The sequence below is a fragment of the Phalacrocorax carbo genome, chromosome 2 (genome assembly GCF_963921805.1).
Source record: "Phalacrocorax carbo chromosome 2, bPhaCar2.1, whole genome shotgun sequence".
In the NCBI taxonomy this organism is placed as follows: domain Eukaryota; kingdom Metazoa; phylum Chordata; class Aves; order Suliformes; family Phalacrocoracidae; genus Phalacrocorax; species Phalacrocorax carbo.
The window spans coordinates 167,809,122-167,875,884 of record NC_087514.1 but is presented as its reverse complement, the minus strand read 5'-3'; the positions used below and the strand labels follow the sequence as shown (position 1 = coordinate 167,875,884).

The window sequence follows — 66,763 nt, the reverse complement described above, 5'->3', positions numbered from 1 at the left end:
GTGGCCTGCAGAGCGCAGCAGGTTGGAGGGAACATGTGTGGGACAAAGATTGACCCACAGATCAGCCATGCTGCACAAGCGGCCTTGCATAGCTGGCGCTGCCCTCCACCAGCAGAAACTCTGCAATAATCACAGAAATGGGCAAAGTGCATAAAAATAGCAGCTCCTCGCTAGGGAATGCATTTTAGCCGGGTTTTCTCCCCCCCAGTGCCCTGCACCCACGACCAACACCTCAGCTCTGCCCTCCACCTCCATGCTTTAACGCAGTCTCTCAATCGGTAATGCTTCCATTACCTGTGGGATCCCCAGGTTGAAACCCTGGTACTGGAAAACCCCAACAAGGACACATACCCCATACAAAGGTTCGGAGTTCTGGGACATACCGTGTTCCTATGGGGTCCCACATTAACAATTTACAACTAATTATCCATAAACAACTCATTATCCTCACAGGGTAGGAGGTTTTTTTGTGTGTCAATTGTACTATCTGGATTGGACAAAAAATGCTTAAAGGATCAAGCACATTCATAAGGAGGCAGGTCACAGCGAGCACAGCCACCCCACTTGTCAGGAGCCTGAATACACCAACCTGGGGATAAGGGAATGTTATACCTGTGGTGTGGGGGTTCACCGTGGGGTGGGGGTCCCCCCAACCTACAAGATTCCCAGGGATTTCCACCTTCCAGGGACATCATGTCCAATTCAGTGTAAGGTTACAGGGGATCTTCACCTCCCGGGGATGCCACGTCCGATTCTTTTGGGTGGCGTTTGTAGCTCCCTCGCCGAGCTGTTGCTCCCAGCAGGCACCATTCCGCACACCTCTCCCGGTTGCGTTCACCGGCAATCGGCAGATCGCCGGAGAGGGCACGTTCAGGCTGCCCCGCCGTGCTCCGGGGGCGGGGACGGGGCCGCTCCCGCTCCCTGCGGGTATTTTCCGTTCTCAAGTGTATTTCGGACACACCTTCGGTTTAACACCTCCATCTTCGAATTTAACATTCACGAGGGATTTAACGAAACGGCAGCGGGTTTCAGACCCGCCGCCGCAGGGAGGTCCGCGCAGAGGCCTCGGGCTGCCCAATTCCAGGCTTGGATAAAGCACCTTCAGGCCCGGTTTAGGGCACGACGAGCCGCCCTTGGCACCGGCCGCTCATTACGGCCACGATCGCCGCGTAATTAACGAGGATGAAACTCGAGGGGGGGGGGGAACCAGGCCGGGGGAGGCTGCGCCGTAACTCACCCCGACGGGCCAATGGCGGCGCCGCGGCCCGTCACGTGGTGGGGGAGGGGGCGGGCCGGTGCGCAAAATGGCGGCGCCGAGGGCCCCGCGCTGGTCACGTGCAGCGCGGCCACGCCCCTCGGAGTGCCATGGCAGCGGGTCACGTGCACGCTGGCCACACTTCCGGTCGGCCATGGCGGCTTACGGAAGGGCTGGGACTCCGGCCGGAAGCTTGTGGGCGGTGGCAGCGGAAGGAGGTGCCCGCGCAGCCGGTGTAAGGGGGGGGGGGCGGGGGGGGGGCGCCGCGTCACGCGGCCTATTTCCGGTGCGGAGCCTGTGGCCGGCAGGCGCACCGGAAGCGACGCTGTGAGGCCTCACGTGTCGGCCCGGCAGGGAGTGGGACCCCCGGGAGCAGAGCAGGGACAGGGACCCCCAGGAGAGGAGCGGGACGTCGGCAGGGCCCCCTCGGCGCCATGGCAGGGCAGATGCAGGTAGGAGCTAGGCCCGGCCCTGCAGTGCCCCCCCGTGACATCAACCCCCCAACCCCCTGCACTCCCTCAACCCCCGTGACATCACCACCCCCCCATGACATCACCCCACCGTGACATCACCCCGCAACGGTTTTGGCCTGGGGGTGGGAATGGCACCTGGAACACAAACCCGTCACAAAGCCCCCTTCCCCACCTGGAGGGCGGGGGGTGACGGGGCTGCGGCCCATGTCGGGCAGGGAGCTGTGACCTTCGAGGATGTCGCCGTGTACCTGAGCCGCGCCGAGTGGGACACCCTGGCGGAGCAGCAGCAGGAGCTCTACCACCGCGTCATGCTGGACAACTACGAGCTCCTGACGTCCCTGGGTAACCCTGCGGTTTTCACTCCGGTGGGGCCGCAGCAGGGGTGGGGGATCCTTGGGTCTGTCACATCCACGCTGCTTCTGGCGCTATAGGTGTGTTTTGAGCTACAGTGACATGTCTGGGGTAACTGCCCTGAGCACCAGTGGTCCTGGGGGAGTTTGGTGCTGGAAAAACACCAGTGGCTCTGTCCCCTCCCCTGGGCGCTCAGCGGGGCAGGATTAGCACGTACCAGGCAAGGCGCAGGGGAGCGGACCGCAGCAGCGTTCCCTGAACCGGCATGGTCCCTTCAGAGGACTCATCCTACTGCCACCAGGACGGGAGATCTCCAGTTACCGGCATAAAGGGTCTGAGCCGGGCACCTGGGAGGATGCCCCATGCCCCACAGCCACTCCTACAGTGAGCAGCAGAAAATCCCTAGCCAGGAAAGCCTCTCAGCGGAGTTGGGAGCCGGTTCCCCTTCTCCCATCATGGCTCTGCCCTTGTCCATGTGAATAAATTGATCTCTGGGAGCAGCTCCAACATTTCGCTTGCTTTTTTCCATGTTTCAGTGTTGTTTCTGCTTGGGTTCTTCCGGTCATGGGGAAGCGCAGTGTGGGCTGTTGCAGAGAAGACCGTTATTTCCTCGTGTTAACAATTCATTCCTAACGTTTTGCATTCGAACACGCTCTGCTCCACCCCCAGGTTACCCTGGCCCCAAACCTGACATCGTGTACCGGATGGAGCGCGGGGAAGCGCCATGGGTCTGCATGCCGCAGAGCCCAGCGAGGCAGGACAGACCCGGCAGCCCCTCTCCAGGTGAGCAGGAATGATCCAACCCCTGCAGGACCTCAACGGGGAGTGGGGGCACATCACAAAGGCCGCCCCAAGCTCCTCTTCTCCCTAGCTGTGACCTGTCTCTGGGCTCCCCACTTGCCCTCCTGTCCAAATCCCTCCTCGCTGCCTCTTCTGAGGCATCGCCCCCCTTTCCCTCCAGCCTCTAAAGCTGTGGCTCCGCAGAGACGTTGCAGATCTGCTCTCATCCCACGGAGAGTCGTCCCTGCTTTTGGCCACCCGTGAGCAGGGTTGTCATGTCTTGGCTGCTGGCGGCAGAGGGGGCTTCCTCTGTCCCCCATGGCTGTGGAGCCAAAGGGCTTCCCCGGCCAGGGAGGTGACGTCCGCCTGGTTTCCCTGCAGGATGCAACGGGGACAGGAGCTGGCTGGAGGAGCCTCCCTCACTCTGGTGGCCCAGTGCTGGCAGGTGTTGTGTGCCGGAGGAGGGGATGCAGAGACCGTGCCCAGGTGAGTTCTGGTCGTGTCCCCTCCCTTCCTCACCACCAGATCCTGGAGCAAAGAGCCCAAGGTGGGCTCCAGCCACCTCTGCCGCAGTCAGGCACCGCTGCCAGGGCTTCTCCCACCCCTGCACAGGCAGCCCCTGTAGGCAGGGCACGATTCTCCCACCTGCCCAGGCGGAGGTTGGGGATGCCGGGTGGCCCCTGAACCAGGGAGAGCAGCTCCTTCTCACTGGAGAGTGGGCAGGCTGTCAGCATCCACCCCGTGCCTTCAGCACATCTCCCCCTCTCCCTGTCCCATCACGATGCCCCAGCCGGGATGTAGGTAAGCTCTTCCCAACACTCTCCTAGCAGGAGGACGGTACAGGCAGTGGCGTCTCTACTCTAGAAGACTGCTGAACAAGCTCACATCCGTCACAGGTAGGAGCGAGTTGCTGGTGGCAGCAGCCGCTGGAGGAGTGCAGCCGGCAGAAAGCCGAGAGCAGGCACGGGTGGACTTTGGGCCTGGGAAGGAGGGAGCAGAGGGGGATAATCAAGGAGTCATGGAAAATGTAACCCAAAGCAGAGGATTCTCACCTCATCCAGCGCTGGAAGAGCAGAACAAAAACGCAGATCCTCAGGAGCATCTGTATGGGGAGGGGTTTCAAAGGAGCGGCCAAAACGGTCAATGCACCTTGGTAGAAGCAACATTCCTCCCAGAAAATAGGGTTGTGGATCTGAAGGAGACTATTTTGAAAGACCACTGTTACTCCACAATGAGCATGACACAGCTCTTGCCTTGTGCCCCACAACCGTGTCCTCTGAGAGAACACGACTACTGCAGAAACAGCGAGGTTTCTGACTCAGTGTTTCAGGACCACGAATACTGCCACGTGCAAATGATTCCTTACCAGGAGAGAGTTAATAAAGTTACTCGTCTTTGTAAGCCTCGGGCCATGCTTCACAGGCTGGAGAAGCGAGGACCCCAGGTAGGGCGAATCGTCAGGAAATCCAAGCAAACCATGTGGTTTTGCAAGCCTTGCGCCAAAAAGCAGTTGGCGTGTCTCCGACATTCCTCCGACGCGTGCTGTCTTTCCAAACCTGCCATTTCAGCAACTGTTCCTCCTGCTAAGGCAGAAGACAACCCCGCAAAGGGAACGTCTAGGGCATTTTGTCCTGCAAAGCAGGAGGCTGCACGCTGCCGGCCATGGCGTCGGGGCAGGTCCCAAGGGAAGATGTCAGAAGCGCCTCGTAGAGTGGTGGCTGCACCCCCACCCTCCAGTGCGGCTGTGGAGATGAGGAAGGAAGTGACATGCACCAAGGTGTCCATTCGCCGCAAGCCACAGAGGGCACAGCCCATCCAGACCCCTGATGTTAAGCGAAATCTCGAAGGACAACAACTTGTTAATTCGAATTATGAATCGCTGCGTGATGCCTATAAAGTGGTGATACGGACCGTCGACCACATGTTGGACTCCATATGCCAGAACTTGGAGCTCAACAGCTTCTCTCAGCGTGGGGGATTCTGGCCCACCATCGTTCAGATAGACAGCTGACCGGCCGCGGCGGGTCGGCGGCGACTGTCCCGTCTCTGGAGGCGAACAGTTGGGACCTTCTTCCCCACGGCAAAACAGAACTGAGGCAGTGTGAGGGAAGAAACACCGTGAAAGACGTAGAGAGGTGGATTAGTGGGTGTAAAACCCAGTACACAGTGCCTGCGGAGGAAACGGATTGTCTGGGAGGTGGAAAAGGCCAAGGGAAAGGGAAGGATCAGCGCAGATAAAGGAGGAAGGACAGGAAAACGGAGCGAAGGGGGAAGAACGGGCAGCTGGTCGGTACATTTTCTGGCCAGGCAGGGCCCGGTCACTGCGATGCATCCTGTCATCTTATTAAAATGATTTTAAATTACCATCCTTGTTGTCACACCCTCCAGTCTGTCTGTCAGCGTCCGGGTTGTGCTCGCAAAGGAGCAGCCGCTCGCCAGGCCCAGGCGGGGAGGAATCCCTGGCGTCTTTGGGGCAGCCTGGCTGCCGTTGGTGCTTCACTCTGCCTGGCGCAGGCAGTGTGCCTGGCTTTCTGGGGTTTCCCACTATGAAGTTAAGCCGAGTGAATGGAGAGAAGTTTTTAGGGTATGATATTAAAGGGAGATGCTCTTTTTTGATGAGACTTTGCGGCTATCACTTACAAAAGCGGGCAGGGTCATACTGTGCAGAGCCCTGCAGCATTCTCTTTCTAAAACTACCGAAGGAAGGCACTGTTCAGCAGATCCCTGTAGTGGGGACACTGTCACGGCTGCCCACAGGAGGTCCGTCCTGGACCAGGAGGCAAAGGTCTCGGAATTCAACTGTGGCAGCTGCCAGGAAGAATGGCTGGATGTGTGGGACACCGGCGAGGGAAGCAGCAGTGGCTGCAGGCAGCTCCGTAGGGACAGCTGGGCTTGGCCGATGGTCATGAGGCAGCGGAACCCGCCCTGGGTGAGGAAAAGGAGACTGGGACCATCTGGAGAGGAGAGTCCTGCAGGGCCAACAGTGGCCAGGGAGCCACAATGCTCATTCCAGGCAAGGCTGTGATTAATCTGGTCATAGCAGAAAAGCTAAATTTGGGTCTAAGCATAGCAAAACTGGGATGAATTTGTAATATTTTGTATCAGAAATAGTGTGGTCTGCAGGAGGAGGAAAAGGATGGACCCCCTATACCAGCCTCATCCCCTCCCAGGTGAGGTGCTGCCCTTCATTACTTCTTTGCATTCACAGAATCATAGAATTGTTTAGGTTAGAAAAGAGCTCTAAGATCATTGAGTCCAACCGTTAACTCAGCCCTGCCAGGCCCAGCACTAAACCATGTCACAAAGCGCCATGTCTAAATGTCTCCTCCAGGCTAAACACCCCCAGCTCCCTCAGCCACTCCTTGTGGCATCAGGAAGCTCTTGGGAGGCTGTCAGAAGCCATGCAGCCCTGCCCGTGGATGTAAATGCCATCACCAGTTCTGCCTGTCGCAGGACTGGGCAGACAACATGGAGCAAGAGCCAGGAAAGCCAGCTGGCTGTCCCCAGCTGGGGAGTCACGGCACAGCGTTAAGGAATCCAGCAGGAGCCGGGCAGGGATGGGGCCCCGTGCTCGGCCCTGGGGAGGCCCCACCTCGAATGGTGGGCTCAGGTTTGGGCCCCTCGGGACAAGAAGGGCCTGGAGGGGCTGGAGCGTGTCCAGAGAAGGGCAGCGGGGCTGGGGCAGGGTCTGGAGCACAAGTGTGCTGGGGGGCGGCTGAGGGGGCTGGGGGGGTTTAGCCTGGAGAAGAGGGGGCTGAGGGGAGCCCTTCTCGCTCTCTGCAGCTGCCTGAGAGGGGCTGGAGTGAGGGGGGGGCTGGTCTCTGCTCCCAAGTCACCAGTGACGGGACGAGAGGGAACGGCCTCAGGCTGCGCCAGGGGAGGTTTAGGTTGGGTGTGAGGGAAATGCCTTCCCTGCCAGAGGGGTCAGGGGTTGGCACAGGCTGCCCAGAGAGGTGGGGGAGTCACCGTCCCTGGAGGGGTTCAAACACCGTGCTGACCTGGCACCTGGGGACATGGTTTAGGAGGCCGGGGGGTGTTGGGTTGGGGGTTGGACCTGATAATCTTAGAGATCCTCTGTATCATAAACGATTCTGTGACTCAGTCACTGGGAAGAGGTAAGGAACGGGAGCGCGGCGCCGCACCTGGGAGGGGATGAGGCTGGTAAAGGGGCAGAGCCCACAGGGGGAAAGGAGATGGCAAAGCTGGGGTGAGGTAACGCGTCCCGGGCACCACTCAGCATCGCCCGGGGGCGGCCGGGCGGGGGGCGCAGGGCCACCCCCGGCCGGGCCATCCCGGGCCGCCATCGCAGCTCCTCCGCTGCCGGCCCGGCCCGGAAGCGGCCGGCTCACCACCCAATGGCGGAGCGCTCCTGAGGTCACGTGAGGCTCTTCCACCAATAGCGGCAGGAACGTGGCGTACAGCCACCAAAAATGGCGCCGCCGTTGCGCTCGGCCAGTCAGCGGGGCCGGCGGGCATCGTGCGGGGGAGACCGCGCTGTCGCAATGAGTTCTGGGACAGAGGCGGACTTCCGCGTCAGGCGAGCAAGAGGTGCTTGAGGCGGCGAGGAAGGCGGGGCTTCCACCGGATGTTTACAAGGGGCGGTCACCCCCCCTTCCACCGCGGTTGCCGTGGTAACGCGGGACGCAGCCTAGTCCAAGACTGGTGCCTCCGCCTAAATAAGGCTTAAGCCAGAGAGGGGGTGTTAGTGATGGATGAGGTTCAGCAAGGCCAAGGGCAAGGTCCTGCCCCTGGGTCGGGGCAGCCCCCGGTACCAACACAGGCTGGGGGATGGGGGGATGGGGAGCAGCCCTGCGGAGAAGGACTTGGGGGTGCTGGGGGGTGAAAAGCTGGACACGAGCCGGCCATGTGCGCTCACAGCCCAGAGAGCCAGCCGTGCCCTGGGCTGCATCCCCAGCAGCGCGGGCAGCAGGGCGAGGGAGGGGGTCCTGCCCCCCTGCCCCGCTCTGTGAGACCCCCCCGCAGCGCCGCCTCCAGCTTGGGGCTCCTCAGCACGGGACAGACACGGGGCTGTTGGAGCGGGGCCAGAGGGGGCACAGAAATGCTCCGGGGGCTGGAGCCCCTCTGCTGCGAGGCCGGGCTGGGAGAGCTGGGGTTGTTCAGCCTGGGGAGAGAAGCTGCGGGGAGACCTTATTGCGGCCTCCCAGTGCTTAAAGGGGGGCTGTAGGAAGGGTGGGGGCGACCTCTTTAGCAAGGCCTGTTGTGACAGGCCAAGGGGTGATGGTGATATCCTTAAGAAAATTGAATTTTTGGAACTGTTCACTGAAGTCATAACAATGAACTATGCGAGTCTGGCAAAACAGAAGTCAAAGGCCAGAGAAGGAAACTGAGAGATAGAGAAGCACTTGTTTTACGACTCTGTCCTTGAGGAGAGCTGAGAGACTGATCAAAGCAAACACCCTGTCTCAGAAGCCGCTGAGAACAGGGTGATAACATGTGTAGTCAAGAAAAACAGCTAATTGGGATGTAGATAAGAATTAAAACAAAGTGCCCGGTGCGGGGAACTATCCTCGTTATGATACCAGAAATCAGGCCATAGGCCAGGAACTGCCCCCCCCAGTAAGTCCCTTAATCTATGAGCATGGGGGTTAAGTGAGCTGTACTGTTACATCCAAGTCAGATAGAAATGAACCGATTATTAGCTGAGGTATGTGGATATTAGCTGTGCTTGAGATATTTAACTGTATAAATGCCTTGTAGTTTCTCAGTGTGGGGTGCAGCTTTGTGGGTTACCACCCAGCACCCATCTTTGCACAAAAATGTCTTAAATAAAATACCTTTGCTCTGTGTGTAGTTTGGCGTTTTGCACACCGGGCGAATGAACCTGCTTTTTGGGATAACAGTGGTTTTAAACTAAAGGAGGGTAGATTTAGGCTGGATATAAGGAAAATAAATTCACAGTGAGGGTGGTGAGGCGCTGGCCCAGGTTGCCCAGAGAGGTGGTCGATGCCCCATCCCTGGAAACACCCAAGGCCAGGCTGGCCGGGGCTCTGAGCACCTGATCTAGTGGGAGATGTCCCTGCTCATGGCAGGGGGTTGGACTGGATGGCCTTGGAAGGTCCCTTCCAACATAAACCATCCTGTGATTTTATGATAATGCCTCATTAACAAGGGCCTCCTCAAAGAACACAAGTCAGCAGAACTCCAAGGACTGACAGTGGAAACAATCTGCTGCAAAGAATGTTTTGGAGATCAGGGAAGGCCACAAATCCATCAGCAGTGAGAAAAGGGAACTTCTGGCCCCAGAAGGCACTGAAGAACCACACAACTGCCAAAGCCCAATAACTGGGGGGGAAGGTAATTCTGGCAGGGGGAGATCGCGACCCCCGACCGAACTAAGGGATGAGAGGACTGACACCCCACCCCACCCCCCCCCGAGGTTGTGCAGTGAATGAAAATCACACCGTGGCTTTAAATTTAAGCGGAGAAAATACAGGCAGGTGGAAGACGAGGATGTTCAGCTGTCACCGAAAACCGGGAGTATTAAAGAGCAGGCATGACTTTATTCGGCGCTGGGTGCAAGGGGGAATATTCCCACTAACGGAGCGCCGGAGCGCGTTTTGTCATTTCTACGTGACAGTGCACACACCAGGCCTGTCTAACACGTTATCACTGACCTGACTGAGCATCCCCTTCTTCCATTGGTCTACATCTGTGACTCTCGCTGGTTTCATTGTTTCACGGTTGTGGCATCCCTTGATCTTCCCTGTGTGAGAACTTTTCTTTCTGTTATCAGCCCTTGAAGTGTCTCAGCTCGTGAACCTGGAATGCCTTTCACAAGTTGGCTCATGGAGTCGTTTGCATTCCTCAGGATGGGGGTTCAGGTTGATGATGGCTCAAGCTGCAGGATTAACCCTCCAGTTACTTGCAACACGGTCAGGTGAATGGTTAGGTCTTAGACAGGCGTGGTGTGTTCACCGTCATGTGTAAACATCAAAATGAGCTCCGGTACGTGTGTGGGATTTGTGGAAATATTCTGCTTTGCACTGGTGCTGAGTTAAGTCGCGCCTGCTCTTTAATACGCCCGGTGTAAGGAGTTTTGTTCCTGTTTTTTGGCAGGGGGCAACGACAAGCTCTGGACACCCCCGGGGACCAGGAGGTTGAGCTGCCATTCCTTCCTCTGTGCTCAAATCCATCGGGAATGCGCCACCCCCAGCCCAGAAGGGAACATCCCATGGCTGTGGGGTCAGGATAGCCACCCCCAGCATCCCAAGGGAGTTTTTTTGCTGGGAAAATATGAGGTTTGGGTCTCCCTGAGCCGGTGGATGCCACTGAAAACCTTGGCAGTGATGGCACTCACGGCTTGGGGTTTGGTGTTTTATTTTCCTCCGCCTTAATCAGAAAGGGAAGAAGTAACGGTGGAACGGGTCAGGGCGTGACCGGGCAGGTGCAGGGAAGGCGTGTAACGCCGAAACGGGGGAAAAAAAGCCAAAGCACTGGTGTCAATCCCGCTGCGGCGCGTGCAGGGACAGACAGACAGTGCAGGCGTGAACAACCGCGCGGACAGGAGGGCGCAAAGGCGTCAACCCGACCTCTTTATGCTTCACCGACCCCTTCCGTCACCCTCATTCCCTCGCCCGTCTCTTCCCATCCTTCCTCCCCTCGGTCTGTCGGTCGGGACCCCTCCCCGCTGCCGGGCCTTCCTCGACAAGCTGCACGCCACCCCCGTGGCCGGTCACCCCCCAGGTCCCCTCCCAGCAGGGTCCCCCCTTTGGTGTCCCCCTTCGGGGAGCTGGGGTGCTCCCTTCGCACTGATGGGGGTTCCTCTTTGTTCCCCCACCCACCCTTAATCATGCAGACGAACGGTTAGCATTTCTGGAAATGAGGAAATTTGGGTGATGAGGAGTACGGGGCCAGGAAAGCCGGGGGGGTGAGCACCCAGCTGCAGCCACAAACAGCTGCATGACCCAAAACCCAAAGAAATAAACTCGAATGAGGGCAGGAGAGATGTGTCCGGGGGCCGCGTCGTGCGGACGACGTATCCGGCGGGTCGGAGAAGGGCTGGCTCCATCGGTGGGCACCGGTGACGTGGGACCAGGCGCCTGCGGATCGGGAGATGCTCTCCGAGAGGTTGGGAGGCACCTCTTGAAGCCCCCCCCGGCTTCGGGCCGGGGACCTGCCGTTAGCCGGGCGCCGGCCGTTACGCTGGCATCTCCCGCGCGGGGTGAAACACGTGGGCTGATGTCAGGCTAGAAGTCGGATTCAACGGATCGACTAATTGTTCTGGCGTTAACCTGCAAACCCGAGCACGAGACCTCGGCCACAGAGAACCAAGAATAATCCTGGAAGTAACATCCTTTGCTTGAGTGTCTAAATGCTCTCGCAGCTCTGAGCTTTGGATTAAAGTGGCGGGGGAGCAATAAAATCTCCCTTTCTGAGGCAGCCCAACACGCTGCAGCCTCCTTTTTACCAGAGAGGTTGACGATTCTTCTCATAATCACAAAATCTATGGTTTCTCGCTACAAACAGCCTCTGACCTGATGCAAAGAGACCTCGGGGCTCAGGGATTTTTCTCTTATTTCCCCAGTTCTGCAGTGTTGTGCACCGAGGCCGGTGCTCGCGGGTTCCAGCTGGTGTCTTGGCAGCGCCCTTTATGCAGGCTTCTCTGTGACCAATTCTCTGGATTTCTTTGTTTTCTTTGATTTATTTGTTTTTGTTTTGTAAAGACAAACCCCCCAAAGACCCCAAGTCTCCCACATGTGGTTCCTCCTTAACTGAATTCCCTTTTCCCCCAGTGCTGTGCAAGTAGTTATCTGAATTTATTCCTTTAATCCCCCCTCGCTGATACTCCTCTTTATCCCCCCCGTGGCGTTCACATCCCGGCACTGGCAAGCACAGAGGCGTTTTTTGGGGCTCCCCTGGCACCGGGAGCTGCTCCCCGCAGCCGGGCGCCGCGGCGCAGCCTCCGCCACTGACATCAGGGGCCAAGGTCCAGCCGGGGAGCGCACGGCGGCACCGGGAGAGCCTGAGCCGGGCAGCCGTGCCCCCGCGCAAGGCCATGAGGCTGTGGCTGCTCTGCGGCTTCGCCGCCGCCGTGGCCCTCGTGGCCGTGGCCGGAGCCGACCACGGCGACTCGAAGAAGGGCGCGCGGGGGAGAGAGGTTGGTGGTGGTGGTGGGAGGTAAAGGAGGGGAGTAACGGGGCTGGGAGCGGGGGAGAGAGCACCGCGGGGAGGGGGAGCCTCCCCTGGCATGGCACGGCATGGCTCCGGCACCGCGGGGGGCAAACCTTGTCCCCACGGGACACCGGCTGCTCCGTCAGCGGCACCCTGCGCCGAGCCCACCCCGTAGGCGGCCAGGCCAAATCCCGGGAGAGGGGCTTTTCCACCCTCCCTGTTCCCTGTGCGCCGGTGGGGGGGCTGCGGGCGGGCTCGGGGCACCGAGGTCCAGCCGAGCCCGTCACCCCCGAGGGCCGACGGTGGGGTTTGCAGCCTGCGGGCGTCCCGGGGGCCGCGTGCTCTGCCAGGGCCCCTCTTGCAGCCCCAGCGCTTGCACAACCGGCAAACATTTCATCGGGGGGGTGGCGAGGGGCTGAGCAGGGGAGGAGGGAGGTGGCAGCGGCCATGGGGGGACGGGGGCCACGGCTTCACTGTGCCGATGGGGAGGGAGGGAGGGTGGGAGCGGGTCGTTACCAACGTGCAGCCCAAAACACGGCCAGGGAGCCGGTGCCGGAGCGGGGATGGCGGCCCCGGGGGAAGCTGGGGAGGGCCTTGGCACCACTGGGCACGGCAGCAATCCTGTCCCTGTCCCGGGGCGGCTGCAGAGGGGGCAAACCGGCCGCTTCCCCCTCGGTTCCTGCTCCCCGAGGCGCTCCCTGCTGCGCTCCAACCACCCAGCCCAGGCTTGGGGTGCTTACACAGGCGCCAAAGGGACCCCGGGGGGCAGCGGGCTCCGGCACAGCCAGTAACGACCCTTCCCTCCGCAGGGGCCAAGCGTCGGGGGCCGGCGGCGGCCCCACAGACCCTGCTCGGGGTGCTTCTCCGTCCTGAGCGAGGTGAGCCGGCAGCGTCGGGCCGCGGCCACGCCGCAGCGCCGAGGCGGCTGCCGCAGGGGCCGGGGGGATGCCGTGTGCGGGGAGAGGTGGAAACGTGGTGCCGCCGGCTCCTCGGCGTCACCCCGACGGTGTCCGACGGCGCCGGCCACTCCTGCACCCACGTCTCTCCCCACAGGAGTCACGGTCGATGTCCCGGCGCGACGGCGAGGACGATGAGGTTCAGCCGGGCAGGCGGGTGCGTACGGAGCAGTGGCGGGGGGTGAAAGGTCCGGAGGTGCTGCATCGTGCCAGGCGGTGCCGGCCTCGGCCCCGGAGCTGCCGACGGGGACGCCCAAGGCAGCCCCCGCCCGCGTGTGTCCCCCGGGACAGGGTGTCCCCAGGCCTCCCCATCGCCCGGGGCTTGCTGTGACGCTGTGCTCGCTCCCGCAGGAGAGAGCCAGGAGGGAGGACGAGGAACCGGCGCGGCCCGTGAGGCGCCCCGGCAGCGTCCTGCTGCCGCGACAGGTAATGGCGGAGCCCCGGCAGGATCCCCGGTCCTGTCTGCCAGCCGCAGCGAGGCGCGGGGACGGGGACCCCACCCATCGCGGGGGACCCCCCCAACAGACCCCGCTCTGTCTTGCAGGAGGTGCTGAGCGCCCGGACGGTGCGGCGAGGAGCGGTGCCGGCAGCCGAGCGCAGCCCGATGCCAGGAGAGAGCTGGGGGCCCGGCCACCCCAGGCCATGCCGTGGGGCCCCCCTGGTGCCCCCCAGCCCTGAGGCAGATGGGGATGCCCAACCCCCCCGCCCAGGGCACAAGTGAGCCTATGCCCATGCCAGCACATCCCCGCTGCCCCCCCGTCGTGCACCCCAAAGTGCTTCTCAGGGCAGCCCCCCCTGCGTTGCCAAGCCACCAAATAAAGCCAAAGAGCTGGAGCGAGTGGGGTGCATCTGGGGTGGGGGGACATGGTGGGGGACCCTCCAAGTAGGGTTGGGGAGCAGCAGCCCCAACCCCTCCCAAAACCAGCGGCGAGGGCTGGGTGGGGGTAGGACGGGCAGCACCCGGCCGGCGGGCGGGCAAGGACAGGGAGTCCCACACCCTGCCTAACTAGTGTTAACAGAGACAAGAACCAGAGGCAACCGGGCCCAGCAGCACCGGTCGATGGGCAACGGTGGCAACAGGGACGTCGCAGCCGAAGTGTCCTGTCCGTGTGTCCTGGCTGTGTGTCTCTGGGACATGAGCTCAGCTTCGCTGCTGGTTGAACCCACAGCGGGGAAGGTGGCAGCTGCGTCCCCAGGCTGGGGCAGAGACTGGGGGCTACTGGTCTGTACTGGGCTCCAGTGGCTGGGATGGAGGGTGCTGTGGGGGGGTGGCTGGAGGTGGCGGCTCCTGACATCCCTTAGGAGCGGCCGTGGGGCTGCAAGGTGCCGTGCCGTGCCGCGTGGTGCCATGCCATGCCATACCACGCTGTGCCGTGCCGTGCTCGCGACGCCGTGCTGCATGGGACGATGCCGTGACATGCCGTGACCCGCCTCTGGGCGAGCGTGTCCTGGGCAGAGAATGGTGGCTGCCCCGCTCTCCCTGCTGCCTCTTGCCGGGGGGCCGGGGGGGGAGCAGACCTGCTCCCCGCCAGCTCCTCCAGGCACACCTCCAGGCTGCGGAGCAGGCAGCAATCCTGCGGGGCCTCCGGTATAATGGCAAAAGCAATTCTGGTCCCTGTCCCCCCCAGCAGCCGGGCATCCCCGGATGCAGCCGGGAGCAGGGAGATGCCTGGATCCCCGGTACCAGACACCTGCACCCCCTCGCCCCGTGCCAGGGTCCCCACCCCGTGGCTCACCCACTGCACGCACCGTCCCTGGCTCCACCGCGAGGCTCCGCCAGCCCCGGGGGTCTCAGCGCTTGGCTCCCCGGCACCCCGCGCACCGCCGGGACGCCCCAGGTCCCCGCCGGCGCTGCCCGGGCACGGGGACCCCGCGTGCCATCCCCCCGCTGGCTGGGACAAGCACCGTGGCGGGGCCCGACCGAGGGAGGCCGGCAGCCGGGACCTCCCCTCCGTCACCTCCCCAGCAGCTCCCTCTCTTCCGCCGAGAACCGACCACCACACCCTCGAAGGCCACTGGGGCCAGTCGGGACACGAGTGGGGGTCCCTGCCCAGCCCCTGCCGGGACAGCAGAGCTGGGAATACACCACTGGTGTCTGTGGGGAACAGGGGTGTGCTCGCTAGTGGTGTGGGGGTGCGCCGTGGGGCTGGGGGGCAGAGCCGGCCTGGCAGGGGACCTGCCGTGGGGACAAGCCAGGCTTTGCCGCCGGCCGCCCTGGCTGCTCGCCCCTCCAGCATGGCAAAGCCAGGCTCAGCACGTGAATGGACCAGTTGTGTGGGGGTGCTTCAACCCCTCCGGCCGCGGCAGGGACCCCTTGGGGGGGTCGGGGCTCCCCTGGAGCTGCAGGGATCCGTGGGGGGGCAGCCCTGATGCCGAACAGATCACAGCGGCCCCCCCAGGTGTGGGGCTGCGCCCCGCTGTGCTCGCCGGGGGGTGCGGGAGGCCCGGCAGCGCCCGGTGTCCGGCGGGAGCGTCTGGTCCTGCTCCAGGGCAGCCCCGAACCCGCCAGGCCCAGGGACCCCCGCTGGGACAGGGACCCCGCGGGGACCCGCACCCACGGGCAGCGCCCGGCCCCCGACCTGCCACACCCTCGCACAACAGGGTGCCGGGGGTGCTCCCATCCCAGTGCTCCCCCCATCCCAGTGCTCCCATCCCAGTGCTCCCCCATCCCAGTGCTCCCCCATCCCAGTGCTCCCATCCCAGTGCTCCCCCCATCCCAGTGCTCCCATCCCAATGCTCCCCCATCCCAGTGCCCCCATCCCAGTGCTGCCCCATCCCAGTGCTCCCCCAATCCCAGTGCTCCCCCCATCCCAGTGCTCCCATCCCAATGCTCCCCCATCCCAGTGCCCCCATCCCAGTGCTCCCCCATCCCAGTGCTCCCATCCCAGTGCTCCCCCCATCCCAGTGCTCCCATCCCAGTGCTCCCCCATCCCAGTGCTCCCCCCATCCCAGTGCTCCCATCCCAATGCTCCCCCATCCCAGTGCTCCCATCCCAGTGCTCCCCCATCCCAGTGCTCCCCCCATCCCAGTGCTCCCATCCCAGTGCTCCCCCATCCCAGTGCTCGCCCCATCCCAGTGCTCCCATCCCAATACTCCCCCATCCCAGTGCTCCCATCCCAGTGCTCCCCCCATCCCAGTGCTCCCATCCCAGTGCTCCCCCATCCCAGTGCTCCCATCCCAATGCTCCCCCATCCCAGTGCTCCCCCCATCCCAGTGCTCCCATCCCAGTGCTCCCATCCCAGTGCTCCCATCCCAGTGCTCCCCCATTCCAGTGCTCCCCCATCCCAATGCTCCCCCATCCCAGTGTTCCCCCATCCCAGTGCTCCCATTCCCAGTGCTCCCATCCCAGTGCTCCCCCATCCCAGTGCTCCCATCCCAGTGCTCCCCCCATCCCAGTGCTCCCATCCCAGTGCTCCCATCCCAGTGCTCCCATCCCAGTGCTCCCATCCCAATGCTCCCCCATCCCAGTGCTCCACCGTCCCAGTGCTCCCATTCCCAGTGCTCCCCCATCCCAGTGGTCCCCCATCCCAGTGCTCCCATCCCAGTGCTCCCCCATCCCAGTGCTTCCATCCCAGTGCTCCCCCATCCTAGTGCTCCCATTCCAGTGCTCCCCCATCCCAGTGCTCCCCCATCCCAGTGCTCCCCCATCCCAGTGCTCCCATTACCAGTGCTCCCCCATCCTACTGCTCCCCTATCCCAGTGATCCCCCATCCCAGTGCTCCCATCCCAGTGCTCCCCCATCCCAGTGCTCCCATTCCCAGTGCTCCCCCATCCCAGTGCTCCCATCCCAGTGCTCCCCCATCCCAGTGCTCCCATTCCCAGAGTTCCCAGTGCTACCAATCCCACTGCTCCCATCCCAGTGCTCCCATCCCAGTGTTCCCCCATCCCAGTGCTTCCATCCCAGTGCTCCCATCCCAGTGCTCCCCCATCCCAGTGCTCCCATTCCCAGTGCTCCCCCATCCCAGTGCTCCCATCCCAGTGCTCCCCCATCCCAGTGCTCCCATTCCCAGAGTTCCCAGTGCTCCCCTATCCCAGTGCTCCCATCCCAGTGCTCCCATCCCAGTGTTCCCCCATCCCAGTGCTTCCATCCCAGTGCTCCCCCATCCCAGTGCTCCCATCCCAGTGCTCCCCCATCCTACTGCTCCCCTATCCCAGTGCTCCCCCATCCCAGTGCTCCCATCCCAGTGCTCCCCCATCCCAGTGCTCCCATTCCCAGTGCTCCCCCATCCCAGTGCTCCCATCCCAGTGCTCCCCCATCCCAGTGCTCCCATTCCCAGAGTTCCCAGTGCTACCAATCCCACTGCTCCCATCCCAGTGCTCCCATCCCAGTGCTCCCCCATTCCAGTGCTCCCCCATCCCAATGCTCCCCCATCCCAGTGCTCCACCATCCCAGTGCTCCCATTCTGAGTGCTCCCATCCCAGTGCTCCCCCAACCCAGTGCTCCCATCCCAGTGCTCCCCCCATCCCAGTGCTCCCCCCCCAGTGCTCCCATCCCAGTGCTCCCATCCCAGTACTCCCATCCCAATGCTCCCCCATCCCAGTGCTCCCCCATCCCAGTGCTCCCATTCCCAGTGCTCCCCCATCCCAGTGCTCCCATTCCCAGTGCTCCCATCCCAGTGCTCCCCCATCCCAGTGCTTCCATCCCAGTGCTCCCCCATCTCAGTGCTCCCATCCCAGTGCTCCCCCATTCCAGTGCTGCCCCCATCCCAGTGCTCCCCCATCCCAGTTCTCCCATTCCCAGAGTTCCCAGTGCTCCCAATCCCACTGCTCCCATCCCAGTGCTCCCATTCCCAGTGCCCCCATCCCAGTGCTCCCATTCCCAATGCTCCCATTCCCAGTGCTACCCAATCACAGTGCTCCCATTCCCAGTGCTCCCATCCCAGTGCTCCCCCATCCCAGTGCTCCCATTCCCAGTGCTCCCCCATTCCAGTGCTCCCATCCCAGTGCTCCCCCCATCCCAGTGCTGCCCCCATCCCAGTGCTCCCATCCCAGTGCTCCCTCATCCCAGTGCTCCCCCCATCCCAGTGTTCCCCCCATCCCAGTGCTCCCATCCCAGTGCTCCCCCATCCCAGTGCTCCCCCATCCCAGTCCTCCCCGATCCCAATGCTCCCCCATTCCAGTGCTCCCCCAATCCCAGTAATCCCATTCCCAATGCTCCAATTCCCAGTGCTCCCCCATCCCAGTGCTCCCATCCCAATGCTCCCCCATCCCAGTGCTCCCCCATCCCAGTGCTCCCATCCCAGTGCTCCCATCCCAGTGCTCCCCCATCCCAGTGCTCCCATCTCAGTGCTCCCATTCCAGTGCTCCCATCCCAGTGCTTCCATCCCAGTGCTCCCATCCCAGTACTCCCCCATTTCAGTGCTCCCCCATCCCAGTGCTCCCCCATCCCAGTGCTCCCATTCCCAGTGCTCCCATCACAGTGCTCCCCCATCCCAGTGCTTCCCCAATCCCAGTGCTCCCCCATCCCAGTGCTCCCCCATCCCAGTGCTCCCATTCCCAATCCTCCCATCCCAATGCTCCCATCCCAGTGCTCCCATCCCAGTGCTCCCCCATTCCAGTGCTCCCCTAATCCCTGTGCTCCCATTCCCAGTGCTCCCATCCCAGTGCTCCCTAATCCCAGTGCTCCCCCAATCCCAGTGCTCCCCCATCCCAGTCATCCCATTCCAGTGCTCCCCCATTCCCAGTGCTCCCATCCCAGTGCTCCCCCATTCCCAGTGCTCCCATTCCCAGTGCTCCCATTCCCTGTGCTCCCATCGCAGTGCTCCCATCGCAGTGCTCCCCCATCCCAGTGCTCCCCCATCCCAGTAATCCCCCATTCCCAGTGCTCCCCCATCCCAGCGCTCCCATCCCAGTGGTCCCTTCATCCCAGTGCTCCCCTCCCAATGCCCCCATCCCAGTGCTCCCCCATCCCAGTGCTCCCCCAATCCCAGTGCTCCCATCCCAGTGCTCCCCCATCCCAGTGCTCCCCCATCCCAGTGCTCCCATCCCAGTGCTCCCATCCCAGTGCTCCCATTCCCAGTGCTCCCCCATCCTAGTGCTCCCCTATCCCAGTGCTCCCATCCCAGTGCTCCCCCATCCCACTGCTCCCATCCCAGTGCTCCCATCCCAGTGCTCCCAATCACAGTGCTCCCATTCCCAGTGCTCCCATCCCAGTGCTCCCATCCCAGTGCTCCCCCATCCCAGTGCTCCCCCATCCCAGTGCTCCCCCATCCCAGTCCTCCCCGATCCCAATGCTCCCCCATTCCAGTGCTCCCCCAATCCCAGCAATCCCATTCCCAGTGCTCCCATTCCCAGTGCTCCCCCATCCCAGTGCTCCCCCATCCCAGTGGTCCCTCATCCCAGTGCTCCCCCCATCCCAGTGCTCCCCCATTCCCAGTGCTCCCCCATCCCAGTGCTCCCCATTCCCAGTGCTCTCCCATCCCAGTGCTCCCCCATCCCAGTGTTCCCCCATCCCAGTGCTCCCTTCATCCCAGTGCTCCCATCGCAGTGCTCCCTCAATCCCATTGCTCCCATTCCCAGTGCTCCCATTCCAGTGCTCCCCCATCCCAGTGCTCCCATCCCAGTGCTACCCCAATCCCAGTGCTCCCATCCCAGTGCTCCCTTCATCCCAGTGCTCCCATCTCAGTGCTCCCCCCATCCCAGTGCTCCCATCCCAGTGCTCCCCCATCCCAGTGCTCCCTTCATCCCAGTGCACCCCCATCCCAGTGCTCCCATCCCAGTGCTCCCATCCCAGTGCTCCCATCCCAGTGCTCCCCCATCCCAGTGCTCCCCTCCCAATGCTCCCATCCCAGTGCTCCCCCATCCCAGTGCTCCCCCATCCCAGTGCTCCCCCATCCCAGTGCTCCCATTCCCAGTGCCCCCATCCCAGTGCTCCCATCCCAGTGCTCCCATTCCCAGTGCTCCCCCATCCCAGTGCTCCCCCATCCCAGTGCTCCCATCCCAGTGCTCCCATCCCAGTGCTCCCCCATCCCAGTGCTCCCATTCCCAGTGCTCCCCCATTCCAGTGCTCCCCCATCCCAGTGCTCCCATCCCAGTGCTCCCCCCATTCCCAGTGCTGCCCCCATCCCAGTGCTCCCATCCCAGTGCTCCCTCATCCCAGTGCTCCCCCCATCCCAGTGCTCCCCCAATCCCAGTGCTCCCATCCCAGTGCTCCCCCATCCCAGTGCTCCCCCATCCCAGTGCTCCCATCCCAGTGCTCCCCCATCCCAGTGCTCCCCCATCCCAGTCCTCCCCGATCCCAATGCTCCCCCATTCCAGTGCTCCCCCAATCCCAGTAATCCCATTCCCAATGCTCCCCCATCCCAGTGCTCCCATCTCAGTGCTCCCATTCCAGTGCTCCATCCCAGTGCTTCCATCCCAGTACTCCCCCATTTCAGTGCCCCCATCCCAGTGCTCCCATCCCAGTGCTCCCCCATCCCAGTGCTCCCCCATCCCAGTGCTCCCCCATCCCAGTGCTCCCTCATCCTAGTCCTCCCTTTATCCCAGTGCTCTCCCAGTCCCAGTGCTCCCCCATCCGACTGCTCCCCCATCCCAGTGCTCCCATCCCAGTGCTCCCCCATCCGACTGCTCCCCCATCCCAGTGCTCCCATCCCAGTGCTCCCCCATCCGACTGCTCCCTCATCCCAGTGCGCCCCCATCCCAGTCCTCCCCCATCCCAGTCCTCCCCCATTCCAGTGCTCCCCCAATCCCAGTGCTCCCATTCCCAGTGCTCCCATCCCAGTGCTCCCCCCATCCCAGTGCTCCCATCCCAGTGCTCCCCCAATCCCAGTCCTCCCCCATCCCAGTCCTCCCCCATTCCAGTGCTCCCCCAATCCCAGTGCTCCCATTCCCATTGCTCCCATCCCAGTGCTCCCCCCATCCCAGTGCTCCCATCCCAGTGCTCCCCCATCCTAGTGCTCCCCCATCCCAGTGCTCCCCCATCCCAGTGCTCTCCCATCCCAGTGCTGCCCCATCTCACTGCTCCCCCCATCCCAGTGCTCCCCCATCCCAGTGCTCCCATTCCCAATCCTCCCATCCCAGTGCTCCCATCCCAGTGCTCCCCCATTCCAGTGCTCCCCTAATCCCAGTGCTCCCATTCCCAGTGCTCCCATCCCAGTGCTTCCTCATCCCAGTGCTCCCCCAATCCCAGTGCTCCCCCATCCCAGTCATCCCATTCCCAGTCCTCCCTTCATCCCAGTGCTCCCCCAATCCCAGTGCTCCCCCATCCCAGTGCTCCCCCATTCCAGTGCTCCCCCATACCCAGTGCTCCCATCCCAGTGCTCCCCCATCCCAGTGCTCCCATTCCCAGTGCTCCCATTCCCTGTGCTCCCAGTGCAGTGCTCCCATCGCAGTGCTCCCCCATCCCAGTGCTCCCCCATCCCAGTGCTCCCCTCCCAATGCTCCCATCCCAGTGCTCCCATCCCAGTGCTCCCCCATCCCAGTGCTCCCCCCATCCCAGTGCTCCCCCATCCCAGTGCTCCCATCCCAGTGCTCCCCCATCCCAGTGCTCCCCCAATCCCAGTGCTCCCCCATCCCAGTGCTCCCCCATCCCAGTGCTCCCCCAATCCCAGTCATCCCATCCCAGTGCTCCCATTCCCAGTGCTACCCGATCTCAGTGCTCCCCCCATCCCAGTGCTCCCCCATCCCAGTGCCCCCATCCCAGTGCCCCCCATCCCAGTGCTCCCCCAATCCCAGTGCTCCCCCATCCCAGTGCTCCCCCAATCCCAGTCATCCCATCCCAGTGCTCCCATCCCAGTGCTCCCCCATCCCAGTGCTCCCCCATCCCAGTGCTCCCCCAATCCCAGTCATCCCATCCCAGTGCTCCCATTCCCAGTGCTACCCCATCTCAGTGCTCCCCCCATCCCAGTGCTCCCCCATCCCAGTGCCCCCATCCCAATGCTCCCATCCCAGTGCTCCCATCCCAGTGCTCCCCCATCCCAGTGCTCCCCCCATCCCAGTGCGCCCCCATCCCAGTGCTCCCATCCCAGTGCTCCCCCATCCCAGTGCTCCCCCATCCCAGTGCCCCCATCCCAGTGCTCCCCCATCCCAGTGCTCCCCCAATCCCAGTGCTCCCCCATCCCAGTGCTCCCCCAATCCCAGTGCTCCCCCATCCCAGTGCTCCCCCATCCCAGTGCTCCCCCATCCCAGTGCTCCCATTCCCAGTGCCCCCTTCATCCCAGTGCTCCCATCCCAGTGCTCCCCCATCCCAGTGCTCCCCATTCCCAGTGCTCCCATCGCAGTTCTCCCATCGCAGTGCTCCCCCATCCCAGTGCTCCCCCATCCCAGTAATCCCCCATTCCCAGTGCTCCCCCATCCCAGTGCTCCCCCATCCCAGTGCTCCCCATTCCCAGCGCTCCCATCCCAGTGGTCCCTTCATCCCAGTGCTCCCCCATCCCAGTGCTCCCCTCCCAATGCTCCCATCCCAGTGCTCCCATCCCAGTGCTCCCCCATCCCAGTGCTCCCCCCATCCCAGTGCTCCCCCATCCCAGTGCCCCCATCCCAGTGCTCCCCCAATCCCAGTGCTCCCCCATCCCAGTGCTCCCCCAATCCCAGTCATCCCATCCCAGTGCTCCCATCCCAGTGCTACCCCATCCCAGCGCTCCCCCCATCCCAGTGCTCCCATCCCAGTGCTCCCCCATCCCAGTGCTCCCATTCCAGTGCTCCCATCCCAGTGCTCCCCCATCCCAGTGCCCCTATCCCAGTGCTCCCATCCCAGTGCTTCCATCCCAGTGCTCCCATTCCCAATGCTCCCATCCCAGTGCTCCCCAATCACAGTGCTCCCATTCCCAGTGCTCCCATCCCAGTGCTCTCCCCATCCCAGTGCTCCCATCCCAGTGCTCCCCCATCCCAGTGCTCCCCCATCCCAGTCCTCCCCGATCCCAATTCTCCCCCATTCCAGTGCTCCCCAATCCCAGTAATCCCATTCCCAGTGCTCCCATTCCCAGTGCTCCCCCCATCCCAGTGCTCCCCCATTCCCAGTGCTCCCATCCCAGTGCTCCCCATTCCCAGTGCTCTCCCATCCCAGTGCTTCCCCATCCCAGTGCTGCCATCCCAGTGCTCCCCCATCCCAGTGCTCCCCCATCCCAGTGCTCCCCCATCCCAGTGCTGCCATCCCAGTGCTCCCCCATCCCAGTGCTCTCCCATCCCAGTGCTCCCATCCCAGGTCTCCCATCTCAGTGCTCCCATCCCAGTGCTTCCATCCCAGTGCTCCCATCCCAGTACTCCCCCATCCCAGTGCTCCCTTCATCCCAGTGCTCCCATCCCAGTGTTCCCCCATCCCAGTGCTCCCTTCATCCCAGTGCTCCCATCCCAGTGCTCCCCATTCCCAGCGCTCCCATCCCAGTGGTCCCTTCATCCCAGTGCTCCCCCATCCCAGTCCTCCCCGATCCCAATGCTCCCCCATTCCAGTGCTCCCCCAATCCCAGTAATCCCATTCCAGTGCTCCCATTCCCAGTGCTCCCCCATCCCAGTGCTCCCATCCCAGTGCTCCCTCATCCCAGTGCTCCCCCCATCCCAGTGCTCCCCCCATCCCAGTGCTCCCCCATTCCCAGTGCTCCCATCCCAGTGCTCCCCATTCCCAGTGCTCTCCCATCCCAGTGCTCCCCCATCCCAGTGTGCCCCCATCCCAGTGCTCCCCCATCCCAGTGCTCCCATTCCCAGTGCCCCCATCCCAGTGCTCCCATCCCAGTGCTCCCATTCCCAGTGCTCCCCCATCCCAGTGCTCCCCCATCCCAGTGCTCCCATCCCAGTGCTGCCCCCATCCCAGTGCTCCCATCCCAGTGCTCCCCCATCCCAGTGCTCCCCCCATCCCAGTGCTCCCCCATCCCAGTGCCCCCATCCCAGTGCTCCCCCATCCCAGTGCTCCCCCAATCCCAGTGCTCCCCCATCCCAGTGCTCCCCCAATCCCAGTCATCCCATCCCAGTGCTCCCATCCCAGTGCTACCCCATCCCAGCGCTCCCCCCATCCCAGTGCTCCCATCCCAGTGCTCCCCCATCCCAGTGCTCCCATTCCAGTGCTCCCATCCCAGTGCTCCCCCATCCCAGTGCTCCCCCATCCCAGTGCCCCTATCCCAGTGCTCCCATCCCAGTGCTTCCATCCCAGTGTTCCCATTCCCAATGCTCCCATCCCATTGCTCCCCAATCACAGTGCTCCCATTCCCAGTGCTCCCATCCCAGTGCTCCCCCCATCCCAGTGCTCCCATCCCAGTGCTCCCCCATCCCAGTGCTCCCCCATCACAGTCCTCCCCGATCCCAATGCTCCCCCATTCCAGTGCTCCCCCAATCCCAGTAATCCCATTCCCAGTGCTCCCCCATCCCAGTGGTCCCATCCCAGTGCTCCCCCATCCCAGTGCTACCCCCATCCCAGTGCTCCCCCCATCCCAGTGCTCCCCCATTCCCAGTGCTCCCATCCCAGTGCTCCCCATTCCCAGTGCTCTCCCATCCCAGTGCTCCCCCATCCCAGTGCTCCCATTCCAGTGCTCCCATCCCAGTGCTCCCCCATCCCAGTGCTCCCCCATCCCAGTGCCCCTATCCCAGTGCTCCCATCCCAGTGCTTCCATCCCAGTGTTCCCATTCCCAATGCTCCCATCCCAGTGCTCCCCAATCACAGTGCTCCCCAATCACAGTGCTCCCATCCCAGTGCTCCCATCCCAGTGCTCCCCCATCCCAGTGCTCCCTTCATCCCAGTGCTCCCATTCCAGTGCTCCCCCATCCCAGTGCTCCCCCATACCAGTGCTCCCATCCCAGTGCTCCCCCATCCCAGTGCTACCCCAATCCCAGTGCTCCCATTCCAGTGCTCCCATCCCAGTGCTCCCATCCCAGTGCTCCCCCATTCCAGTGCTCCCATCCCAGTGCTCCCCCATCCCAGTGCTCCCATTCCAGTGCTCCCATCCCAGTGCTCCCATCCCAGTGCTCCCATCCCAGTGCTCCCCCATCCCAGTGCTCCCATTCCAGTGCTCCCCCATCCCAGTGCTCCCATTCCAGTGCTCCCATCCCAGTGCTACCCCAATCCCAGTGCTCCCATCCCAGTGCTCCCCCAGTCCCAGTGCTCCCATCCCAGTGCTCCCCCCATCCCAGTGCTCCCCCATCCCAGTGCTCCCATCCCAGTGCTCCCCCCATCCCAGTGCTCCCCCATCCCAGTGCTCCCATCCCAGTGCTCCCCCCATCCCAGTGCTCCCCCATCCCAGTGCTCCCATCCCAGTGCTCCACCATCCCAGTGCACCCCCATCCCAGTGCTCCCATCCCAGTGCTACCCCAATCCCAGTGCTCCCATCCCAGTGCTCCCATCCCAGTGCTCCCATTCCAGTGCTACCCCAATCCCAGTGCTCCCATCCCAGGTCTCCCATCCCAGTGCTACCCCAATCCCAGTGCTCCCCCATCCCAGTGCTCCCATCCCAGTGCTCCCATCCCAGTGCTCCCCACTCCCAGTGCTCCCATCCCAGTGCTCCCATCCCAGTGCTCCCCCATCCCAGTGCTACCCCAATCCCAGTGCTCCCCCCATCCCAGTGCTCCCTATTCCCAGTGCTCCCCCCATCCCAGTGCTCCCATCCCAGTGCTCCCATCCCAGTGCTCCCATCCCAGTGCTCCAGCACCGGGGGCACCGCGGGGTCCGTGGGTCGGTGGCGCGGGGGGGTCCGCGCGTGGGTGTCCCCGGCCCCGCCCCTCCTCGCCCGGCTCCTCCCGCCCGCCAGGGGGCGCCCGCGCGGCCAGGCCCCGCCCCCGCCCCCGCCCCCGCGGGCTCGGCTCCCGGCGGGCAGCGCGCGGCGCTGCGCGGGGCGCGCGGGGCCGGTGGCGGCCGCCATGTCCCGCCGGGTCCCGGCTCAGGTGGGCGCCGCGCCGCGCCGGGCCGCGCCTCTCCCCGCCCCTCCCCGCCCGGAGCCCCCACGGCCCGGGCAGCCGCGGACGGGGCCGCCGGCGGGGACGGGCCCGGGGCATTGCGGGGGTCCCCCCCGGGGGTGCCGGTTCGCCGGGACGGGGTCTCCCCCTGGGGGCCCGGGGCGGGTGGGGCTGGGGACCCCCTCTGGGGTGCCGGTCCCAGGGGATTGCCCCCTCCCCCTCCTCTGGGTGCCGGTTCAGGGGGATAGGGGGGTCCCCCTGGGGTGCCAGTCCTGGGGGAGGTGAGGCTGGGGACGCCCGAAGGCTGCTGGGCCCGGGGGATTGGGGGGGTTCCCCCCTATGGTGCCGGTTCAGGGGGAGGTGGGGCTGGGGACCCCCAATGGGTGCCTGTTCAAGAGGATTGAGGTCCCCCCAGGGTGCACGTCCCAGGGCATTGCGGCAGGGTCCCCACTTGGTTGCCTGTTCAGGGGCACGGGGGTTCCCCTGGGGTGCCAGTCCCGGGGGAAGTGGGGCTGGGGACCCCCCCCCCCCCAAAACACTGCCAGTCCCAGGGGGTTGGGGGGGGAGGAGGTCTCCCAGGGGATGGAGGTGGCGGGGTGGGGTCAGCCAGTGGCTGATGGTTCCCCCAGGGGATGTGGGGTCTGGGGGGGGTCCCACAAATGGCCAGACCCCCCCTACTGCCCTTCACCCCCCATCCCCCCAGGGCACCCCCCGGCGCAGGGCAGCGCAGGCCATGGGGCCGCGGGCCGCGGCAGGGCAGGTGAAGGCCCAGCAGCTGCAGGAGCTGTGGAGCCGGACGGAGAGGGCCGAGCGGCGGCTGCTGGCCTGCGAGAACCTGGTCGGGGAGCTGGGCAGCAACCTGGCCGCGCTGGGCAGCCTCCTCCAGGAGAACGGGCACCTCCGGCAGCGCCTGGACAACGTGGAGAACCTCCTGAAGAACAGGAACTTCTGGATCCTGCGGCTGCCCCCCGACTCCCGAGGCGAGGTTCCCAAGGTAACGGCATCCACCCTGGCCCTTGGAAGTACCAGTGCCACCAGCGCGGCTGCGGCGGGGGTTTAGGAGCTGCCAGAGCGATTTTAGCTCTGGGGGCTTGGGGAGTTGGAGCGCCTGCGAGCCCTGGACTTGCCGCTGACAAGCCCTGATCTGGCAGGGGCGTTTTGCTCTCTGCCTGCCCTGAGCTCCGGTGAAAAGCCAAGCGCTCGCTCCCGTGTGCGTGGTTTCCCGTTCTCCGACCACGTCACGCTTGTGATTCCAGGTACCGGTGACATTCGATGACATTTCGGTGTACTTCAATGAGCAGGAATGGGAGAGGCTGGACCGCTGGCAGAAGGACCTGTACAGGGCTGTGATGAGGGGAAACTACGAGACGCTGATCTCCCTGGGTAAGGCACAGCGTTTGCACCTCCGGGCGAGCCTCACCGGCGGGTAGGCTGGAGCGTGTCCCGCCGCAGCCCGACCGACGGGCCGGACACCTGCAGCTAGCAGAACCGCTCCTGGGCAGTCAGACCCACGCGCTTCCCCTCCTTACCGCTTGTAGAGCGATAAACGATGTAAGAGAGGCCTGTAGTCAATTGTAGTAGCGAGTAATACAAGCAAGATTGAGTATAAGAAATATCCGCGTGAGATGTTCCTAAGGACTATATGTGGATTCCAGGGTCAGGGAACCATCGCGGTCTTCCAGCGCAGTTCAGGAATTATCTGTGTGGAGCCCGAGAACTGCATCTTGAGCTAGTGCTCGTTTTCGCTCTGCTAGCCCCTCTGCAAAGCGACGGGGCGTTTCCACGTACCTTGGTAAAGAACTGCTCTAATCACGCTCCGTCTTTCCAGGGGCGCCCGCCATGTCCTTGGATGACTTGGGCTGTAAGATACTCCCCTCCTAACGCTGTTTCTTGGGCACAACCAGTAACGTGCTGGTCTGTGCAGCTGCTGAAGCTGAGGCTTCGCTTTTCTCAGTATTTTCTAGAAACTGAACAAACCCGTTCCTCTCACAGTCCATCTGACCCCGGCATCTCTGCGGAGCAGGAAGCTTTCTGTCCCTACGCCAGAACGATGGCTCAGAGAGTTGCTCTTTGAATCACTGCTAAAGTTGAAATGGGAAGAAAATGTTAAAGACAAAGCCTTTCCCTCTCCTTTAAGATTTTAGTTCATGCTCTGCTGTTTAGATTCTCTCCGTACTTGAGCTACAGCCTTGGGGGGCTCCTGCGCTAGGGCCAAGAGAGCAGCAGCACCTTCCTGGTTAGGGCATGGAGAGCACGTTTGGGTCCCTACCGCCTGCTAGACCTGGGCTTGGGGAGAGAAGGGGCACTTTGACAGTCTGACGGAATGAAGGTGCATCCAGTTCCTATCAAAACACGCTGTCCTCCGCTCCTCTGCCCCCTGAGCAGACTATGCCGTGTCCAAGCCCGACATCCTGTCCCGGATCGAGAGGGACGAAGAGCTCTGTGTCAGAGACGGTCACACCGAAGAGGGTCAGGAGCCCCCGCGGACGCATATCGAAGAGGGTCAGGAGCACCCCCCGGCGTGTACCAGAGAGGGTGGGGAGCCCCCGCAGCCACCAGAAGGGACGGATGAGATGGAGGAGGCTTTGGGAGGAGAGGAAGTCCCCGTGGCAGCTGGCACAGGTAGGTCAGGTGGGTGCCAGGAGGAGGTGGCAGCTCCTGTCTCAGCTTTGTCAGTGCCTTTGTTAGACACGACCTGCTCTGAGGGTCTGTTGGCTGTATTGACCTGAACCTCCACAGAGCGCCTCGAATCTTGCCTCCGAGAGGAACGTTGATGCACGGCCAGCTGAATCCCGTGGAGAAAAATAGACAAAGCCAGTCAGGAGGGGCTGGGATGGGGTCTGGAGCGGTGGGACAGACCTCGTATGAGCCCTCCCCGTCCTGCTTCTGTGCAATTCGGCAATCCTTCTTCACCCGATGGCGTGCATGAGGCCTCGGGCTTCCAAAGACACCCCTGCTTGCGTGGCGAGAGAGGAGCCGCGGTGGGAAATGGGGGATCTGGGGACCTGCGGTGGGAGGGGGAGGCTGGAGCAGCGCTGCCCGTGCTGGGGGGGCAGACGCGGTCAGGCTTGCCCTGGGGCGTGGCATGGCAGAGCTGGAAAACCCAACTGTTAAAGAGCACGAAGGCTGGGCAGGAAAGGTAGGAGATGCTGGAAAGGGACAGGCAGACCCTGACGGAGCCAAGAGAAGAAGAAATGCGTGGGCAGAGCTGGGATCGAGAGCTCTGTCCTGCAGGACCGAGGGGTTGGGGTGGAAGAAGCCGCAGCAGAGGCCTGGAGGGCGCAGAGGGCAGGGCGGGCGCTGTCCTTCGGGGAACGTCACCCAGAAACGATACGAGCCCCAGGCGTGTGTTTGTTAAGTGCTCCCGGGAAGAGAGGAAAAAGGTGATGTGTAGGCAGAGGCTCTCCCTCGCTGAGATTTCAGTTCGTGTTCTGTCACGCAGATCCTCTCTGTACTTGAGCTACAGCTCTGCTCGTGGGTGGATCCCACCGCAGGGCCGAGAAAGCAGCACCTGCTTTCTGCTCAGAGCACGGACGGTACATCTGTCTGTCCGTACCGCCCGCTAGACCTGGCCTTAGGGAGAGAAGGGGCACTTTGAGAGCCTGACGGAATAAAGGTGCAGCCAGTTCCTAACAAAACACGCTGTGTCCTCTCCTTCTCTGCCCCTGAGCAGACTGTGCTGTGTCCAAGCCTGACGTCCTGTCCCGGATCGAGAGGGACAAAGAGCTCTGCGTCAGAGGCAGTGAGGAGCCCCCGCGGACACACGTCAAAGAGAGTCAGGAGGCCCCACAGACGCACACTGAGGACAATCAGGAGCCCCTGCAGACACGTACTGGAGACAGTCGGGAGCCCCTGCAGCCACCAGAAGAGATGGGCAAGAAGAAAGAGGCTCTGGGAGAAGATAAAGCCCCTGCAGAAGCTGGCACGGGTAAGTTAGGTGGGTGCCAGGAGCAGGACTTGCCTCCTCGGGCTGTTCCTGTCCCAGCTCTCTTGGGAGGGCTCCCGGCAGCGTCTGAGGGGAGGGCACGGCAGGTCACTGCTCGAGGGGAGCATCACCAGGGACAAGCAGAACCCGTGGGGCGCGTTGTCGGGGCGCTGCCGGGGAAAATGGAAGGGGTCCGAGGGCCTGAGCACAAGGTGACGCGGGAGTTGTACCTGCAGAGCTGGTGGGGAGGGATTAGGAGGGGCGAGGTTGCTCTGCAGAGGTGACGGCGTGGGGGGCATCTGCTTTTGGTCCTTGCATGTGGCTTCACTCCAGTTCCTTCTGACACTTCACATGCTTTCCATGAAATCGTAGAGTCATTTAGGTTGGAAAAGACCCTTAAGATCATGGAGTCCAACCGTTAACCCAGCCCTGCCAAGCCTAGCACTAAACCGTGTTCCCAAGTGTCACATCTACATCTTCTAAATAACCCCAGGGACGGTGACTCCCCCACCTCTCTGGGCAGCCTGTGCCAGTGCTTGACAACCCTTTTGGTGAAGGAATTGTTGCTAATAATCTAAACCTCCCCTGGTGCAACAAGTCATGGCTTCTTGAGCCGCAGCACTCTCTGGCTCTTCTGCCCGCTCCCAGCGTGTCTCTGGTCAGCATCACACCGAAGCAGGAAGGTGTGAGCTCTCCACAGGCGTTTAAAATCACTCTTTTCTGGAAATAGGTCTCCCCATCCTGGTGATGAATGTCATGTCCCTGAGTGCGCAAAAAGCGGAGCCGCGCAGGGAAGATCAGCCCAAGGCAGAGATGGAAGAGGACCCATCTGAGTCCAGCACCGGTGAGAAACCCAGTGCAGGGGAGACGCGGGGCCCTGCAGGCGGGAGGCAGCTCCCAGCTCACTAATGTGCTTGAAATGGGGAAGGAAGACAACATTTCAGGCCTTTTTTTTTAATCCCCAGCAAGGGAAGGGGGCTGGCGTTGGGAGTTTCAGCCCTGTCGCCTCTGCGGAAAGAACAACGGTGCAGTTGGGGTTCCTTCTCTCAGAAATTGGGCGAGGGCTGGTAGCAGTAGCGTGCTTCCTTCCTCCAGCTCTGCTGCGTTACGGCAGGGCTGGCCTCGAGCTCCGGTCGCCTGACGCTCCTGTGGTGCAGCCCTCCTCGTGCCGGGAGCAGGGGGTGTCGGCGGGGGGGCACGGCCGTCCGCAGGCACCCTCTGCTCTGGTCCTGAAGCTTTGCCAAGCCGACACGCAGAGCGCCTTCCGCTTCAGGGGCTCAGAGCCCGTTCCTGGCACTGGCGTTAAACGGCGCGGGTTCCGGGCACGGCTTACGCCGGCTGGACCGCCTGGCTGCAGGCAGGGAGTGGGGAGCCCGCCGCAGCCCTCGGCGAAGCGCAGCCCTCACGGGTCCGCCTGCAACGTTTGGCGTTTGCTGGCAGTGCCAAGCTTGACAGAAGCCAAGAGCCCGCAGCACCGCGGGCTGTCGCTCTTCGGTGACCTTTTCTCCTGCTACATCTCATGGCCGTCGCCGGCGTCGGGGTTGCAGAGGCAGAGCCCTTTGCGCCACGGGCCCAAAGCAGACCGCAGCCTGGTTCTTCCTGGGAGTGAGAGATCCTCCCCCCGAGACCACGCTGGGTTGCTCAGGGCAGGCAGGATGCTGTGGTGGCACCTGCGCCTCTCCAAACCGCGTTCTCGGATTTGTTGGTAGCTCCTCTCTTGCTAAAAGCCATCTCAGCGCTTTGGGATTTGTCCGCAACCCGGGTTTGTCCTGGGAGCGTGAATGACCGATGCCTCCGTTGTTCCGTTTCAGAGGAAGGCTTTTTACTGGGAGATGAAATGGAGTGTGAAGGGGCGTCTCCTGAAAACGTCAAGGTGAAGGAGGAGGAACCCGAGGCGTCGCAGGAGGCTTCCGCACCCTCTCCCGCCCCAGACATCCAGAAGTGCCCCAAAAGCGAGCAGGCCAAGGCCAAGAGCAAGAAGAAGCCGAGCAGGTGCGCGAGCAGCAGCCTGCTGATGGGCAACTGTCGGCGCGGCTACGTGCGGGAGTGGTCGCACCCCTGCACCGAGTGCGGGAAGCGCTTCCGCCTGAAAATCAACCTCATCATCCACCAGCGGAGCCACGCCAAAGAGGGGCCCTACGAGTGCACGACGTGCGAGATCAGCTTCGCGGACAAACGCCACCTGGACCGTCACCAGAACATCCACATAAAAGACAGGGCTTTCGGGGCCAAGGTCTGGGGGAACGTCCACCCAGAGCTGAGGATCCGGCCGAGGGGGAAGTTCCACGGGATTTTCTGCGGAGGCGCCCACAGCCTGAGCAACGGGACGTACGCTGGGGGGCCCTGGCTGGGCCAGGCCAAGGAGGAGCTGGACAGAGGGCAGCAGAGTCCCAAGTCTCGTAGGAAGCCTGCGAAGAAATGCAGTTTTTGCAAAAAGATTTTCTCTTGCACCTTTTCCCTTCAGCGGCACCTGCAGACCCACTTGGAGCACAGGCCGTATTGCTGCGCCGCCTGCAAGAAATGCTTCACCCGCAAAACTCACCTCTCCCGCCACGAGAAAATACACGACCGCCAGAAAGCCCTGGCTGCGCTCCAGCAGCCTGCGGCCGTCGCGCCAGCGCCCCAGCAGCAGAGAGCGGCCCCGGAGGCGCTCGCCGGCGGCAGCAGCGGACGCGTTGCTCGCTCACCGGCGTCGGAGAGGAACGTTAGCCCCGCGGCCGCCGCAGGCAACGCGGTGCCGGCAAACGTGCCGCTGGTCAGTCCCGCGGAGCTCAGACGGGCAGCCAAGAGCTGCCACCTCCACGACTCGGGTGGCAGAGCCGGCCGGCCTGTGGTCAGACTAGGAAATAGGGCGGAGAAATGACACCAGGAGAGATCCGAACCGCTCGTGTCCGCGGGGAGGAACTGCGTGAGCGTCGATTTTGCACATGGCGGGGCGCTGGGGTTCTGAACCATCTGTCCGCCGGATTTCAGGAGCTTTCCTGAATTGCAGAAGGAATCAAGAGCTTGGAGAGCAAATTACAGAAGCCTCCAGTGATCCAAAACGCTTTACCATTCCTCAGGCTCTCGTGTCTGCTGGCTGACGCATGAAACTTTCCGAAGCTGACCCTCCTGGGTGACCCCCAGGTGTGTCTCCTGCAGCCCAGCGAGAGGCATCGCGGGCCGCGGCCGCGCTCACCCGTTACCTGACGCTGGGGCTGACCCCACGCGTTTGGAAGTCCAATTACACAGTGAAGAGGATGGAGAGAAGGGAATCACGCTGGCGAGACAGGCGGGATTCCCAAGGAGCCCTTCATTCCACTGACAAAGCTGCTTGACCAAGATGCCGGATGGAGAGAGCGCGGCATCTCCAAGACCCCCCACCGCGTCCTGGCCACGCTTGCCCTCGCCCGCCCCGGTGAGGAACCCCGCTAACCCCTCAGTCAGGCTGGGAACACCTCAGCAGTGCGCTGGAAGATAACGCAGACCAAATCGAACCACAACATTTTCTGCCTGCGAGGGTGCTGCGGGGGTTTCTGGGGTCCCAGCCACACTCCTTCCTTCACCGAGGCCAGCCTGTGAGAGCCCGAAACACCCACGAGAGTTAATTCCCTCAGGACCAGCCTGCACAGGTGGGGAGTGACTTCAGAAACGCTTCAGGGCTCCCGTGCAGGAGCAGCCCCTCGTCGGAAGGAAGCCCCCCCACTCCCCAAACTGCAGGTTATCTCCTTTAGTCACGTGCAAAATCCCACCGTAACTAATCCTACGGAAGAGTAGTTCTGCTAGCTACCTCAAACGTCTTGGGGAGTGAGGCCTGCCCAGAGGCAGACGGGTGACTGGAGCCCGGAAAGCAATGAAAGCCAGGCCAGGGGTGGCTCTGGCGTCCCCAGGAACCGCTCGGACCGCAGCCGGCGCGCGTCCCGTGCGCTGCTGGGAAGCACCGGTCGCGTACAGAGGGAGGAAATGGGTCCTGGTGGCGTCGCCGTGCAGACCAAACCGAGCAGCTGTTGGGACTCTTGAGTTTTCTGGGGGTTTTCTTTGGTGGTAATCACACAGACACCTCAGTACGGCTCCATCCCTCTCCGGGAGGTTTGCTTATCATCATCTTCATTCCTGGCTGCTCACGAGGTCTGGCGGGCTGTGGGGGAGGCTGCCGCGGGCAGTGTGCTCTGGGCACCGAGGAGATGCATGGGCCGCGTCCCGCTGTGATCCTCAGCGCCGAGCGGTGCCCAGCCCCCTCCCGCCCCGTCAGCGCTGCTCCCCGGGGCCGCAGACCACCTCCCGCTGCGCCTCTGGGCCAGCCCCTCCCTCGATTCCTGTCCGCCGGCATTGCGGGGCGCCTGGGCTGCGGCGGCGGCAGAACAAGGGCCGGTGCTGGGCTGTGCCGACCGAGCTGGTTGGAGACCCCAGCGGCCCCCACTTGATCCCGGTGACACGGGACGAGTCAGCTGGTGCGATGGTATTGCTGGCGGGCAATATGGCCGTGGTGGCGTGGAGGGGCCGGCCTCTCCCTCTGCCCAACTGTCCCAACCGGGGCGTGTTTCTTCTGAAGCTGGTCTGACTGGGACTGGCGTTTCCTACACAAGCCCAGATCCCTTTCTCAGGCCGTGGAATCAATAAACTACTTGTCTGTACCACTGCCTGGTTTGGGGGGTCATTGCTGGCAGCTCTGTCACCCCCGTCTGCGGGCTGAGTTACCCCCCATCCTGGGCCTCGCTGGGCAACCCCCCACCAGTACATTCCAGTCCTTTGCACTGGGACCAGCACCCTGGTGTGTTCCCCCTCCAGGACCCCCCCCCAGCACCCACCGGGCTGCGCTGCCTGTGCGTGACTTGGCCACCGAAGCCGCCCTCGGTGGATTTGGCCACCGGGACCTCAGCCTGTGGTGGCGGCCATGCTGTGGGGCTCCAGGTAGGGGTGTTGTCACCCCCCGCCCCACTGTCCCCAGCGTGTCCCCCGGGATGTCACCATCACCCAGGGTGGCCCCTGGGATGGCATCAACACCCCTGGGCCAAAGCGAGGGGACAGGAGCGCTGCCTGGAGGTGCTGCTGCCCCCAGGGCGGTGCCACGGGGGGACTCAGGCTGCTGGCACCCACGGAGCCGCGGTCGCTCCCACACGGGGACCGCGGCCAGGACGGTCGAGCCCCTCGCAGGCGGGAGGCTGAGCGGCCAAGGGGAGCAGGGAAGGGCAGGCAATGGCGCAGACCAGACCGCTGCGGGCAGGGGGGAGGTATCACAGCACAGGGGCTGTGATTTGCAGCTCTGTTCCCATCAGGCGCTCCCCATCGCGTTCCTCCCCTCGGCCGAGAGAAGGCAGCCGCCCCGTCCGCCTCCTCCCCGGCACGGTGTGCAGCCCAGGGCCCCGGCACACTCAGGCAACGGGAGGCCATGGGGCGGCTGCCCGCGGTGTGCCGAGCGGGAGCCGCACGCCTGCCCAAGCCCACGGGCGAGGCGTCGTTATAACGTGTGGGGCCGTGCACCCGCAGCCCCCTTCGCCGGTACCAGCCCCTCGCCGACACCCCAGAATGCGACAGGAGCCCACGTCAGCCCAGTCTTTTATCAGAGTCTCTTCCCGGCTCAGCCGCTGACCCCCGGCTGCCGCCCAGCCACCGCAGCCCCTCCTCGGGCCACCGAACGCCCCCACACCACCGCCACGCTGGTGGTGTTTAAATAACCCTGAGTTCCACCGCACCACGCCCCGCTCCGCAGCCGCGTTCCCCCTTCCCCAGGGCAGCGGCACAACCCGGCTCGGCCCCGGCCGCCGAACCTCCTCCGCTGCCTCTTGGGCCAGTCTCTTCGCCCACGCAGCGCATCAGCCTGCCTCCATCCTCCTCCTCCCGCAGGCCCGGGCGGTGCAGAGCCCCCCCCGGCACGGCAGAGCGCCCCGCGGCACTGCAACGAGCCCTGCGGCGGTGCGACACCAGCTGCCCGGCGCGTGCCGTCGTCGCAGGCTGCTGCGCCTCTGCGGAGCAGCCCGGAGAAACGCCGCCCCTTCCCTCCGCCAGCCCTGCGCCCTACGGATTATCCTGGGTCAAAGCTTTGCAGGGCCCAGTCACCCGGTCATGGTTCGGCAAGCCGACGGCGGGAGAGCCGGCAACGGCGTGGACTTTCTGGTGGTGGTTCAGAGACTGCCGGTGCCGGAAACTCTTGCTGCAGCCGTTGCACTGGAAGGGCCGCTGCTGGGTGTGCCGGCGCTGGTGCTCCTCCAGCGACGCTTTCTGGGGGAAGCTCTCCGCGCACTCGATGCAGCGGTAGAGCCGCTCCCCGGCGGCGCTGGCCCGCGCGGGCCGCGCTGCCCAGCCTCCCCGCAGCTGCACGCCGTGGATGCGCTGGTGCTTCTGGAGGTGATGCTTCTGGATGAAGCCCTTGCCGCAGGCGGCGCAGCGGTAGGGACGCTCCCCGGTGTGGATGCGGTAGTGCTTGTTGAGGTTGGACTTCTCGTTGAAGCTCTTCCCGCAGGCCGGGCACTGGAAGGGACGCTCGCCCGTGTGCAGGCGCTGGTGCCGCAGCAGCGCGGCGTGGTGGGCCAGGCTCTTCCCGCAGGCCGTGCAGATGAAGGAGCCGTTGCTCTTCCTCGCCTGGCTCTGCTGCCGCGCCAGGAGGTTGCGCTTCAGCCGGACGCTCTTCCAGCCCAGCGGCAGCGCGCGGGGCTCTTCCCCCGCGGCACAGGGACGATGCTCCTCCGAGCTGGGCTGCGACGAGGCCGCCTCTGCGGCGGTGTCTTCTCCCAGCGGCATTCCCTGGGGCAGGGCGAACGGCTGGTCAGTCCCCACGCTGAGCACGTGCTCTGTTGGGAAGGGCAAGCCCGGGGCAGGGTGAGCTTCCACCGGCACCACCACGGGCTTAAATTCGGGCTGGGGGGTCCCGTGTTTGCAGAACTCCCCTAAGCCCTCTCCTGCTGCCTTCTGCTCGTCCAAGCCGGCGCGGCTCTCCCAGGGCACCGGCTGCTCCTGGCTCAGGGGAACCTCCTCTTCCAGTCTCACCGAGGGCGCCTGCGGCAGAGCCAGGAGCGCCGAGCCTTCCTCCTGGGGCTGCTGCTCTTCTGTCTTGATCACGATCTTCTCACCTGCGGAGAGACAGCAGTTCATCCCCGGCAAGGAGAGCTCTCCCTCGCCCGCAGGAGCGGGAGCTGAGCTTCCCCTGCAGCACGTTGGCGAGACGGCCCAGAAATCGCTGTGTTAGAAAGGGAGTGGGGAGGTTTTACCGAGAGCAAAGCGGGAGAGGGACACGCGAGGTGGAGGGTGCCCCGGGAGGCGTTGGGGGCTGGCTGGGTATCCCGTTGGACCTCAGGACACTTGTTGGACTGACAGTGCAACACTCAAAGAAATTAAAACAGAGGAAACGGGAAGGCAAAGTTGAGGCTGCGGAGTCCTCTGTCCTGGAAGGAACTTTGTCAGGAATGGCCGAGTTCAGGTGGGTGGATCTGGGGAAAAGGATCAAAGCACCTGGGTCACACCAACCCCAGGCAGCGCCCCAGGCCTGGGGCAGAGGGGCTGGGAAGTGCCCGGCGGAGAAGGCCCTGGGGGTGCTGGCTGACAGCCGGCTGGGCATGAGCCAGCAGTGCCCGGGTGGCCAAGGAGGCCACCAGCCCCCGGGCTTGTGTCAGCACTGGGGTGGCCAGCAGGGGCCGGGCAGGGATGGGGCCCCTGTGCTCGGCCCTGGGGAGGCCCCACCTCGAATGCTGGGCTCAGGTTTGGGCCCCTCGGGACAAGAAGGGCCTGGAGGGGCTGGAGCGTGTCCAGAGAAGGGCAGCGGGGCTGGGGCAGGGTCTGGAGCACAAGTGTGCTGGGGGGCGGCTGGGGGGGCTGGGGGGGTTTAGCCTGGAGAAGGGGGGGCTGAGGGGAGCCCTTCTCGCTCTCTGCAGCTGCCTGAGAGGGGCTGGAGTGAGGGGGGGGCTGGTCTCTGCTCCCAAGTCACCAGGGACAGGACGAGAGGGAACGGCCTCAGGCTGCGCCAGGGGAGGTTTAGGTTGGGTGTGAGGGAAATGCCTTCCCTGCCAGAGGGGTCAGGGGTTGGCACAGGCTGCCCAGAGAGGTGGGGGAGTCACCGTCCCTGGGGGGGTTCAAAAAACCCGGGGACATTGTTTAGGAGGCCTGGGGGCGCTGGGCTGGTGGTTGGACTTGATGATCTTAGAGCTCTTTTTCAACCACAATAATTCTATAAAAGCAAAACTTTCCAGGAGCAGGAGGGACTGCCTGGCTGCAGGTGTACAGCCACAGAGGCACCCTCGTGCTAAGACTTGCCCCGTTTCCCTATTTTCCTCTCTTTTTTAGCAAGGGGGCTCTTTGAGGCTTACAGATTTGGTTTTAAAAGTTTTATGGAGGCCCTGATCACATAGCTTACATTCCCAACAGCTTCTGACCCAGCCCAAGACTGGAAACGCTCCCTGCGGGGACGGGATCGGTTCGGCTGGCTGCGTGTCGAGGGGGCGCAGCAGGGGCTCCGCTGCGGGCAGGCTGCAGCCCCCTCACTTCGCGGGCAGGCAGCGGCGGCGTGCGGGCGGCACCGGCACAGCGGACCCAGCACAGACCCTGCCCAGGCCTGGCGTTAGTGCTCGGCCTTCGCTGCCGAGCGGCCGCCGTGACTCACCGCCACCGAGGTGCCCCGGCACCGCTCCCTTCTCCGGCAGCCCGTCGTGGGTCCTCGCACCCGCATCCTCCCCGTCCTCAGCCGGCAGCAGCAGGGTGGGTTTGGTGCTGGCGTCTCCGGGCCCTGCGAAGGAGGAAGCAGCGGAACGAACTGCCGACGCTGGGGACCAGCACCAGTTCCCTGCCGTAAAGGGCTGCTCTCGCATAGCGGGAGCCGTGGGGTGCCCGCAGGGGTCCTGGGCTCCCAGACCAGCGGCTCCGGTTTCCCAGGACCACCAGAGCAAGCAGATGGTGTCGACCAAAGCAGGCAAATGATTTCAGCTACCCCAGGAAGAAGTGACTGTCAGGCACTCATCAGCCTTTAAAATATCAGTTAAAAATAGTGCTAGAATTTAGACCCGTCTGCAGCAAACCCCTCCAGGGTGGCACGTGTATGGCTGTGTGCTGGCAAAAAACGGTGCCGGACACAGCACAGGCACGTCACCTGAAGCCCCCACCGCGTACCGCCCTGACCGCGCGGGGAGGGACCTCTGCGCGTGTCCGACGCGTGAGCGGAGACTGATCCTCACCGAGCGACACCACGGCCTCGTAATCGGCCTTCATCGCGATCCTGTAGAGCTCCTTCTGCCGGCTGTCCGCGCTCCCCCACTCCTGCTCCAGCAAACTGGCCGCGTCATCCTCGCACACCGCTGGCACCTGAAACCGCAGGAGGCACCACCTTGGCGCTTCCCCACCTTGTCGGTCCCCCCGCGGCCCACCGCCTCCCCAGGAACGCGGGCTGCGTTGCAACCCAGCACGGGGCCGGAGCTCGTAGGGAAAGGAGCCGTGTCGCGGCTTCAGCCCGGGGAACAACTTCAAAACGGCAGAGCGAGGGTCACTCGTGAGCGCTAACCCCCCTGTGCGGGGGCAGGACGGGTGGGAAGCCACCGTCCCACTGGTGAGGCGACCGGTAAGACCCAACAAAGCTGAAAACGCCCGAGGTGATGGGGACGAGCTCAAGATAACGGGGACAAGCCCTGGGTATTGGGCACATCCCTGTCACCTCCGGCACATCCCTGTCACCCTGGGCACATCCCTGTTCGTCACTGTGGGCTCATCCCCGTCCCCTTGGTCATGTCCCCCTTACCTTGGGCTCACCCCCATTACCCAGGGATCATCCCCGTCACCCTGCTCATGTCCCTGCTACCCTGGCAATGTCCCCGTCCGTCATCCTGGCCACAACCTCGTGACCCAGCACACATCCGCGTTAGACAGGGCACATCCAGGTCACCCTGGTCACAACTCCATTACATGGGTCTGATCCTCATCACCATGGACACATCCCAATTACCCGGGGCTCGTCCCCGTCACCTGCTCACGTCCCATTACCCGGGGCTCCTCCCCGTCACCTGCTCACGTCCCGTTATTGGGGCTCGTCCCCGTCACCCGCTCACGTCCCGTTACCCGGGCCTCGTCCCTGTCACCCTGCTCACGTCCCGTTACCCGGGGCTCGTCCCCGTCACCTGCTCACATCCCGTTACCCGGGGCTCGTCCCCGTCACCCTGCTCACGTCCCGTTACCCGGGGCTCGTCCCCGTCACCTGCTCACATCCCGTTACCCGGGGCTCGTCCCCGTCACCTGCTCACGTCCCGTTACCCGGGGCTCGTCCCCGTCACCTGCTCACGTCCCGTTACCCGGGGCTCCTCCCCGTCACCTGCTCACGTCCCGTTACCCGGGGCTCGTCGCCGTCACCCTGCTCACGTCCCGTTACCCGGGGCTCGTCCCCATCACCCTGCTCACGTCCCGTTACCCGGGGCTCGTCCCCGTCACCTGCTCACGTCCCGTTATTGGGGCTCGTCCCCGTCACCTGCTCACGTCCCGTTACCCGGGGCTCCTCCCCGTCACCTGCTCACGTCCCGTTATTGGGGCTCGTCCCCGTCACCTGCTCACGTCCCGTTACCCGGGGCTCGTCCCCATCACCTGCTCACGTCCCGTTACCCGGGGCTCCTCCCCGTCACCTGCTCACGTCCCGTTATTGGGGCTCGTCCCCGTCACCTGCTCACGTCCCGTTACCCGGGGCTCCTCCCCGTCACCTGCTCACGTCCCGTTACCCGGGGCTCGTCCCCGTCACCCTGCTCACGTCCCGTTATTGGGGCTCGTCCCCGTCACCTGCTCACGTCCCGTTACCCGGGGCTCGTCCCCGTCACCTGCTCATGTCCCGTTACCCGGGGCTCGTCCCCGTCACCTGCTCACGTCCCGTTACCCGGGGCTCCTCCCCTTCACCCGCTCACGTCCCGTTACCCGGGGCTCCTCCCCGTCACCTGCTCACGTCCCGTTACCCGGGGCTCCTCCCCGTCACCCGCTCACGTCCCGTTACCCGGGGCTCGTCCCCGTCACCTGCTCACGTCCCGTTACCCGGGGCTCGTCCCCGTCCCCCTGCTCACGTCCCGTTACCCGGGGCTCCTCCCCGTCACCCTGCTCACGTCCCGTTACCCGGGGCTCCTCCCCGTCACCTGCTCACGTCCCGTTATTGGGGCTCGTCCCCGTCACCTGCTCACGTCCCGCTACCCGGGGCTCGTCCCCGTCACCTGCTCACGTCCCGGTACCCGGGGCTCGTCCCCGTCACCTGCTCACGTCCCGTTACCCGGGGCTCGTCCCCGTCATCTGCTCACGTCCCGTTACCCGGGGCTCGTCCCCGTCACCTGCTCACGTCCCGTTATTGGGGCTCGTCCCCGTCACCTGCTCACGTCCCGTTACCCGGGGCTCGTCCCCGTCACCTGCTCACGTCCCGTTATTGGGGCTCGTCCCCGTCACCTGTTCACGTCCCGTTACCCGGGGCTCGTCCCCGTCACCTGCTCACGTCCCGTTATTGGGGCTCGTCCCCGTCACCTGCTCACGTCCCGCTACCCGGGGCTCGTCCCCGTCACCTGCTCACGTCCCGGTACCCGGGGCTCGTCCCCGTCACCTGCTCACGTCCCGTTACCCGGGGCTCGTCCCCGTCACCTGCTCACATCCTGTTACCCGGGGCTCCTCCCCGTCCCCCTGCTCACGTCCCGTTATTGGGGCTCGTCCCCGTCACCTGCTCACGTCCCGTTACCCGGGGCTCGTCCCCGTCACCTGCTCACGTCCCGTTACCCGGGGCTCATCCCCGTCCCCCTGCGCACGTCCCGTTATTGGGGCTTCTCCCCGTCACCTGCTCACGTCCCGTTATTGGGGCTCGTCCCCGTCACCTGCTCACGTCCCGTTACCCGGGGCTCCTCCCCGTCACCAGCTCACGTCCCGTTACTGGGGCTCGTCCCCGTCACCTGCTCACGTCCCGTTACCCGGGGCTCGTCACCGTCACCTGCTCACGTCCCGTTATTGGGGCTCGTCCCCGTCACCTGCTCACGTCCCGTTACCCGGGGCTCGTCCCCGTCACCCTGCTCACGTCCCGTTACCCGGGGCTCGTCCCCGTCACCTGCTCACGTCCTGTTACCCGGGGCTCGTCCCCGTCCCCTGCTCACGTCCCGTTATTGGGGCTCGTCCCCGTCACCTGCTCACGTCCCGTTACCCGGGGCTCCTCCCCGTCACCTGCTCACGTCCCGTTACCCGGGGCTCGTCCCCGTCACCTGCTCACGTCCCGTTACCCGGGGCTCGTCCCCGTCACCTGCTCACGTCCCGTTACCCGGGGCTCCTCCCCGTCACCCTGCTCACGTCCCGTTACCCGGGGCTCGTCCCCGTCACCTGCTCACGTCCCGTTACCCGGGGCTCGTCCCCGTCACCTGCTCACGTCCCGTTACCCGGGGCTCGTCCCCGTCACCTGCTCACGTCCCGTTATTGGGGCTCGTCCCCGTCACCTGCTCACGTCCCGTTACCCGGGGCTCGTCCCCGTCACCTGCTCACGTCCCGTTATTGGGGCTCGTCCCCGTCACCTGCTCACGTCCCGTTACCCGGGGCTCCTCCCTGTCACCCGCTCACGTCCCGTTACCCGGGGCTCGTCCCCGTCACCCGCTCATGTCCCGTTACTGGGGCTCGTCCCCGTCACCCGCTCACGTCCCGTTACCCGGGGCTCGTCCCCGTCACCCTGCTCACGTCCCGTTACCCGGGGCTCGTCCCCGTCACCTGCTCACGTCCCGTTATTGGGGCTCGTCCCCGTCACCTGCTCACGTCCCGTTACCCGGGGCTCATCCCCGTCACCTGCTCACGTCCCGTTATTGGGGCTCGTCCCCGTCACCTGCTCACGTCCCGTTACCCGGGGCTCGTCCCCGTCACCTGCTCACGTCCCGTTACTGGGGCTCGTCCCCGTCACCCGCTCACGTCCCGTTACCCGGGGCTCGTCCCCGTCACCTGCTCACGTCCCGTTATTGGGGCTCGTCCCCGTCACCCGCTCACGTCCCGTTACCCGGGGCTCGTCCCCGTCACCTGCTCACGTCCCGTTATTGGGGCTCGTCCCCGTCACCTGCTCACATCCCGTTACCCGGGGCTCGTCCCCGTCACCTGCTCACGTCCCGTTATTGGGGCTCGTCCCCGTCACCTGCTCACGTCCCATTACCCGGGGCTCGTCCCCGTCACCTGCTCACGTCCCGTTACCCGGGGCTCCTCCCCGTCACCTGCTCACGTCCCGTTACCCGGGGCTCGTCCCCGTCACCCTGCTCACGTCCCGGTACCCGGGGCTCGTCCCCGTCACCTGCTCACGTCCCGTTACCCGGGGCTCGTCCCCGTCACCCTGCTCACGTCCCGTTATTGGGGCTCGTCGCCGTCACCTGCTCACGTCCCGTTACCCGGGGCTCCTCCCCGTCACCTGCTCACGTCCCGTTATTGGGGCTCGTCCCCGTCACCTGCTCACGTCCCGTTACCCGGGGCTCGTCCCCGTCACCTGCTCACGTCCCGTTACCCGGGGCTCCTCCCCGTCACCTGCTCACGTCCCGTTACCCGGGGCTCCTCCCCGTCACCTGCTCACGTCCCGTTACCCGGGGCTCCTCCCCGTCACCTGCTCACGTCCCGTTACCCGGGGCTCGTCCCCGTCACCCGCTCACGTCCCGTTACCCGGGGCTCGTCCCCGTCACCCGCTCACGTCCCGTTACCCGGGGCTCGTCCCCGTCACCTGCTCACGTCCCGTTACCCGGGGCTCCTCCCCGTCACCTGCTCACGTCCCGTTACCCGGGGCTCGTCCCCGTCCCCCTGCTCACGTCCCGGTACCCGGGGCTCGTCCCCGTCACCCGCTCACGTCCCGTTACCCGGGGCTCGTCCCCGTCCCCCTGCTCACGTCCCGGTACCCGGGGCTCGTCCCCGTCACCTGCTCACGTCCCGTTACCCGGGGCTCCTCCCCGTCACCTGCTCACGTCCCGTTACCCAGGGCTCGTCCCCATCACCTGCTCACGTCCCGTTACCCGGGGCTCCCCCCGTCACCTGCTCACGTCCCGTTACCCGGTTCTCGTCCCCGTCACCTGCTCACGTCCCGTTACCCGGGGCTCGTCCCCGTCCCCCTGCTCATGTCCCGGTACCCGGGGCTCGTCCCCGTCACCTGCTCACGTCCCGTTACCCGGTTCTCGTCCCCGTCACCTGCTCAAGTCCCGTTATTGGGGCTCGTCCCCGTCACCTGCTCACGTCCCGTTACCCGGGGCTCGTCCCCGTCACCTGCTCACGTCCCGTTACCCGGGGCTCCTCCCCGTCACCTGCTCACGTCCCGTTACCCGGGGCTCGTCCCCGTCACCTGCTCACGTCCCGGTACCCGGGGCTCGTCCCCGTCACCTGCTCACGTCCCGGTACCTGGGGCTCGTCCCCGTCACCTGCTCACGTCCCGTTATTGGGGCTCGTCCCCGTCACCCTGCTCACGTCCCGTTATTGGGGCTCGTCCCCGTCACCTGCTCACGTCCCGTTACCCGGGGCTCGTCCCCGTCACCCTGCTCACGTCCCGTTACCCGGGGCTCGTCCCCGTCACCAGCTCACGTCCCGGTACCCGGGGCTCGTCCCCGTCACCTGCTCACGTCCCGTTACCCGGGGCTCGTCCCCGTCACCTGCTCACGTCCCGTTACCCGGGGCTCCTGCCCGTCACCTGCTCACGTCCCGGTACCCGGGGCTCCTCCCCGTCACCCGCTCACGTCCCGTTATTGGGGCTCCTCCCCGTCACCTGCTCACGTCCCGTTACCCGGGGCTCGTCCCCGTCACCTGCTCACGTCCCGTTATTGGGGCTCGTCCCCGTCACCCTGCTCACGTCCCGTTACTGGGGCTCGTCCCCGTCACCTGCTCACGTCCCGTTATTGGGGCTCGTCCCCGTCACCTGCTCACGTCCCGTTATTGGGGCTCGTCCCCGTCACCCTGCTCACGTCCCGTTATTGGGGCTCGTCCCCGTCCCCCTGCTCACGTCCCGTTATCCGGGGCTCGTCCCCGTCACCCTGCTCACGTCCCGTTACCCGGGGCTCGTCCCCGTCACCTGCTCACGTCCCGTTACCCGGGGCTCCTCCCCGTCACCTGCTCACGTCCCGTTATTGGGGCTCGTCCCCGTCACCTGCTCACGTCCCGTTACCCGGGGCTCATCCCCGTCACCTGCTCACGTCCCGTTACTGGGGCTCGTCCCCGTCACCTGCTCACGTCCCGTTACCCGGGGCTCCTCCCCGTCACCTGCTCACGTCCCGGTATCCCGGGGCTCCTCCCGGTCACCTGCTCACGTCCCGTTACCCGGGGCTCCTCCCCGTCACCTGCTCACGTCCCGTTACCCGGGGCTCGTCCCCGTCACCCGCTCACGTCCCGTTACCCGGGGCTCGTCCCCGTCCCCCTGCTCACGTCCCGGTACCCGGGCCTCGTCCCCGTCACCTGCTCACGTCCCGTTACCCGGGGCTCGTCCCCGTCACCTGCTCACGTCCCGTTACCCGGGGCTCGTCCCCGTCACCCTGCTCACGTCCCGTTATTGGGGCTCGTCCCCGTCACCTGCTCACGTCCCGTTACCCGGGGCTCGTCCCCGTCACCTGCTCACGTCCCGTTATTGGGGCTCCTCCCCGTCACCTGCTCACGTCCCGTTATTGGGGCTCCTCCCCGTCACCTGCTCACGTCCCGTTATTGGGGCTCGTCCCCGTCACCCGCTCACGTCCCGTTACCCGGGGCTCGTCCCCGTCACCCGCTCACGTCCCGGTATCCGGGGCTCGTCCCCGTCACCTGCTCACGTCCCGGTATCCGGGGCTCGTCCCCGTCACCTGCTCACGTCCCGTTACCCGGGGCTCCTCCCCGTCACCTGCTCATGTCCCGTTACCCGGGGCTCCTCCCCGTCACCTGCTCACGTCCCGTTACCCGGGGCTCGTCCCCGTCACCTGCTCACGTCCCGTTACCCGGGGCTCGTCCCCGTCACCTGCTCACGTCCCGTTACCCGGGGCTCGTCCCCGTCACCCGCTCACGTCCCGGTATCCGGGGCTCGTCCCCGTCACCCGCTCAAGTCCCGTTACCCGGGGCTCCTCCCCGTCACCCGCTCACGTGCCGTTACCCGGGGCTCGTCCCCGTCACCTGCTCACGTCCCGTTACCCGGGGCTCGTCCCCGTCACCCTGCTCACGTCCCGGTACCCGGGGCTCGTCCCCGTCACCTGCTCACGTCCCGGTACCCGGGGCTCGTCCCCGTCACCTGCTCACGTCCCGGTACCCGGGGCTCGTCCCCGTCACCTGCTCACGTCCCGTTATTGGGGCTCGTCCCCGTCACCTGCTCACGTCCCGTTATTGGGGCTCGTCCCCGTCACCCGCTCACGTCCTGGTATCCGGGGCTCGTCCCCGTCACCTGCTCACGTCCCGTTACCCGGGGCTCCTCCCCGTCACCTGCTCATGTCCCGTTACCCGGGGCTCCTCCCCGTCACCTGCTCACGTCCCGTTACCCGGGGCTCGTCCCCGTCACCTGCTCACGTCCCGTTACCCGGGGCTCGTCCCCGTCACCCGCTCACGTCCCGTTACCCGGGGCTCGTCCCCGTCACCCTGCTCACGTCCCGTTATTGGGGCTCGTCCCCGTCACCTGCTCACGTCCCGGTACCCGGGGCTCGTCCCCGTCACCCGCTCACGTCCCATTACCCGGGGCTCGTCCCCGTCACCTGCTCACGTCCCGTTATTGGGGCTCGTCCCCGTCACCTACTCACGTCCCGTTATTGGGGCTCGTCCCCGTCACCCGCTCACGTCCCGTTACCCGGGGCTCGTCCCCGTCACCCGCTCACGTCCCGGTATCCGGGGCTCGTCCCCGTCACCCGCTCACGTCCCGGTATCCGGGGCTCCTCCCCGTCACCTGCTCACGTCCCGTTACCCGGGGCTCGTCCCCGTCACCCGCTCACGTCCCGTTACCCGGGGCTCGTCCCCGTCACCCGCTCACGTCCCGGTATCCGGGGCTCCTCCCCGTCACCCGCTCACGTGCCGTTACCCGGGGCTCGTCCCCGTCACCTGCTCACGTCCCGTTACCCGGGGCTCGTCCCCGTCACCCTGCTCACGTCCCGTTACCCGGGGCTCGTCCCCGTCACCTGCTCACGTCCCGTTACCCGGGGCTCGTCCCCGTCACCTGCTCACGTCCCGTTACCCGGGGCTCGTCCCCGTCACCCTGCTCACGTCCCGTTACCCGGGGCTCGTCCCCGTCACCTGCTCACGTCCCGTTACCCGGGGCTCCTCCCCGTCACCTGCTCACGTCCCGTTACCCGGGGCTCCTCCCCGTCACCTGCTCACGTCCCGTTACCCGGGGCTCGTCCCCGTCACCTGCTCATGTCCCGTTACCCGGGGCTCCTCCCCGTCACCTGCTCACGTCCCGTTACCCGGGGCTCGTCCCCGTCACCTGCTCACGTCCCGTTATTGGGGCTCGTCCCCGTCACCCGCTCACGTCCCGTTACCCGGGGCTCGTCCCCGTCACCCGCTCACGTCCCGGTATCCGGGGCTCGTCCCCGTCACCAGCTCACGTCCCGTTACCCAGGGCTCCTCCCCGTCACCTGCTCATGTCCCGTTACCCGGGGCTCCTCCCCGTCACCTGCTCACGTCCCGTTACCCGGGGCTCCTCCCCGTCACCTGCTCATGTCCCGTTACCCGGGGCTCCTCCCCGTCACCTGCTCACGTCCCGTTACCCGGGGCTCGTCGCCGTCACCTGCTCACGTCCCGTTACCCGGGGCTCGTCCCCGTCACCCGCTCACGTCCCGGTACCCGGGGCTCGTCCCCGTCACCTGCTCACGTCCCGTTATTGGGGCTCGTCCCCGTCACCCGCTCACGTCCTGGTATCCGGGGCTCGTCCCCGTCACCTGCTCACGTCCCGTTACCCCGGGCTCGTCCCCGTCACCTGCTCACGTCCCGTTATTGGGGCTCGTCCCCGTCACCTGCTCACGTCCCGTTATTGGGGCTCGTCCCCGTCACCCGCTCACGTCCCGTTATTGGGGCTCGTCCCCGTCACCCGCTCACGTCCCGTTACCCGGGGCTCGTCCCCGTCACCTGCTCACGTCCCGTTACCCGGGGCTCCTCCCCGTCACCTGCTCATGTCCCGTTACCCGGGGCTCGTCCCCGTCACCTGCTCAAGTCCCGTTACCCGGGGCTCGTCCCCGTCACCCGCTCACGTCCCGGTATCCGGGGCTCGTCCCCGTCACCCGCTCACGTCCCGGTATCCGGGGCTCGTCCCCGTCACCCGCTCACGTCCCGTTACCCGGGGCTCCTCCCCGTCACCCGCTCACGTGCCGTTACCCGGGGCTCGTCCCCGTCACCTGCTCACGTCCCGTTACCCGGGGCTCGTCCCCGTCACCTGCTCACGTCCTGTTACCCGGGGCTCGTCCCCGTCACCCGCTCACGTCCCGTTATTGGGGCTCGTCCCCGTCACCCTGCTCACGTCCCGGTACCCGGGGCTCCTCCCCGTCACCCTGCTCACGTCCCGTTACCCGGGGCTCGTCCCCGTCACCTGCTCATGTCCCGTTATTGGGGCTCGTCCCCGTCACCCGCTCACGTCCCGTTACCCGGGGCTCGTCCCCGTCACCCTGCTCACGTCCCGTTACCCGGGGCTCGTCCCCGTCACCTGCTCACGTCCCGTTACCCGGGGCTCGTCCCCGTCACCTGCTCACGTCCCATTACTGGGGCTCCTCCCCGTCACCTGCTCACGTCCCGTTACCCGGGGCTCGGCCCCGTCACCTGCTCACGTCCCGTTACCCGGGGCTCGTCCCCGTCACCCTGCTCACATCCCATTACCCGGGGCTCGTCCCCGTCACCTGCTCACGTCCCGTTATTGGGGCTCGTCCCGGTCACCCGCTCACGTCCCGTTACCCGGGGCTCCTCCCCGTCACCTGCTCATGTCCCGTTACCCGGGGCTCCTCCCCGTCACCTGCTCACGTCCCGTTACCCGGGGCTCGTCCCCGTCACCTGCTCACGTCCCGTTACCCGGGGCTCGTCCCCGTCACCTGCTCACGTCCCGTTACCCGGGGCTCGTCCCCGTCACCCGCTCACGTCCCGGTATCCGGGGCTCGTCCCCGTCACCCGCTCACGTCCCGTTACCCGGGGCTCGTCCCCGTCACCTGCTCACGTCCCGTTACCCGGGGCTCGTCCCCGTCACCCTGCTCACGTCCCGGTACCCGGGGCTCGTCCCCGTCACCCTGCTCACGTCCCGTTACCCGGGGCTCGTCCCCGTCACCTGCTCACGTCCCGTTATTGGGGCTCGTCCCCGTCACCTGCTCACGTCCCGTTATTGGGGCTCGTCCCCGTCACCCGCTCACGTCCTGGTATCCGGGGCTCGTCCCCGTCACCTGCTCACGTCCCGTTACCCGGGGCTCCTCCCCGTCACCTGCTCATGTCCCGTTACCCGGGGCTCCTCCCCGTCACCTGCTCACGTCCCGTTACCCGGGGCTCGTCCCCGTCACCTGCTCACGTCCCGTTACCCGGGGCTCGTCCCCGTCACCCGCTCACGTCCCGGTACCCGGGGCTCGTCCCCGTCACCCTGCTCACGTCCCGTTATTGGGGCTCGTCCCCGTCACCTGCTCACGTCCCGGTACCCGGGGCTCGTCCCCGTCACCTGCTCACGTCCCGGTACCCGGGGCTCGTCCCCGTCACCTGCTCACGTCCCGTTATTGGGGCTCGTCCCCGTCACCTGCTCACGTCCCGTTATTGGGGCTCGTCCCCGTCACCCGCTCACGTCCCGTTACCCGGGGCTCGTCCCCGTCACCCGCTCACGTCCCGGTATCCGGGGCTCGTCCCCGTCACGCGCTCACGTCCCGGTATCCGGGGCTCCTCCCCGTCACCTGCTCACGTCCCGTTACCCGGGGCTCCTCCCCGTCACCTGCTCACGTCCCGTTACCCGGGGCTCGTCCCCGTCACCCGCTCACGTCCCGTTACCCGGGGCTCGTCCCCGTCACCCGCTCACGTCCCGGTATCCGGGGCTCCTCCCCGTCACCCGCTCACGTGCCGTTACCCGGGGCTCGTCCCCGTCACCTGCTCACGTCCCGTTACCCGGGGCTCGTCCCCGTCACCCTGCTCACGTCCCGTTACCCGGGGCTCGTCCCCGTCACCTGCTCACGTCCCGTTACCCGGGGCTCGTCCCCGTCACCTGCTCACGTCCCGTTACCCGGGGCTCGTCCCCGTCACCCTGCTCACGTCCCGTTACCCGGGGCTCGTCCCCGTCACCTGCTCACGTCCCGGTACCCGGGGCTCGTCCCCGTCACCCTGCTCACGTCCCGTTACCCGGGGCTCCTCCCCGTCACCTGCTCACGTCCCGTTACCCGGGGCTCGGCCCCGTCACCTGCTCACGTCCCGTTACCCGGGGCTCGTCCCCGTCACCCTGCTCACATCCCATTACCCGGGGCTCGTCCCCGTCACCTGCTCACGTCCCGTTATTGGGGCTCGTCCCGGTCACCTGCTCACGTCCCGTTACCCGGGGCTCCTCCCCGTCACCTGCTCACGTCCCGTTACCCGGGGCTCGTCCCCGTCACCTGCTCATGTCCCGTTACCCGGGGCTCCTCCCCGTCACCTGCTCACGTCCCGTTACCCGGGGCTCGTCCCCGTCACCTGCTCACGTCCCGTTATTGGGGCTCGTCCCCGTCACCCGCTCACGTCCCGTTACCCGGGGCTCGTCCCCGTCACCCGCTCACGTCCCGGTATCCGGGGCTCGTCCCCGTCACCAGCTCACGTCCCGTTACCCGGGGCTCCTCCCCGTCACCTGCTCATGTCCCGTTACCCGGGGCTCCTCCCCGTCACCTGCTCACGTCCCGTTACCCGGGGCTCGTCGCCGTCACCTGCTCACGTCCCGTTACCCGGGGCTCGTCCCCGTCACCCGCTCACGTCCCGGTACCCGGGGCTCGTCCCCGTCACCTGCTCACGTCCCGGTACCCGGGGCTCGTCCCCGTCACCCTGCTCACGTCCCGTTATTGGGGCTCGTCCCCGTCACCTGCTCACGTCCCGTTACCCCGGGCTCGTCCCCGTCACCTGCTCACGTCCCGTTATTGGGGCTCGTCCCCGTCACCTGCTCACGTCCCGTTATTGGGGCTCGTCCCCGTCACCCGCTCACGTCCCGTTATTGGGGCTCGTCCCCGTCACCCGCTCACGTCCCGTTACCCGGGGCTCGTCCCCGTCACCCGCTCACGTCCCGGTATCCGGGGCTCGTCCCCGTCACCTGCTCACGTCCCGTTACCCGGGGCTCCTCCCCGTCACCTGCTCATGTCCCGTTACCCGGGGCTCGTCCCCGTCACCTGCTCAAGTCCCGTTACCCGGGGCTCGTCCCCGTCACCCGCTCACGTCCCGGTATCCGGGGCTCGTCCCCGTCACCCGCTCACGTCCCGTTACCCGGGGCTCCTCCCCGTCACCCGCTCACGTGCCGTTACCCGGGGCTCGTCCCCGTCACCTGCTCACGTCCCGTTACCCGGGGCTCGTCCCCGTCACCTGCTCACGTCCCGTTACCCGGGGCTCGTCCCCGTCACCCTGCTCACATCCCGTTATTGGGGCTCGTCCCCATCACCCTGCTCATGTCCCGTTATTGGGGCTCGTCCCCGTCACCCGCTCACGTCCCGTTACCCGGGGCTCGTCCCCGTCACCCTGCTCACGTCCCGTTACCCGGGGCTCGTCCCCGTCACCCTGCTCACGTCCCGTTACCCGGGGCTCGTCCCCGTCACCCTGCTCACGTCCCGTTACCCGGGGCTCGTCCCCGTCACCTGCTCACGTCCCGTTACCCGGGGCTCGTCCCCGTCACCTGCTCACGTCCCGGTACCCGGGGCTCGTCCCCGTCACCCTGCTCACGTCCCGTTACCCGGGGCTCCTCCCCGTCACCTGCTCACGTCCCGTTACCCGGGGCTCGGCCCCGTCACCTGCTCACGTCCCGTTACCCGGGGCTCGTCCCCGTCACCCTGCTCACATCCCATTACCCGGGGCTCGTCCCCGTCACCTGCTCACGTCCCGTTATTGGGGCTCGTCCCGGTCACCTGCTCACGTCCCGTTACCCGGGGCTCCTCCCCGTCACCTGCTCACGTCCCGTTACCCGGGGCTCGTCCCCGTCACCTGCTCACGTCCCGTTACCCGGGGCTCGTCCCCGTCACCCTGCTCACGTCCCGTTACACAGGGGTCGTCCCCGTCCCCCTGCTCACGTCCCGTTATTGGGGCTCGTCGCCGTCACCTGCTCACGTCCCGTTACCCGGGGCTCGTCCCCGTCACCCTGCTCACGTCCCGTTACACAGGGGTCGTCCCCGTCCCCCTGCTCACGTCCCGTTATTGGGGCTCGTCGCCGTCACCTGCTCACGTCCCGTTACCCGGGGCTCGTCCCCGTTACCTGCTCACGTCCCGTTACCCGGGGCTCGTCCCCGTCACCCTGCTCACGTCCCGTTATTGGGGCTCGTCCCCGTCACCTGCTCACGTCCCGTTACCCGGGGCTCCTCCCCGTCACCCGCTCACGTCCCGTTACCCGGGGCTCGTCCCCGTCACCCGCTCACGTCCCGTTACCCGGGGCTCGTCCCCGTCACCTGCTCACGTCCCGCTACCCGGGGCTCGTCCCCGTCACCTGCTCACGTCCCGCTACCTGGGGCTCGTCCCCGTCCCCCTGCTCATGTCCCGTTACCCGGGGCTCGTCCCCGTCACCTGCTCACGTCCCGTTACCCGGGGCTCGTCCCCGTCACCTGCTCACGTCCCGTTACCCGGGGCTCGTCCCCGTCACCTGCTCACGTCCCGCTACCCGGGGCTCGTCCCCGTCACCTGCACACGTCCCGCTACCTGGGGCTCGTCCCCGTCCCCCTGCTCATGTCCCGTTACCCGGGGCTCGTCCCCGTCACCTGCTCACGTCCCATTACCCGGGGCTCCTCCCCGTCACCTGCTCACGTCCCGTTACCCGGGGCTCGTCCCCGTCACCTGCTCACGTCCCGGTACCCGGGGCTCGTCCCCGTCACCCTGCTCACGTCCCGTTACCCGGGGCTCGTCCCCGTCACCTGCTCACGTCCCGTTATTGGGGCTCGTCCCCGTCACCCGCTCACGTCCCGTTACCCGGGGCTCGTCCCCGTCACCTGCTCACGTCCCGTTATTGGGGCTCGTCCCGGTCACCTGCTCACGTCCCGTTACCCGGGGCTCGTCCCCGTCACCTGCTCACGTCCCGTTACCCGGGGCTCGTCCCCGTCACCCTGCTCACGTCCCGTTACCCGGGGCTCGTCCCCGTCACCCTGCTCACGTCCCGTTATTGGGGCTCCTCCCCGTCACCTGCTCACGTCCCGTTACCCGGGGCTCGTCCCCGTCACCTGCTCATGTCCCGTTACCCGGGGCTCGTCCCCGTCCCCCTGCTCACGTCCCGTTACCCGGGGCTCGTCCCCGTCACCTGCTCACGTCCCGTTACCCGGGGCTCGTCCCCGTCACCTGCTCACGTCCCGTTACCCGGGGCTCCTCCCCGTCACCTGCTCACGTCCCGTTATTGGGGCTCGTCCCCGTCACCTGCTCACATCCCGTTACCCGGGGCTCCTCCCCTTCACCTGCTCACGTCCCGTTATTGGGGCTCCTCCCCGTCACCTGCTCACGTCCCGTTATTGGGGCTCGTCCCCGTCACCTGCTCACGTCCCGGTACCCGGGGCTCCTCCCCTTCACCTGCTCACGTCCCGTTATTGGGGCTCCTCCCCGTCACCTGCTCACGTCCCGTTATTGGGGCTCGTCCCCGTCACCCTGCTCACGTCCCGTTATTGGGGCTCCTCCCTGTCACCTGCTCACGTCCCGTTACCCGGGGCTCGTCCCCGTCACCCTGCTCACGTCCCGTTATTGGGGCTCCTCCCCGTCACCTGCTCACGTCCCGTTATTGGGGCTCGTCCCCGTCACCTGCTCACGTCCCGGTACCCGGGGCTCCTCCCCTTCACCTGCTCACGTCCCGTTATTGGGGCTCGTCCCCGTCACCTGCTCACGTCCCGTTATTGGGGCTCGTCCCCGTCACCTGCTCACGTCCCGTTACCCGGGGCTCGTCCCCGTCACCTGCTCACGTCCCGTTACCTGGGGCTCGTCCCCGTCCCCCTGCGCACGTCCCGTTACCCGGGGCTCGTCCCCGTCACCTGCTCACGTCCCGTTACCCGGGGCTCGTCCCCGTCACCTGCTCACGTCCCGGTACCCGGGGCTCGTCCCCATCAGCCTGCTCACGTCCCATTATTGGGGCTCGTCCCCGTCCCCCTGCTCACGTCCCGTTACCCGGGGCTCGTCCCCGTCACCTGCTCACGTCCCGTTACCCGGGGCTCGTCCCCGTCACCCTGCTCACGTCCCGTTACCCGGGGCTCCTCCCCGTCATCTGCTCACGTCCCGTTACCCGGGGCTCGTCCCCGTCACCTGCTCACGTCCCGGTACCCGGGGCTCCTCCCCGTTACCTGCTCACGTCCCGGTACCCGGGGCTCGTCGCCGTCACCCTGCTCACGTCCCGTTACCCGGGGCTCGTCCCCGTCACCTGCTCACGTCCCGTTACCCGGGGCTCGTCCCCGTCACCTGCTCACGTCCCGTTACCCGGGCTCGTCCCCGTCACCTGCTCACGTCCCGTTACCCGGGGCTCGTCCCCGTCACCTGCTCACGTCCCGTTACCCGGGGCTCGTCCCCGTCACCTGCTCACGTCCCGTTACCCGGGGCTCCTCCCCGTCACCTGCTCACGTCCCGTTACCTGGGGCTCGTCCCCATCACCCTGCTCATGTCCCGTTACCCGGGGCTCGTCCCCGTCACCTGCTCATGTCCCGTTACCCGGGGCTCCTCCCCGTCACCTGCTCACGTCCCGTTACCCCGGGGCTCCTCCCCGTCACCTGCTCACGTCCCGTTACGCAGGGCTCATCCCCATCACCTGCTCTCGTCCCGTTACCTGGGGCTCGTCCCCGTCACCTGCTCACGTCCCGTTATTGAGGCTCCTCCCCGTCACCTGCTCACGTCCCGTTACCCCGGGGCTCGTCCCCGTCACCTGCTCACGTCCCGTTACCCGGGGCTCGTCCCCGTCACCTGCTCACGTCCCGTTACCCCGGGGCTCCTCCCCGTCACCCGCTCACGTCCCGTTACCCGGGGCTCGTCCCCGTCCCCCTGCTCACGTCCCGTTACCCGGGGCTCGTCCCCGTCCCCCTGCTCACGTCCCGTTACCCGGGGCTCGTCCCCGTCCCCCTGCTCACGTCCCGCTACCTGGGGCTCGTCCCCGTCCCCCTGCTCATGTCCCGTTACCCGGGGCTCGTCCCCGTCACCTGCTCACGTCCCATTACCCGGGGCTCGTCCCCGTCACCTGCTCACGTCCCGTTATTGGGGCTCGTCCCCGTCACCTGCTCACGTCCCGTTACCCGGGGCTCCTCCCCGTCACCTGCTCACGTCCCGTTACCCGGGGCTCCTCCCCGTCACCCTGCTCACGTCCCTTTATTGGGGCTCGTCCCCGTCACCTGCTCACGTCCCGTTATTGGGGCTCGTCCCCGTCACCTGCTCACGTCCCGTTACCCGGGGCTCGTCCCCGTCCCCCTGCGCACGTCCCGTTACCCGGGTCTCGTCCCCGTCACCTGCTCACGTCCCGGTACCCGGGGCTCGTCCCCGTCACCCTGCTCACGTCCCGTTACCCGGGGCTCGTCCCCGTCACCTGCTCACGTCCCGTTATTGGGGCTCCTCCCCGTCACCTGCTCACGTCCCGTTACCCGGGGCTCGTCCCCGTCACCTGCTCACGTCCCGTTACCCCGGGGCTCCTCCCCGTCACCCGCTCACGTCCCGTTACCCGGGGCTCGTCCCCGTCCCCCTGCTCACGTCCCGTTACCCGGGGCTCGTCCCCGTCACCTGCTCACGTCCCGTTACCCGGGGCTCATCCCCGTCCCCCTGCTCATGTCCCGTTACCCGGGGCTCGTCCCCGTCACCTGCTCACGTCCCATTACCCGGGGCTCGTCCCCGTCACCTGCTCACGTCCCGTTATTGGGGCTCGTCCCCGTCACCTGCTCACGTCCCGTTACCCGGGGCTCCTCCCCGTCACCTGCTCACGTCCCGTTACCCGGGGCTCCTCCCCGTCACCCTGCTCACGTCCCGTTATTGGGGCTCGTCCCCGTCACCTGCTCACGTCCCGTTATTGGGGCTCGTCCCCGTCACCTGCTCACGTCCCGTTACCCGGGGCTCGTCCCCGTCCCCCTGCGCACGTCCCGTTACCCGGGGCTCGTCCCCGTCACCTGCTCACGTCCCGGTACCCGGGGCTCGTCCCCGTCACCCTGCTCACGTCCCGTTACCCGGGGCTCGTCCCCGTCACCCGCTCACGTCCCGTTACCCGGGGCTCGTCCCCGTCACCCTGCTCACGTCCCGTTATTGGGGCTCGTCCCCGTCACCCGCTCACGTCCCGTTATTGGGGCTCGTCCCCGTCACCCGCTCACGTCCCGTTACCCGGGGCTCGTCCCCGTCACCTGCGCACGTCCCGTTACCCGGGGCTCGTCCCCGTCACCTGCGCACGTCCCGTTACCCGGGGCTCGTCCCCGTCACCCGCTCACGTCCCGTTACCCGGGGCTCGTCCCCGTCACCCGCTCACGTCCCGTTACCCGGGGCTCCTCCCCGTCACCTGCTCACGTCCCGTTACTGGGGCTCGTCCCCGTCACCTGCTCACGTCCCGTTACTGGGGCTCGTCCCCGTCACCTGCTCACGTCCCGTTACCCGGGGCTCCTCCCCGTCACCCTGCTCACGTCCCGTTATTGGGGCTCGTCCCCGTCACCTGCTCACGTCCCGTTACCCGGGGCTCGTCCCCGTCACCTGCTCACGTCCCGTTACCTGGGGCTCGTCCCCGTCACCTGCTCACGTCCCGTTACCCGGGGCTCGTCCCCATCACCTGCTCACGTCCCGTGACCCGGGGCTCGTCCCCATCACCCTGCTCACGTCCCGTTACCCGGGGCTCGTCCCCATCACCCTGCTCACGTCCCGTTACCCGGGGCTCGTCCCCGTCACCTGCTCACGTCCCGTTACCCGGGGCTCGTCCCCGTCACCTGCTCACGTCCCGTTATTGGGGCTCCTCCCCGTCACCTGCTCACGTCCCGTTATTGGGGCTCCTCCCCGTCACCTGCTCACGTCCCGGTACCCGGGGCTCGTCCCCGTCACCCTGCTCACGTCCCGTTACTGGGGCTCGTCCCCATCACCCTGCTCACGTCCCGTTACCCCGGGGCTCCTCCCCGTCACCCTGCTCACGTCCCGTTACCCGGGGCTCCTCCCCGTCACCTGCTCACGTCCCGTTATTGGGGCTCGTCCCCGTCACCTGCTCACGTCCCGTTACCCGGGGCTCGTCCCCGTCACCCGCTCACGTCCCGTTACCCGGGGCTCCTCCCCGTCACCTGCTCACGTCCCTTTACTGGGGCTCGTCCCCGTCACCTGCTCACGTCCCGTTACTGGGGCTCGTCCCCGTCACCTGCTCACGTCCCGTTACCCGGGGCTCCTCCCCGTCACCCTGCTCACGTCCCGTTATTGGGGCTCGTCCCCGTCACCTGCTCACGTCCCGTTACCCGGGGCTCGTCCCCGTCACCTGCTCACGTCCCGTTACCTGGGGCTCGTCCCCGTCACCTGCTCACGTCCCGTTACCCGGGGCTCGTCCCCATCACCTGCTCACGTCCCGTGACCCGGGGCTCGTCCCCATCACCCTGCTCACGTCCCGTTACCCGGGGCTCGTCCCCATCACCCTGCTCACGTCCCGTTACCCGGGGCTCGTCCCCGTCACCTGCTCACGTCCCGTTACCCGGGGCTCGTCCCCGTCACCTGCTCACGTCCCGTTATTGGGGCTCCTCCCCGTCACCTGCTCACGTCCCGTTATTGGGGCTCCTCCCCGTCACCTGCTCACGTCCCGCTACCCGGGGCTCGTCCCCGTCACCCTGCTCACGTCCCGTTACTGGGGCTCGTCCCCATCACCCTGCTCACGTCCCGTTACCCCGGGGCTCCTCCCCGTCACCCTGCTCACGTCCCGTTACCCGGGGCTCCTCCCCGTCACCTGCTCACGTCCCGTTATTGGGGCTCGTCCCCGTCACCTGCTCACGTCCCGTTACCCGGGGCTCGTCCCCGTCACCTGCTCACGTCCCGTTACCCGGGGCTCGTCCCCGTCACCCTGCTCACGTCCCGTTACCCAGGGCTCGTCCCCGTCACCCTGCTCACGTCCCGTTACTGGGGCTCGTCCCCGTCACCTGCTCACGTCCCGTTATTGGGGCTCCTCCCCGTCACCTGCTCATGTCCCGGTACCCGGGGCTCGTCCCCATCACCCTGCTCACGTCCCGTTATTGGGGCTCGTCCCCGTCCCCCTGCGCACGTCCCGTTACCCGGGGCTCGTCCCCGTCACCTGCTCACGTCCCGTTACCCGGGGCTCGTCCCCGTCACCCTGCTCACGTCCCGTTACCCAGGGCTCGTCCCCGTCACCCTGCTCACGTCCCGTTACTGGGGCTCGTCCCCATCACCCTGCTCACGTCCCGTTACCCCGGGGCTTCTCCCCATCACCCTGCTCACGTCCCGTTACCCCGGGGCTTCTCCCCGTCACCTGCTCACGTCCCGTTACCCGGGGCTCGTCCCCGTCACCTGCTCACGTCCCGTTACCTGGGGCTCGTCCCCGTCACCTGCTCACGTCCCGTTACCCGGGGCTCCTCCCCGTCACCTGCTCACGTCCCGTTATTGGGGCTTGTCCCCGTCACCCGCTCACGTCCCGTTACCCGGGGCTCGTCCCCGTCACCTGCTCACGTCCCGTTATTGGGGCTCGTCCCCGTCACCTGCTCACGTCCCGTTACCCGGGGCTCCTCCCCGTCACCTGCTCACGTCCCGTTACCCGGGGCTCATCGCCGTCCCCCTGCTCACGTCCCGTTACCCGGGGCTCCTCCCCGTCACCTGCCCACGTCCCGTTACCCGGGGCTCGTCCCGGTCACCCTGCTCACGTCCCGTTACCCGGGGCTCGTCCCCGTCCCCCTGCTCACGTCCCGTTACCCGGGGCTCGTCCCCGTCACCTGCTCACGTCCCGTTATTGGGGCTCGTCCCCGTCACCTGCTCACGTCCCGTTATTGGGGCTCGTCCCCGTTACCTGCACACGTCCCGTTACCCGGGGCTCGTCCCTGTCACCCGCTCACGTCCCGTTACCCGGGGCTCGTCCCCGTCACCTGCTCACGTCCCGTTACCCGGGGCTCGTCCCCGTCACCTGCTCACGTCCTGTTACCCGGGGCTCGTCCCTGTCCCCCTGCTCACGTCCCGTTACCCGGGGCTCCTCCCCGTCACCTGCTCACGTCCCGTTACCCGGGGCTCCTCCCCGTCACCTGCTCACGTCCCGTTATTGGGGCTCCTCCCCGTCACCTGCTCACGTCCCGTTACCCGGGGCTCATCGCCGTCCCCCTGCTCACGTCCCGTTACCCGGGGCTCCTCCCCGTCACCTGCCCACGTCCCGTTACCCGGGGCTCGTCCCGGTCACCCTGCTCACGTCCCGTTACCCGGGGCTCGTCCCCGTCCCCCTGCTCACGTCCCGTTACCCGGGGCTCGTCCCCGTCACCTGCTCACGTCCCGTTATTGGGGCTCGTCCCCGTCACCTGCTCACGTCCCGTTATTGGGGCTCGTCCCCGTTACCTGCTCACGTCCCGTTACCCGGGGCTCGTCCCTGTCACCCGCTCACGTCCCGTTACCCGGGGCTCGTCCCCGTCACCCTGCTCACGTCCCGTTATTGGGGCTCGTCCCCGTCACCTGCTCACGTCCCGTTACCCGGGGCTCGTCCCCGTCACCTGCTCACGTCCCGTTATTGGGGCTCCTCCCCGTCACCTGCTCACGTCCCGTTACCCGGGGCTCGTCCCCGTCACCTGCTCACGTCCCGTTACCCGGGACTCGTCCCCGTCACCTGCTCACGTCCCGTTACCCGGGGCTCGTCCCCGTCACCTGCTCACGTCCCGTTACCCGGGACTCGTCCCCGTCACCTGCTCACGTCCCGTTACCCGGGGCTCGTCACCGTCACCTGCTCACGTCCCGTTATTGGGGCTCCTCCCCGTAACCTGCTCACGTCCCGGTACCCGGGGCTCCTCCCCGTCACCTGCTCACGTCCCGTTACCCGGGGCTCCTCCCCGTCACCTGCTCACGTCCCGTTATTGGGGCTCGTCCCCGTCACCTGCTCACGTCCCGTTATTGGGGCTCGTCCCCGTCACCTGCTCACGTCCCGTTACCCGGGGCTCGTCCCCGTCACCTGCTCACGTCCCGTTATTGGGGCTCCTCCCCGTCACCTGCTCACGTCCCGTTACCCGGGGCTCGTCCCCGTCACCTGCTCACGTCCCGTTACCCGGGGCTCGTCCCCGTCACCCGCTCACGTCCCGTTACCCGGGGCTCCTCCCCGTCACCCTGCTCACGTCCCGTTATTGGGGCTCGTCCCCGTCACCTGCTCACGTCCCGTTACCCGGGGCTCGTCCCCGTCACCTGCTCACGTCCCGTTACCTGGGGCTCGTCCCCGTCACCTGCTCACGTCCCGTTACCCGGGGCTCGTCCCCATCACCTGCTCACGTCCCGTGACCCGGGGCTCGTCCCCATCACCCTGCTCACGTCCCGTTACCCGGGGCTCGTCCCCATCACCCTGCTCACGTCCCGTTACCCGGGGCTCGTCCCCGTCACCTGCTCACGTCCCGTTACCCGGGGCTCGTCCCCGTCACCTGCTCACGTCCCGTTATTGGGGCTCCTCCCCGTCACCTGCTCACGTCCCGTTATTGGGGCTCCTCCCCGTCACCTGCTCACGTCCCGGTACCCGGGGCTCGTCCCCGTCACCCTGCTCACGTCCCGTTACTGGGGCTCGTCCCCATCACCCTGCTCACGTCCCGTTACCCCGGGGCTCCTCCCCGTCACCCTGCTCACGTCCCGTTACCCGGGGCTCCTCCCCGTCACCTGCTCACGTCCCGTTATTGGGGCTCGTCCCCGTCACCTGCTCACGTCCCGTTACCCGGGGCTCGTCCCCGTCACCTGCTCACGTCCCGTTACCCGGGGCTCGTCCCCGTCACCCTGCTCACGTCCCGTTACCCAGGGCTCGTCCCCGTCACCCTGCTCACGTCCCGTTACTGGGGCTCGTCCCCGTCACCTGCTCACGTCCCGTTATTGGGGCTCCTCCCCGTCACCTGCTCATGTCCCGGTACCCGGGGCTCGTCCCCATCACCCTGCTCACGTCCCGTTATTGGGGCTCGTCCCCGTCCCCCTGCGCACGTCCCGTTACCCGGGGCTCGTCCCCGTCACCTGCTCACGTCCCGTTACCCGGGGCTCGTCCCCGTCACCCTGCTCACGTCCCGTTACCCAGGGCTCGTCCCCGTCACCCTGCTCACGTCCCGTTACTGGGGCTCGTCCCCATCACCCTGCTCACGTCCCGTTACCCCGGGGCTTCTCCCCATCACCCTGCTCACGTCCCGTTACCCCGGGGCTTCTCCCCGTCACCTGCTCACGTCCCGTTACCCGGGGCTCGTCCCCGTCACCTGCTCACGTCCCGTTACCTGGGGCTCGTCCCCGTCACCTGCTCACGTCCCGTTACCCGGGGCTCCTCCCCGTCACCTGCTCACGTCCCGTTATTGGGGCTTGTCCCCGTCACCCGCTCACGTCCCGTTACCCGGGGCTCGTCCCCGTCACCTGCTCACGTCCCGTTATTGGGGCTCGTCCCCGTCACCTGCTCACGTCCCGTTACCCGGGGCTCCTCCCCGTCACCTGCTCACGTCCCGTTACCCGGGGCTCATCGCCGTCCCCCTGCTCACGTCCCGTTACCCGGGGCTCCTCCCCGTCACCTGCCCACGTCCCGTTACCCGGGGCTCGTCCCGGTCACCCTGCTCACGTCCCGTTACCCGGGGCTCGTCCCCGTCCCCCTGCTCACGTCCCGTTACCCGGGGCTCGTCCCCGTCACCTGCTCACGTCCCGTTATTGGGGCTCGTCCCCGTCACCTGCTCACGTCCCGTTATTGGGGCTCGTCCCCGTTACCTGCTCACGTCCCGTTACCCGGGGCTCGTCCCTGTCACCCGCTCACGTCCCGTTACCCGGGGCTCGTCCCCGTCACCTGCTCACGTCCCGTTACCCGGGGCTCGTCCCCGTCACCTGCTCACGTCCTGTTACCCGGGGCTCGTCCCTGTCCCCCTGCTCACGTCCCGTTACCCGGGGCTCCTCCCCGTCACCTGCTCACGTCCCGTTACCCGGGGCTCCTCCCCGTCACCTGCTCACGTCCCGTTATTGGGGCTCCTCCCCGTCACCTGCTCACATCCCGTTACCCGGGGCTCGTCCCCGTCACCCTGCTCACGTCCCGTTATTGGGGCTCGTCCCCGTCACCTGCTCACGTCCCGTTACCCGGGGCTCGTCCCCGTCACCTGCTCACGTCCCGTTATTGGGGCTCCTCCCCGTCACCTGCTCACGTCCCGTTACCCGGGGCTCGTCCCCGTCACCTGCTCACGTCCCGTTACCCGGGACTCGTCCCCGTCACCTGCTCACGTCCCGTTACCCGGGGCTCGTCCCCGTCACCTGCTCACGTCCCGTTACCCGGGACTCGTCCCCGTCACCTGCTCACGTCCCGTTACCCGGGGCTCGTCACCGTCACCTGCTCACGTCCCGTTATTGGGGCTCCTCCCCGTAACCTGCTCACGTCCCGGTACCCGGGGCTCCTCCCCGTCACCTGCTCACGTCCCGTTACCCGGGGCTCCTCCCCGTCACCTGCTCACGTCCCGTTATTGGGGCTCGTCCCCGTCACCTGCTCACGTCCCGTTATTGGGGCTCGTCCCCGTCACCTGCTCACGTCCCGTTACCCGGGGCTCGTCCCCGTCACCTGCTCACGTCCCGTTATTGGGGCTCCTCCCCGTCACCTGCTCACGTCCCGTTACCCGGGGCTCGTCCCCGTCACCTGCTCACGTCCCGTTACCCGGGGCTCGTCCCCGTCACCTGCTCACGTCCCGTTACCCGGGGCTCGTCCCCGTCACCTGCTCACGTCCCGTTATTGGGGCTCGTCCCCGTCACCTGCTCACGTCCCGTTACCCGGGGCTCGTCCCCGTCACCCGCTCACGTCCCGTTACCCGGGGCTCCTCCCCGTCACCTGCTCACGTCCCGTTACCCGGGGCTCGTCCCCGTCACCCGCTCACGTCCCGTTATTGGGGCTCCTCCCCGTCACCTGCTCACGTCCCGTTACCCGGGGCTCGTCCCCGTCACCTGCTCACGTCCCGTTACCTGGGGCTCGTCCCCGTCACCTGCTCACGTCCCGTTATTGGGGCTCGTCCCCGTCACCTGCTCACGTCCCGTTACCCGGGGCTCGTCCCCGTCACCTGCTCACGTCCCGTTATTGGGGCTCCTCCCCGTCACCTGCTCACGTCCCGTTACCCGGGGCTCCTCCCCGTCACCTGCTCACGTCCCGTTACCCGGGGCTCCTCCCCGTCACCTGCTCACGTCCCGTTACCTGGGGCTCCTCCCCGTCACCTGCTCACGTCCCGTTATTGGGGCTCGTCCCCGTCACCTGCTCACGTCCCGTTATTGGGGCTCGTCCCCGTCACCTGCTCACGTCCCGGTACCCGGGGCTCGTCCCCGTCACCTGCTCACGTCCCGTTATTGGGGCTCCTCCCCGTCACCTGCTCACGTCCCGTTACCCGGGGCTCGTCCCCGTCACCTGCTCACGTCCCGTTACCCGGGGCTCGTCCCCGTCCCCTGCTCACGTCCCGTTATTGGGGCTCCTCCCCGTCACCTGCTCACGTCCCGTTACCCGGGGCTCGTCCCCGTCACCTGCTCACGTCCCGTTACCCGGGGCTCGTCCCCGTCACCTGCTCACGTCCCGTTACCCGGGGCTCCTCCCCGTCACCTGCTCACGTCCCGTTACCCGGGGCTCGTCCCCGTCACCTGCTCACGTCCCGTTATTTGGGCTCGTCCCCGTCACTTGCTCACGTCCCGTTACCCGGGGCTCGTCCCCGTCACCTGCTCACGTCCCGTTATTGGGGCTCGTCCCCGTCACCTGCTCACGTCCCGTTACCCGGGGCTCGTCCCCGTCACCTGCTCACGTCCCGTTATTGGGGCTCGTCCCCGTCACCCGCTCACGTCCCGTTACCCGGGGCTCGTCCCCGTCACCTGCTCACGTCCCGTTACCCGGGGCTCGTCCCCGTCACCTGCTCACGTCCCGTTATTGGGGCTCGTCCCCGTCACCTGCTCACGTCCCGTTACCCGGGGCTCCTCCCCGTCACCTGCTCACGTCCCGTTATTGGGGCTCGTCCCCGTCACCTGCTCACGTCCCGTTACCCGGGGCTCGTCCCCGTCACCTGCTCACGTCCCGTTACCCGGGGCTCCTCCCCGTCACCCTGCTCACGTCCCGTTACCCGGGGCTCCTCCCCGTCACCTGCTCACGTCCCATTACCCGGGGCTCCTCCCCGTCACCTGCTCACGTCCCGTTACCCGGGGCTCCTCCCCGTCACCTGCTCACGTCCCGTTACCCGGGGCTCGTCCCCGTCACCTGCTCACGTCCCGTTACCCGGGGCTCCTCCCCGTCACCTGCTCACGTCCCGTTACCCGGGGCTCCTCCCCGTCACCTGCTCACGTCCCGTTATTGGGGCTCGTCCCCGTCACCTGCTCACGTCCCGTTACCCGGGGCTCGTCCCCGTCACCTGCTCACGTCCCGTTACCCGGGGCTCCTCCCCGTCACCCTGCTCACGTCCCGTTACCCGGGGCTCCTCCCCGTCACCTGCTCACGTCCCATTACCCGGGGCTCCTCCCCGTCACCTGCTCACGTCCCGTTACCCGGGGCTCCTCCCCGTCACCTGCTCACGTCCCGTTACCCGGGGCTCCTCCCCGTCACCTGCTCACGTCCCGTTACCCGGGGCTCGTCCCCGTCACCTGCTCACGTCCCGTTACCCGGGGCTCCTCCCCGTCACCTGCTCACGTCCCGTTACCCGGGGCTCGTCCCCGTCACCTGCTCACGTCCCGTTACCCGGGGCTCCTCCCCGTCACCTGCTCACGTCCCGTTACCCGGGGCTCCTCCCCGTCACCTGCTCACGTCCCGTTACCCGGGGCTCATCCCCGTCACCCGCTCACGTCCCGTTACCCGGGGCTCCTCCCCGTCACCTGCTCACGTCCCGTTACCCGGGGCTCATCCCCGTCACCTGCTCACGTCCCGTTACCTGGGGCTCGCCGCCGCCTCCGGCGATGCCCGGCGCGGGGTCTCCGCGGTGCTGGAGCTGCCGCTCGACGTGCCGCAGGCGGCGGCTGTTCTCCCGCAGCAGCGCGGCCAGGGCGGCCCAGCCGCGCTCCAGCCGGCTCCCGACGTCCAGCACCGCCTTCTCCAGCCCGGTCACCTTCCGCTCGGCCGTCTCGGCCCGGCCCTCCAGGCTCAGCAGCCGCAGGGCCTGCGACTCCACCCTGCGCTCCACCGCCTGCACCGCCGCCACCACCGTCCACAGCGAGATCTCGGGCACGGCGGCCGGCTCGGCCCCGCCGGGGGGCGGCGGCGGCGGCTGCCAGGCCTCGGGCCCCCACTCGCCATCGTGCTGCGGGGGCGGGGGGAGGGGGCGGTCAGGGCCGGCCGGCCCGCCCCGTCCCCCGCCCGGTGCCCGCCCGCCCCTCCCATGGCGCGGCCCGGCTCCGGTGGCGGTGCCGCTGCCCCCACCCTCACCCCTCGCCCGGTGCCCAGGGCCCCCCCCACCCCCCCCCCCGTACCTGCGCGGGGCCCCAGCGGGACATGGCGGCCGCTGCCCTCAGCGCCGCGGCGCAGCGACCCCTGGCGGCCCGCGCGCGGCACCGCCCCGCCCCGCCCGCCCGCCCCACGGCGGCCCAGCGCCTCCCAGCGCGTCCCCAGTCCGTCCCAGCGCCTCCCAGCGCCTCCCAGCGCGTCCCCAGTCCGTCCCAGCGCCTCCCAGCGCCTCCCAGCGCGTCCCCAGTCCGTCCCAGCGCCTCCCAGCGCCTCCCAGCGCGTCCCCAGTCCGTCCCAGCGCCTCCCAGCGCCTCCCAGCGCGTCCCCAGTCCGTCCCAGCGCCTCCCAGCGCCTCCCAGCGCGTCCCCAGTCCGTCCCAGCGCCTCCCAGCGCCTCCCAGCGCGTCCCCAGTCCGTCCCAGCGCCTCCCAGCGTGTCCCCAGCGCCTCCCAGCGCGTCCCCAGTCCGTCCCAGCGCCTCCCAGCGCGTCCCCAGTCCGTCCCAGCGCCTCCCAGCGCCTCCCAGCGCGTCCCCAGTCCGTCCCAGCGCCTCCCAGCGTGTCCCCAGCGCCTCCCAGCGCCTCCCCAGTCCGTCCCAGCGCCTCCCAGCATGTCACCAGCGGGTCCCCAGCGGCTCCCCAGTCCGTGCCAGCGCCTCCCAGCGCATCCCCAGTCCGTCCCCAGTCCGTCCCAGCGCCTCCCAGCGCGTCCCCAGTCCGTCCCCAGTCCGTCCCAGCGCCTCCCAGCGCGTCCCCAGTCCGTCCCCAGCGCTTCTCAGCGAGTCCCCAGCACGGCCCAGCGAGTGCCCAGTCCGTCCCAGTGCATCCCCAGTGCGTCCCCAGTCCGCCCCAGCGCCTCCCAGCGCGTCCCCAGTCCGCCCCAGCGCCTACCACCGAGTACCCAGCCCGTCCCTTCGCCTACCAGTGCAACCCCAGTCCGTCCCAGCGCCGACCAGTGCATCCCCAGTGCGTCCCAGCAAGTCCCCAGCGCGTCCCCAGTCCGTCCCCAGTCCGTCCCAGCGCCTCCCAGCGCGTCCCGAGTTCGTCCCAGCGCCTCCCAGCGTGTCCCCAGCGCCTCCCCAGTCCGTCCCAGCGCCTCCCAGCATGTCACCAGCGGGTCCCCAGCGGCTCCCCAGTCCGTGCCAGCGCCTCCCAGCGCATCCCCAGTCCGTCCCAGCGCCTCCCAGCGCGTCCCCAGTCCGTCCCCAGCGCTTCTCAGCGAGTCCCCAGCACGGCCCAGCGAGTGCCCAGTCCGTCCCAGTGCATCCCCAGTGCGTCCCCAGTCCGCCCCAGCGCCTCCCAGCGCGTCCCCAGTCCGCCCCAGCACCTACCACCGAGTACCCAGCCCATCCCTTCGCCTACCAGTGCAACCCCAGTCCGTCCCAGCGCCGACCAGTGCATCCCCAGTGCGTCCCAGCAAGTCCCCAGCGCGTCCCCAGTCCATCCCAGCGCCTCCCAGTGCGCCCCCAGTGCCTCCCAGCGAGTACCCAGCCCGTCCCAGCGCCTACCAGTGCATCCCCAGTGCGTCCCCAGCACCGACCAGCGAGCCCCCAGCGCGTCCCCAGTCTGTCCCAGCAC

General features: G+C 66.3%; 4 protein-coding genes across 8 annotated transcripts; 3 read left to right on the top strand and 1 right to left on the bottom strand.

Moving 5' to 3' along the window:
* The first annotated feature begins 1,407 nt into the window (after nt 1-1,407).
* On the top strand, nt 1,408-5,225 carry LOC104043795 (zinc finger protein 343-like). 4 transcript variants are annotated; one of them, XM_064445267.1, is made up of 7 exons: nt 1,408-1,490; nt 1,610-1,707; nt 1,944-2,070; nt 2,749-2,862; nt 3,241-3,345; nt 3,690-3,755; nt 3,921-5,225. In XM_064445267.1, the coding sequence occupies exons 2-7, from the start codon at nt 1,690-1,692 to the stop codon at nt 4,868-4,870; spliced, it is 1,380 nt and encodes a 459-aa protein (XP_064301337.1). In that variant the 5' UTR covers nt 1,408-1,490; nt 1,610-1,689; the 3' UTR covers nt 4,871-5,225. The 4 variants fall into 4 exon arrangements, with proteins under 4 accessions (XP_064301337.1, XP_064301336.1, XP_064301335.1 ...); XM_064445266.1 differs by having other exon boundaries at nt 3,687-3,755; XM_064445265.1 differs by having other exon boundaries at nt 3,690-5,225.
* Nucleotides 5,226-5,758: 533 nt separating this feature from the next.
* Nucleotides 5,759-13,781, top strand: LOC135311801 (uncharacterized). The gene is made up of 6 exons (XM_064441840.1): nt 5,759-5,788; nt 11,762-11,977; nt 12,801-12,869; nt 13,045-13,104; nt 13,299-13,373; nt 13,492-13,781. Exons 1-6 carry the CDS (start codon nt 5,759-5,761, stop codon nt 13,666-13,668), a joined length of 627 nt encoding a protein of 208 aa, XP_064297910.1. The 3' UTR covers nt 13,669-13,781.
* Nucleotides 13,782-25,637: 11,856 nt separating this feature from the next.
* LOC135312157 (zinc finger protein 777-like) lies at nt 25,638-34,298 on the top strand. Of its 2 annotated transcripts, none has more exons than XM_064445248.1 (7): nt 25,638-25,748; nt 26,464-26,754; nt 27,017-27,143; nt 28,146-28,382; nt 29,434-29,688; nt 30,416-30,529; nt 31,497-34,298. In XM_064445248.1, the coding sequence occupies exons 1-7, from the start codon at nt 25,725-25,727 to the stop codon at nt 32,546-32,548; spliced, it is 2,100 nt and encodes a 699-aa protein (XP_064301318.1). In that variant the 5' UTR covers nt 25,638-25,724; the 3' UTR covers nt 32,549-34,298. The 2 variants fall into 2 exon arrangements, with proteins under 2 accessions (XP_064301318.1, XP_064301317.1); XM_064445247.1 differs by having other exon boundaries at nt 28,146-28,391.
* Nucleotides 34,299-35,208: 910 nt separating this feature from the next.
* Nucleotides 35,209-65,318, bottom strand: LOC135312163 (zinc finger protein 777-like). The gene is made up of 5 exons (XM_064445256.1): nt 65,215-65,318; nt 64,680-65,045; nt 38,823-38,949; nt 38,255-38,377; nt 35,209-36,731 (listed from the first exon to the last, which is right to left on the bottom strand). Exons 1-5 carry the CDS (start codon nt 65,236-65,238, stop codon nt 35,680-35,682), a joined length of 1,692 nt encoding a protein of 563 aa, XP_064301326.1. The 5' UTR covers nt 65,239-65,318; the 3' UTR covers nt 35,209-35,679.
* Between the last annotated feature and the right edge of the window lie 1,445 nt (nt 65,319-66,763).

Bases quoted from the DNA above. Each gene is read 5' to 3' on its own strand.
- LOC104043795 (XM_064445264.1), top strand. The intron at 2,863-3,240 runs GTGAGCAGGAAT...GTTTCCCTGCAG, and splicing joins ACCCGGCAGCCCCTCTCCAG to GATGCAACGGGGACAGGAGC. The intron at 3,346-3,686 runs GTGAGTTCTGGT...ACACTCTCCTAG, and splicing joins GATGCAGAGACCGTGCCCAG to CAGGAGGACGGTACAGGCAG.
- LOC135312163 (XM_064445256.1), bottom strand. From the start codon at position 65,238: ATGTCCCGCTGGGGCCCCGCGCAG. The intron at 65,046-65,214 runs GTACGGGGGGGG...CCGCCCCCGCAG, and splicing joins CCCGCTGGGGCCCCGCGCAG to CACGATGGCGAGTGGGGGCC. The intron at 38,378-38,822 runs GTGAGGATCAGT...CCTCCTTCGCAG, and splicing joins CGAGGCCGTGGTGTCGCTCG to GGCCCGGAGACGCCAGCACC.
- LOC135311801 (XM_064441840.1), top strand. From the start codon at position 5,759: ATGGTCATGAGGCAGCGGAACCCGCCCTGG. The intron at 5,789-11,761 runs GTGAGGAAAAGG...TGCTCCCCGCAG, and splicing joins GGCAGCGGAACCCGCCCTGG to CCGGGCGCCGCGGCGCAGCC. The intron at 11,978-12,800 runs GTTGGTGGTGGT...TTCCCTCCGCAG, and splicing joins AGGGCGCGCGGGGGAGAGAG to GGGCCAAGCGTCGGGGGCCG.
- LOC135312157 (XM_064445247.1), top strand. From the start codon at position 25,725: ATGTCCCGCCGGGTCCCGGCTCAG. The intron at 28,392-29,433 runs GTGGGTGCCAGG...GCCCCTGAGCAG, and splicing joins AGCTGGCACAGGTAGGTCAG to ACTGTGCTGTGTCCAAGCCT. The intron at 29,689-30,415 runs GTAAGTTAGGTG...TTCTGGAAATAG, and splicing joins CCCTGCAGAAGCTGGCACGG to GTCTCCCCATCCTGGTGATG.